Below are 56,386 nucleotides of genomic sequence, written 5' to 3'. Positions count from 1 at the left end.
CCAAGGGGAGTGATGTATGGGACGGGGGTCCGCCTAAAGCGCTTTAAGAGAACCTCTAATGCTGTCTGACCGGAGGACTTGACCATGTTGCCGCCTCAATACGAGACAAGATTTGGCCAAAATATGGGACGTTCTGTTAATGCGGGACAGTTGGTCACACAGACATGTCGGCCCCTGGGGTGATTTACAGTACACAGTTACGCTAATAATAAAACTTTCACCTTCATCCAAATAAAGTGCGCTAATCAATCTAAAAGTTCCTACATTGGAACGTCGACAGACAGACAGACAGACAGACAGGTGTGTGAAATATGGTAAATTACTCTCTCTTTTAACCAGTTACTCAAAAATTACTTCTCTAAAAATAGTAATCAGATTACTCTTCTGATTACTTATTGGAAAAAGTAATCACATTACAAATTATTTTAAGTTACATTCTAAAACATCTCTCACGGAACTTTTTGTTTTCCCGTTCAAATTCAAAACAATGTCTTTATTTTCAGCAGTTCAAGACTAACATTTGAGGTTAACGTTCTACGTTGGTGGGACCAGCACCTCATTTGGTAGCACCGGTGGGAGGTGGGGGTCTATAACATTTTTAATGTAAAGACAGACACTAATAATAAAAGTGATGATGTTATTATCAAGTGAAATGACTGATAATTGAGCATATTGTGCCCAACAGAAATGCTCATTTGACCATAAGACATTAATTTAGAGTTGATGTAAATTTACTTACTTTAACAACAGTGAGGTTATCTATAACATCAATACAAATTTTAAAAGTTAACACCGAATTTTTAACCTCGTGTGACCCCGTGTACACATGAGTGGACATTGTATTTTGGCTTCGCTATATGCTGTGCATAATTTAAATTCATTTAATCTGACTGATCTCAGTTCAGGAGACTCTGTGCTGTCAGTAAAGGGTTAAACTTTTGACGTAGAGTCATGTGACCAAACAACATGGCGCTGACCACAGCGGAAACAAAACGACCACAACATGTACATAAGAACATTCTGCTGTAAGAAACAGCAATCTGCTTACAATAATCCCAATTGTGATTTTACACTACTTTGACTCAAAGTAATCTGATTACAGTAACTAATTACCCAACACTGCGTTTGATATTCATACACCTCTAGAACAAATGCTTGATTGCATAGATTCACTACGCCATTTATTTGCTAGGAAACATCTCTAACAACAATCGAAAACCTGCTAACTGAAGCATTGTGGTTTTGTTTCTTTGTACATCATCTTCCACGCATCAGGCAATTAAATAGTCGGAGATCAAAGATAGTTTCCTATTTGATTTGTTACTCTGCATTAGCCACTGCGCGAAGGCCCAAACACACTCTATGCAAGTACGTAAATGCAGATCGTGTTTCTCAATCGCACGGCCACCACTCCGGTTGAACATGCTTAACGTGCGTTCTTGTGTTACTGTAGCGGTAACAAACCTTAGCCCTCAAGGGGGCGATAGAGTTTTCTTCAAACGTCTGTGTTGTTAAACTGGATGTGTTATTATACAGGTAACTTGTATTTTGTAACTTCAAAATAAGAGTCCCCAGTGTGTTTGGGCTTATTTATACCTCAAAGTCCCGTGTTATGCACCAAATCTTTTTCTTTTTCCCCCTTTTTTTTCTCCCCAATTTGGAACGGTCAATTCCCAATGCGCTCCAAGTCCTCGTGTGGCGTAGCGACTCGCCTCAATCCGGGTGGTGGAGGACGAATCTCAGTTGCCTCCATCTCTGAGACCGTCAATCTGTGCATCTTATGACTTGTTGAGCACGTTACCATGGAGACGTAGCGCGTGTGGAGGCTTCACGCTATTCTCCGCGGCATCCACACACAACTCACCACACGCCCCTCCGAGAGCGAGAACCACATTATAGTGACCACGAGGAGGTTACCCCATGTGACTCTACCCTCCCTAGCAACCGGGTCAATTTGGTTGCTAAGGAGACCTGACTAGAGTCACATTAAACAAGTCGTTGAAATAATGTGGACTGACATCTTCAACAGAAGTATAAACCATCGATGAACAACCTCAGAGCTCACGGTAGGTCTGTCTTTAATGGTTTGTATATGAATGGGATTTTTACTTCTAGAACCAGTTTGTTGAGCTGTCAGACACCGAGTCAGGTGTGACTTATCACGACATCTATTTCACTGATATCTGTCAGGTAATAGAGACATTTTATGCATGTTATCGCATCTGTGATAATAAACCTTGCCTTTAAAAATCCACAATGAAAACAATCGTCCTCTTCAAGTGTACTTGCTGCGAGCAGTGTTCCCATGGAAACCATCTTACCTTCCAGCCAGTCAGTGTGTAGACATTTAATCTAGTCAGTCTAGAGGTTTTAATTATATTTATAAGGATACTTCTCCCAAACATGTAAATTCAGTCATTGTTTACTCACCCGTGTGTTGTTCTAACACTATATGACTTTCTGTCTTGTTCTGAACACAAAGGGAGAAACTGTGAGTAGATGTTGTGCTCAGTGATGTCATCACAGTGGCAGTTTATGGTGACACCTCTTCAAGCTTCAAAAGAACACAAAAGTATCATTCAGAAGTCTAATTAATTATTCATGAGACTCATGATTGTTATGAAAGTATACGATAAGATTTGATGAGAAACTGAAATATAATGTGATATTTAGTGTAAATGTTCACTGACCGTTGATCTCCTGTGTGTGTTCATGATGGGACACGAGAGCAACAGTTCATGCACCCCTCACGACATTGGGGCGTTCAAGAGAAAACTCGTTTTATTTATCTAAAAACAGTGATAGTGACAACAGAACACAACTGCACACAAAACAGAGAACAGAACTTACATTTACAGTCAAAGAATTGATGCATTTCTATGCCCAGCCTTATTTTATTGAACGGTGCCAGTTCACAGCGGACGGAGTTACCTACCGATGCCGAAATGAGAAAGCAAGTGATCGACAGAATTTACCGTCGCTCCTCATGGCTAGTTAGGACAAAAACTTAGATTAACATAGAAAATATCAATTTTATCACGTGTCATTTGCCGTCAGGTTTCGACACGGTGTGACTGTGGCATCCTGTAGCTCCTCTATGTTTCTGTTTGATTTACGAATACTCCATTAAATATAATAATTAAATATTTTGTGTGCAGTTGTTGTCACTATCGTTGTGGAGGATCTGTTTTTAGTTTAGGGCTGAAATGATTTGTTGACGTTATCGACAACGTCAGCAATAAATTGTGGACAAAATGTTCCATTGTCGAATAGATATTTGATCTCATTTAAGGTAACGTGAGATCATATGAAACTCTAAAGCTCGCGCCTGATTGAGGAGATGACTGAGCTCCTCACCCTATCTCTAAGGGAGAAGCCCGCCACCCTTCTGAGGAAAACCATTTCGGCCGCTTGTACTCATGACTACACAGATCAGCGCTGTGTGTTTCGTGCTGTCGATTCAAAAGAACCGACTCGTAAGAGTCATTTGTCGGGAATCAGACTACACGGATCAACTCATGTTATTAACAGTAAAGGAACGAGGAGGACCAAGTCAAATCTCATTACTGTATTGTTATAAGACGACCACAAATACCTGCAGCTGAAGCGCAGTACGGCTGTAATAAGCAATAACGGCGCTTCAGGGGCAAATAGAGAGACTGTAACCATGGAAACCAGTTCGCCATGTGCCATGGAGGAAAATTAGGTTGTTTCTAGAAATACAGCTGGTCTGTTGTTCATCTACATAATACTCCACCTGACCTGAAGGAAGACCTGTTGCTAAGCATGACCAAAGTGAGAGCAAATGTCATTTACAACATTACAAGTGTGTCATACATGTTATTTGTTGTTGTCAGAATGGCACCAAACACCAAACCCTGACCGATGTTTAAAAAAATATATAATAATAATAATAATTATATATATATATATATAACCATATTGTACTTCCTATATTTGGATAATCCAGTGAGTGAATTAAATACTTCCACTTATATAATTTTCTCTTTTTGTAAGAATAAAGACACTTGGTTTTAAATCAGCCTTACTATAATGCTTAATGTCACATTATGCCATATGTCTGATATGTTGTTGACCAATTTTATTATTTTTATTATAACTTTCCTCAAGAAAGTCAAGATCTTCCCAAAGCAATGCGACACAGAAAATAATGCATACATTAAAAAAAAATTTTAAAATCCTACAATTTCTATTTCTTATGTATTTCTATATGCGTGTATGATTTTATTTTGTATTTGTGCACTAGGGGGGTTATAAAGGGTTATAAGTTGATTCTAAATGTATAATTTATGGTTAAATTTATTCTTGTCTGTGTTGGAATCAATCAAAACATTTTATTAAAAAAAAAAAAAATATATATATATATATAACACTTTATATGTAATTAAATACTTGCAGAAAATAGAAAATTTGTCAAAAAAAAGATGACGAATTAATGCATTTAGAGTGGCTTTCTTCAGATTATTTTGTGTGCTTCATTTGAGGCGGTAGTACGACACAGTTTCCAGATTACATGTTCCTGCTCCGTGTCGGCTTTTGTGAAGCAACACCTCAGATGTTGCACCTGTTTTAATAACAAGCTCCTCTTCACTTCTCCACTTGTTTTAGAGATGTCCGGTTCTGTTGAGATGCATTTTCAGGGTTTTTCTGAGTCAAAATGTATTAAGTCGCTCTGCGCTCTCTCGTAAATATCAGGAAGCCTCGTGCACACTTGCTGCTCCAGAGAGCGCGCGCGACACGCACGTGAAACACAGTTGAGCGTGTCATATGAAAAGCATGTGAAGCGCTAATGAAGCACCAAACACAACATGAATGTCATTGAATTTGCTTGGGCGGAGACCGAATGCCATAAAACCCCTTTCCATGTTTAATGATCTACGCTGTAAAGCACAACCACGGTCCACGCCACAACATCACAGGCTGCCAACTTGATTGTTTTGGGTTGAATGGATCACATGACTACGTCACATGACAACAAATACGTCATCGCTTTCCTGTCCACACTACAACGTGAAGATGGCATTATTTAAATTGATCCACTTTGGAGAACGTTTTTCTAAAAGATGATATTTTGCTGGACAAACAACTATCTCAATATAATCTGACATCATGATGTGGAGAAAAAAAAACTATTCTCATTATTGTATTAAAAAATTTGCTTCAATTAAAAAATAATAAGAATAATAATAACAATAATTGCATTAAAGTAGTAAACTTTTAAAGTAGTTCAGTAAAAACATATATATATATATATATATATATATATATATATATATATATATATATATATATTTAATTGCAAATTAAAAACGAAAATAATTTTGGGGAAATGTGATTGATAGTCACAAATATCTCACAATGCAAAAAAATAAAATAAAGATTATATAAATAGTACAGAGCCCCTGAGAGGACAGGGCGGGAATTTTTTTTTCTGAAATAGTTTGCGTGCCCTTACAATAATTTTACTACTGTAACCATATTTTAACCTTGATATTCATAAAACCATACTGATAATACAGGAAAACAAACTACGGCAATAAAAATAACATCATTTTGTGGGTATCATGGTTTTACTAATGCAAATACCATAGATTAACTGTGCTTTTACTATAGTAACATTGCAGAAACACTTTAAAATAAGGTTATATTTGTTTACATTAGTTAACATGAACTAACCATGAATAATACTCTTATGGTATTTACTAATCCATGTTATTTTCAACATAACACATTTTTTAAATCAAATATTGTATTTGCTCACATTAGTTAATGCACTATGAACCAACAAACTAACAATTGCATTTTATTAACTAACAATAACAAAGATTAATAAATGCTGTATAAATATATATTGTCCATTGTAGGTTAATGAAACATAATGCATTTATTAATGTTAACAAATATAACCTTATAATAAAGTGCTACCAATATTGTAAAATGTAGTAACTGTAGTTTCTGGAGGATATTTATTATTATATAGTGTGGAGCGGAGGGGGGCGGGGCCGGGCTAGAATGTCGCACGCCCGGTCCCCAATCAGCCTGATGAGGGGCGCGAGGGATAAAGGCGACCGGTGACGACGGTTCGAGAGAGAGAGAATTACGGGCATGCCTCCTCAGGTCCACAACACACCCTGCCGGAGCTCAGCTCCGTCTCCTTCAGCACCAAATATTGTTATTCCACTTAAAGTATTTTTCATCTCCTGACTCCTGGCAAATACATGGCATATGAGACTGAATAATTAGCAAGACTACACAGAGATACCCAAGCTACATGGAATTATCAGACGTCATAAATGCATTAATCGCTGGTTCAGCACCCCGCCACAACCATCAAGGGAAAACTGTCACAAGACAGCGACGTTACCATGGAAACCCGCTAACGGCTAGAGCGATCGAATATAAAAATAGCATGTAGCTAGAACATGTTATATAACTAAAGCATGTTAGTTTACATGTTAAATGAACTACTAAATGAAGAATAACATCAGCTGCGTGAGCATTTAAAGTAATATTGATTTTTAACAGTTTGCATATACTGTAGGTGCACGACAGTGACGCCAGACAGCTCCTGTCTGTACATGAGCCCATTATTATCCCATTTGTTACCTAATATTTATACACATATTACACAGAAGGAAAGGCTCCTCATTACCATGGTTAGGTCAGTGTGCTAGTCTTAAATAATAGTAATAATAATAATAAATGAATGTATTTATGAAAAATAAATACTAGCTGAAACACATCTTGAAACTTTAAAGTGCCACTGTTGATGTCTAATAAATGTTACCTTTAGATTATTTCATTTGAAACTGAAATATTTTGTCAAAATATAACAGTGAAAAAAAGTGAATTTACTGTAAAATCCTGAAACAAATTTGTAAAGGTGATGTGTGTAATTATTAATTATTATTGGTTTTTGTAACTTTTAAGCCCAGAAATAGTTGTGTACTCAATTTTCTGAAGTGTATCTGTGACTAATGGGACTATTCTGCAATTGCCTAAAGTATTATATTGCTCTCAAAGATAGATACTTTTCTATCAGGCATTACAAAACTCAATAAAGGCGGAGATTATAATTTTTTTTCCAACTCTACTTCCCTGTTAATTTGTTATTCAGTTTTACTAATAATAAAAAAAAAACTTTATAGAACGTTTAATGTTTCTCGCAAAGCGGGCGAGTTTACTTTTTTTTTTCTTTACCCGTTTACATGCTAAAAGTGTCATGATGCGTTTCTCCTCGATGGTTTTTCAACACTCAACAGAATAACACAGGCTGCATGAATATGATAAATAATTACTGCAAGAGTTACATTTACATACAGGTGCGAAGGGACTTCAACGTTTCTAAATTGTACAAATAAAAAATACATTTACATATTCGTCTCTGGCTTGCAATATTTCAAACATATTCCTTTCATACATTTTACGAGGGTGAAATCCGTTGCCTGCCTGTTAACATTCAAGATAAAAAATTATAATAAAATAAGTGAATTGTAAAGTATTTGTCTTTGTTTGAATAACTACTCAACCCTACCTTACACATTAATACTAGAAAAAGAGCCCCTTTGGTGTAAAAACCCTAAGTCATTTTACGGCGGGATTTTGAATGATGACCATTCACGGTAAATAAGGGCTCCGCCTCCCTACAAAAGCCAATTTAACCACTGCCGTCATGTATGTGTTCATGTTTGATCTTTTGGTTTAAGTTTTCATTAAATTATTATTTATATTGACAAGCCGGGTCTCGCCTCCTCCTTGCCCATCTTAACCCCCTTACACTGGTGCCGAAACGGAAGGAGGAGGGATGCCCGTCGCAGAGCCCTCGACACTGCCGTCCACCCAGGGGAGCCCTGATGCCATCTGCCGGGTGACGAAGTAGCCTGACCGCCCGGACGTGGGGAACAGCCACCGTCCGTGGGGCGAGTGGGGACTGGATTCCCCGACTACCTGGAGCGAGGGAGCCGCTGCCGGGGGCAGAGACGTGGAGGGGTCGAGAAAAGACCGCCGTCCACGAGGGGAGGAGGGAAGCAACTCCCCGACCACCTGGAGCGGTAGGGCCACTGCCAGGGGCGGAGGCGTGTCCCCACGTGCCGCCAGAAAAGTGGAGGGGCGTTCTGTCCGCTGGGGGTCGGAGGTTTGACTCCGGTTCGCCCGGAGAGGAGCGGCTGGCGTCCGTCGGAGAGTGGGGAGGAGTGTTCGAGGAACACGCAACGGTACATCAGAGAACCGGTGAGTGAGCTTTTTCTCTCTCTCCTCTCTCTCTCTCTCAATCACACCGTGTTGGCCTTTTCCCTTGCCTATTTAGTTTTTTTTGTTGTTGATTTCCCTGTCTCCTCCCAGGTCGAGGAAGGCGCCCCTCCCCAGGGAACGAGAGAGAGAGGGGGGGGGGGGGTGTATGTCATGCCGGTGGCACCCCGGCCTGAGGTAAAGCTGGGAGGGGTGTGGAGCGGAGGGGGGGCGGAGCCGGGCTAGAATGTTGCACGCCCGGTCCCCAATCAGCCTAATGGGGCCCGTCGTGTGTGTGTTTATGTTTGATCTTTTGGTTTGAGTTTTCATTAAATTATTATTTATATTGACAAGCCGGTTCTCACCTCCACCTTGCCAGTCTTAACCCCCTTACATATAGTTATTTTATTATTATTATTATTATATTTAAAGAAACCATGGTTTCTATAGTAACATTGTAGTAACTATGAAAAGTAGTTAAGTAACCAGTTTTTTTCAGAAATGTACTGTATCAATATTGTAACCACGGTTTTACTATATATTAACCATGTTAATTTTATGTTACTACAGTTTTACTACACATACCATTGTATTTGCAGTACAATCAAAATAACCACAAAATTATTATTTTTATTTCCATAGTTTTTGTATTCCTGTATTATTACTATAGTTTCACTACAAGCATCAATGTAAAATTATGGTTATTTTAGTAAAGCCATGGTCAATTTATTGCGAGGGGAAACAAAACTCATTTCTTCCTAAAGACTCATCTATTGAGCCAGATATACATCTAATGCATCTATCAACCCACAATTAGGCTGCTGCCGGAACTAGAAACATTGCTCATGATGTTTAACTCTGCATAAAACTGAATGATATCTACACTGATATTATTCTATTTGTATCCCTGTCTCAACTTCGAGACTCCTATCCCGAGGTCACCAGAACCGGCTGGATCCAGCTCCGTTCCGGCTTTGTGTTGGACTCCACTGCTACGTGTCTCTGAGTGATGATGACTAAATGCAGCTGGTGCCAGTCAAACATCACTTCAGTCTATTATGATGGACTTTAGAGGATGAACTGATGCCAACTACAACCACAAGACATGGGATACTTCATATACCACTGCCTGAACCTTATATTTAGGATAGACCCCAACAAACCTCACCGAAATGACTTGCAGGTTGAACTGCGATGCACCTCACTGATCTCGGCCTGCATCACCTCGGTCTAATGATGGACTACACTCTTAAAATGGAATATATAGACTATCAATTGCATCTATGAGAACTTCTGCAGTTAATCCAGGATGAACTTCACAGACATTAGTCATTAATCTTACAGTTCTTACAAAATATTTGTTTAAACACTGACCCTTAACACTTGCATTGCACACAAATAACTACATTTACATGTACATGTATGCATTTGGCAGACACTTTTATCCAAAGCGGCTTACTGTGCACTTATTACAGGGACAATCCCCCCGGAGCAACCTGGAGTTAAGTGTCTTACTCAAGGACACAATGGTGGTGACTGTGGGGATCAAACCAGCAACCTTCTGATTACCAGTTATGTGCTTTAGCCCACTACGCCACCACCACTCACTTTAAATAACTAATAATGGCATTATATTCATGATGTTAATCAGAGGGGAACTGGCCCCCACAGTGAGTCCACATGTGGTCAAGCATAAACATGACCCCCTACATGTCTGTGACAGTCCATTATATTTCGGAGGATTGGAAACTGGAGGCAAAACGTCTCGAAATGACATTCATCCTGGAGAACCACACTGCAGAGGTATGGATGCTTATATCAGTTTTTAATCATATAATAACAGATATTTGTTATTGCATTGTTATTAGTATTATTATTAGTAGTATCATTACCATTTTATGTTAATGTGCTATGCAAAGAAAACGAAATGCTGACGAATGACGATGCCGTTTTCATAATGGCTCAACAACTGTAAAAGAATGATCTCTTTTATAACAAGCACTCTTTAATAATTTGTGAATTTAGGTTTATCACCTTGCAATTTAATTGTGATGTGGGATGTAGTTTTGTTCTCTGTTTTTAAAACAGTTTCAATATTTAATTTTTTTAATCCTCAGACGCGTGTGTCGGTGTCGCAAGTGAAAATATGGCAGGGCAAATTCATTGTAATATTAATTTGATAATAATAATAATAATAGTCTAATAATAATACATTAATGGGAAAACCAGCCAAATATCGTCTTGATATCATGAAAGGCATCAGCTATTGGCGATATCTCTGACTATCGTCGATCCCTGATATCATTGTCTATCGGCACAACCCTAGTGCGGATCCCCCGTTGGTATCTGGCCCTTCGGCCGTTTAAGTACGAGGTGGTCTACAGATGGTTGGGCGCAGCTGGTTGTTGCGGAAATTCCTCTCCAGAAATGGGGGGGTGGGAGTACTGGGCAGGCCGGATGGGTCCCCAGCCCGAGTCGAGTGATGGGGGTATGTGGTGGTGGGGGCGTGGTCGAGCACCAGTTTGTGAATGGAGAGCGAGATCGGGAGATGACAACGTGAGAATTATAACCTGTCAATGATTATCTTTAACACCAGTTTCTCATTGCAGTGATGTCGTGAGAGGGATTTAAGTGCGAGCCAGATGCCACAGAGGGACGAGAGCGCCTGACGCATGTTTCGAACCCTGTACATATTGGTTTAAGGCTGAAAAGAAGTGTTTTGATCAGTGTATTTAAAATAAAGCTCACATTGATTGTTGATCCGGCGCCCCGCTATCTCCTTCTCACACACAACGAATGCGTTACAAAGGTAAACTATTAATACAAATTCCCGGCCTGTCCTCTAAGGGGCGCCGTAAAATTGACACATTTATTTTTCTATGCAAAAACTAACTTTTTAATCTTCTTGTTTTTGGGGTGAAATATTATCTGTACCTATTTTTGTGAAGATACACATTAAAACCAATCATATTCATACATCTGTGTTCAATTAAATCTGTACTGTAATTTCTGTGCCACTAGCACCATCAAACAGAATTGCAAAAATAAACATGGTTTTCAAAACAGCTTCCTGAATACGCCCCCTTCCTGCAGTTGGGTCATGTTGTGATCTTTAACAGATAACTTCTGGGAGTTCCTGTCAAAGGACAGACTGCAGAATGAGACCTCTGAGGCTTGTCAATGGTTTTGAGTTTTTGAGCTTAAACCAGCACATCTCCTCAAACTTTAAGCATTTTGATGCACCGTTCTGATGGTTTCTTCGCAAATTATCTGATATGTTAGAGATAAACCTGGAACCTAAAAAGACTGAAAAAATTAGAAAGGACATTGGACATGCCGAGGCTTGTTATCACAAGGGCTAGATCTCAATAAGTGTAAGGTTTTTTGAGTCAAAAGTCCACATACAGTGGTTTTGTATGCTAGTTCTCAGGATAAGGGCTGGGGCAAGTTGGCTGGAGTAGGTTTTACACATGATTTAAATGTTTGTTTAATTATTTGAGAAATAAAAAATATATATTTTACAATGCATGTAGACATTATGACCAAAACTGAACAAGTGCTTTGAAATCTGCAGACAAATCCAAAGTGCTCCTTTTTAATAATTTATATAAAAATAATTGCACTGTACATATCATTGCGATTAGTACAAACATCAAACTCATCCAATAGTCATGTGTCATGTGTTCTTGGAAAGTTCATGAAGAGTAAAATACAACCAGACTATTTTTTTTACTCACAGACAAAAATATAGTGAGTAACAGCGAAGTATACGTCTTTGACAACTATGTTGGTGTTGCTTATATGACACGTTTTCACTTATAACTTCACGACAAATAAATGGAACATAAAATATCACATATGATTATTTAGAGTCTGTGATTATCTTTCAATCGAGTCCACACACAAGATAATCAGATGTATAGATCATTAGATAATCCACATGAAGCACAATGTTACATATGACCACCAGGAGATGGCGCCAAATACACGACACAGACTCAATGATGACTCAAATGACACAGAATGAAACTCATTCTGTGAAATCTCATGACTAAAATCATGTCTGCATGCTATGCAAACCTTTAGTCATTGTCGTGTTTGCATGTGTAATTAGTTCTTATGTACAATTATTATGTTTTAATTGTTTGCAGAGGCTTCGAACTCACGAGTCCAGGTGTGATAGTCTGCGTCAATACTCACTGAGATACGCAGGCCCTTGTTTTGTTTTTTTTGTTTGTTTTTTTTTTACAGATTTGAAGTCAAAGTAAAATCTCTAATATTCTGGGTGGTCCTAGGTCCTAATTTGGATGGCCCAAGCCCGCCCCGGCCCACCCTTAGCTTTGCCACTGGTGACAACCCAAATCTTCCCTATATGCTTTCCTATAGGAATTGGAACACAATCATTCCAGATGGGTTGCATGCCATATTTGGTAAAGTGTGCATGATACACTGGATGAACAAGGACATCAAATCATATCTGTTGTCAATGACAAAAGCACAAAGAATGCCTTCATACTGTATCTCTCTCAGACTTGTGCGCGGTTTACTATATGTTTTGCATCTTTCCGAGACACGTGCATTTTCTTCCTTGTCAAAGCGCGGGCATTCAATCTTTTCCGGGTATTTTATTTTTAGTTCAATCATTGTTTCGCAAATAAGTGATGTCGTCAGTGGCTTTTACTGCGTTCAAATTCCGTTCATGATACCGTTATTTGCTTTTATTTTACCAGAGTGTATCACAGGAACTTTATCTCTCCGCAAGAGTCCGCTCAAAGGTTTATTTGACATATCAGAGCCAGGATGGCGTCGTCATGTGTTCAGTTTCACACAGTCTGCAGTGGATTCCACTGAAGCTCCGGCCACTGCCGACACACAGAGTGAACCACCATGGCGGAGGCAGGGCTGCCTCAATCAGAGCAGGTAAAAATAAGGCTCAACAAAACAAACTTTGCGAGTTATATTCACATCTGAAATGGATTTTAAATAATTATTGTCCTCTCTTCAAAAGCACATCGGGAGCAAGATTGAAGAAACGCGACAGAGGTTTAAAAGCGAGTATGTTGAAGGTGAGTTAGCTGTACGCTAAGTTTACATGAAGTGTAACACGGTCACTAGAAACGTGTTGATCTTACAAGCGCTTAATGATTTTAAAATTAAATATTTAAAGTTTAAAGTATTCAATGCAGGTTATTTAGTTTAATGTTTTGTGAAACTTTTTAATATTTGAAATCACATATTTGATTCGATTTACAGTAAAGTCAATATAATCAATCTATTTAATCTTTGGCTGTCAGTTTAAAAAAGTTACTCAAGAGTTTCTCAGAGGACAAAAATGTCCGCGTCAAAACCCGGCCATAATAATATTATATATTAATATTATTTTTCAGTTTCAATCCGTTATTTTTTTTTAACCAAAATAAGTCCTGGTTATAACTACCAAATATTCATTCATTTTTTGTTTTTTATGAAGAAAAAAAAATACAAATAAATATATATATATAAGAGGGATTATCACAGGCTGGGATATGTCAATGATTAGCAAAAACATAAATTTTGATGCATTATTATTTTTTGTGCAGCGTCAGATTAAAAGAAAAACAATCTTAGCTGAGCAAAAATGTCCACATCAAAAAACAGCCATAAAAATATTATAGATCAATATTATTTTCTACTTTCAATAACTTTGATTTATTTAATCAACATCAGTCCTGATCATAACTAGCAAATATTCATTCATTTTCAGGATTTAACCCTTTAAATGCCATTTTGTTTATGTAATGCCACTGTTGTTTTTACACACACACACACACACACACACACACACACACACACACACACACACACAGTTTTAGCTGCATCATTTATTTAATTAATATACTATAATACAGAGAATAGGGGAAAAGCTTGTATTTGCTCCATAGGCTAAACATGAGAAAAATGGTGCTTTCTGGTGGAAAATATAAAAAATTAAAATTTTGCTCCAGAATGAAATCGTAATAGCATTGAATTCATTATTGTATGCTTTAATGGCACTGTTATAATGGGTTTCAATGGGGACATTATTGTCCTGAAGGTCCTATTTTGTGTACACAGTGTGTTATAGATGTATTATAGGAACTGAGGTTGAAATATCCAAAGTCCCCCAAAAATACACACCTTTGGCAAAATTGATGCCGTTAGCATTAACAGCCAAAACAATCGAAAGAAAAAAAAAAAAAAGAAATGTCCCAAAGGTCACTTAAAGGTTAATTACATTGTTGTATTATAATGTTGAACATATGCATGGTAAACTGTGAACAGAGTAGGAATTAGTTCAAATGTCTTGCAGAACCCTGGAAATAATGTTTTATGACTTTTCTATGGCTAGTTTAATGTGTTAAAACTGCAGTTTCATAAAAATATGTTTTTATAGTATCCTGACTTGAACTTATTCCTACTATGTGCAGATGTAAAAAAATATGTGGGTCAAATTTAATTTCGTTTTTAATTTTACATCACTATTATTTACATGACATAATTATTACATTTAGACAATGTTGAACATCATGTTCAGATGTATAAAGAATAGATTTTATATAGAATATGCATTTAGTTTTATGTATTTTTGACTCCCGTATAGGGCTAAAACATTGACACTTGACAAGGTTCCTTTGGTTAACAGAAATGTGTCATTCACACTAACACAATGTCACAGAGTCCACAGATAAATACGACCCAAGAGATGTGGAGAAACTCTTGCGAGATGATGCCCTGGCTGAAGCTTACCTCACATGGAGGCAGTTCGTTGTGGAGGACACCTTAAAAATGATCGATGAGAGCTTACAGTGGAGGAAAGAGTTTAACGTGAATGGTATGAATGAACATGTGGCGGGTTTCACATATCAGATCAAAGTGAGGAAGTTACTCACATGCATATTGGATTATAGTTGGTAGAATCTCACGAAAACACCAGGTCACGTTTGTAAAGGAACAAGATATGAAATTATATTTTAGCTTTTTGTTTTTGCATTTTGACATTTTCATGACAGACAAGCAAATTTTCCCCCAAATTCCCACTGCTCTAATGCATCTGGAAGCTTTACTTGAGTTTATTTGTAATTATCATTATACTTAAAAGTAATATTCCAGGTTCAATACAAGTGAAGCTCAATCGACAGCATTTGAGACCTAATGTATTTCATTCTCTTCTTTAAAAAGCACAAAAGTGTGTTCCAGTGAGACACTTCCAATGGAAGTCAATGGGGTTTAATCTGTAAACATTAAAATACTCACTGTTATAAAAGTATAGACACAAGATGTAAACAATATGTGTGTTAACATGATTTTACTGTCATTAAATCACTTATAATCCGCATCTGTGGAAAGTTATAGAAAAACTAAAATTTAAAATCTTTACTGCGCAAGTAATACATGAGTTTTAACAGACAGAAATGTGAAGATTATAATGTTATAAAAGCACTTCCATTAATAATTAATACAATTAAAGCTTTGAAGGTGTTTTTGAAGATTTCCCAGTGTATTCCCAAAATTATAGGTTTATAACTCGGGAGAAGGGTCAAATATTTGGTATTGTAATTCAACTTTTCACATTTTGTCATGATATAGATTGATACATTCTGAGACTCTCAGCCTAAGAAAAATAACGCCATTATATATCTCTGAGTGTAAATAAGGCGGCTCCGAAAAACTGCTTTTGTTTTGTTCTCAAGCATGTCGACTATATCTGAGATAAATGTTGTGTTGATACGACAAAGCAATCAAAAGTTCCAACATTACAAACATAATTGATCATAGTGTCCAAAAACATCTCCAAACAAATAAAAGATAATAATTGTACATAAGAACTAATTACACATGCAAACACAACAATGACTAAAGGTTTGCATAGCATGCAGACATGATTTTAGTCATGAGATTTCACAGAATGAGTTTCATTCTGTGTCATTTGAGTCATCATTGAGTCTGTGTCGTGTATTTGGCGCCATCTCCTGGTGGTCATATGTAACATTGTGCTTCATGTGGATTATCTAATGATCTATACATCTGATTATCTTGTGTGTGGACTCGATTGAAAGATAATCACAGACTCTAAATAATGATATGTGGTGTTTAATGTTCCATTTATGTTTCGTGAAGTTATAAGTGAAAACATGGCAAATAAGCAACACCAACATAATTGTCAAAGACATATATTTAGCTATTACTTGCTATATTTTTATCTGTGAGTAACACAAATATTCTGGTTGTATTTTACTCTTTATGAGCTTTCAAACAACATATGACACATGAATATTTGATCAGTTTGATGTTTTTATTGATTGCAATAATATGTGCAGTGCAATATTTTATCGTAACAGTTCTGATTTATCTGCAGATTTTAAAGCACTTGTTCAGTTTTGGTCATAATGTATACATGCATTGTAAAGTAGAGCTGCTAAACTTTCAAACGAAACTTATTTTGTGTTGGTTGAGACTGTCGTTATTAATATTTTGATGTTTGTTTTTTTGACCGGCCCATCCGAGCTTTAAGAGTTAAACACTCCAAAGATTGGCCCCATTCACTTCCATTGTAAGTGTCTCACTGTAACCTCAAACCTTTTTGTTTATTTAAGGAAGGACGAGTCAAAATTACATTTAGTTGAAATCAATATTATGCCACAGATGCTGTCGATTGTATTGATCCTGGGATATTTGTAATTTTTTTTATCAGTATATAGACAGTTACACAGAGACTACCTTGCATTACCTTTGCATTACTTTTATGATAACTATATATGTATCTTTTGATTTTGGGTTGAAATAGACCAAATTTACTTCCTTAAAAACGGCTGTTAAAAGGACTGACCGCTGTAGATATTCTGTCAGTCTTGTTATACTGGATGACATTAATTTATGGTTGCTATTTTTCTATCCTCTTGATCCGAATGAAAACATGATCATGAGTTCTTTGTGAATAATTCATTACTTCTGTAAGCTGCATCTGCGTCTTTTGAGAGTTTTGTAGAATGACACCAGTCAAGTGACTTCTCCGCTTGTTTTAAGCTAATGAAGACTGTTATTGTTTGTATTCTGCAAGCTCTGCTGCAACATAAAATACTCGCCTTGTCTGAACCATAAGCTTAAATGTAGCGGTGTATTCATTTATTTATTTTAGCTAGTTTGTGCCACAGAATGAAGAAGTAACCTACATTATCATAAACATGGTATTGATCACGTATTGTGAGTTTCTATTAAACTGATGGTATTTAATCGCTGTTGTGTTCTTCCTGTAGACGTCACAGAGAGCAGTATTCCTCGCTGGATGTTTGAGAGCGGCGCGGTTTATCTGCACGGATACGACAAAGAGGGAAACAAACTCTGTAGGTGAAGTTACAAATGCTCCCTTGTAGGGTTGGGTAATAAAAAAAATAGATTTTCCAATTAATCGCAATCTTCATTTGAACGACCCAAATCTCAATGATAAAAATCCTTTTACTCCATGTGCAACCCACTACAATGTGAGTAAATCACTTGCATATGAGACCAAATTTTGCTTAATGTGCCTAAAAGTGTCTTTGATTCTCCACTGGCTGGTAATATTCATATTTCTCCCAAATGAGGGGTGCTGGGTATCTCAGCGAGTATTAAGGTTCACTATCACACCTGGAGTCGTGATAGTAGTTCAGATCCAGGACATGCTGAGTGACTCCAGTCAGGTCTCCTTAGCAACCAAATTGGGCCGGTTGCTAGGGAGGGTAGAGTCACATGGGGTAACCTCCTCGTGGTGGTGATTAGTGGTTCTCTCAATGGGGCGTGTGGTGAGTTGTGTGTGGATCGTGGAGAGTAGCATGAGCCTCCACATGCTGTGAGTCTCCGCGGTGTCATGCACAACGAGTCACGTGATAAGATGCGCCGGTTGACGTCTCAGTAACCGCGCCACCTACTAGGAAGCGGGAATTGGGCATTCCAAATTGGGAGAAAAGTAAATGCACTCAACTGTAACACATCTGTGCGATGCTCACTGAACTGACGCTATTCTTAAAGAGACAGTACCGATTTAGCAGCTGTTCTACATATCAGTGTAAATACTTGTAAATGGTACAAATTATGCATGTAAACAATAAAAATGTAACAAATAAATGTAATTTCTGTTCTTGGTACAATGCATGGAATTTGTAGATTTTTATGTGAGCAAAAACTTGATTAAAATGAATATTTTCATAATGTACCAAGTTAGAAGGTCCCCTAAATAATTAACAGCATTAGCTGAGAGTAAATTACTTTATTATGTAAGCCAAATAAACATACCCAGATTAATCTAAATTAAATCGAGAGCTTGTGAATCGGAATCAAATTGGGAAATCTGTTTTAATACCCATCCCTATTCGCTTGTGTGTTTGGTAGATGACATATAACATGCTCATGAACTTCATAACTATCATAACATCAATATTTTATGTTAAATTGTATATGAAAGTGTATGGTAAGGATTTTTAAACCTATTTGCCTTCATTAGTTCATTTTAAATGGTCCTGTGAACAAATACCTTTTAAAAGTACAACTATTTCATACCGTTTCTGAATATAAATGAGTTTATAAAACTATATGTATTATAAGAAATGTTATTGGGGTATTTACTTGGTTGTTCGATTGATTTATCTGTCTATCTGTTTTGTGTGCAGTCTGGTTCAAAGTGAAGCTTCACGTTAAGGATACAAAGACGGTTTTGGACAAGAAGAGGTATGTGGCGTTCTGGTTGGAGCGCTATGCCAAACGTGAACCCGGAATGCCGCTGACGGTTGTGTTCGACATGTCTGAGTCCGGCCTCGGTAACATCGTACGTTAATTTACTTTCCTCTCCATTCTGTGTTGCTGTTGTGATTATACAGTTCAGAGTAAACGATTGTTAACAATGCAGAGTGATCCGTCTCGTGTTTCCTTTAAAGAAGAAAGATTAGCTTTATAATTTGGGTCTAAACATGCTGTTGTGAAGTGCTGCTGTACAACTGCCATTTAGAATTTTTGACCCGCTCAAAAGTGAACTCAAGTGTCCAATTGGATAGGCAATATATATATATATATATATATTATCCTCACATTTTGCATTTCGTATAAAATACGATTTTGGTCATAGCGCCCGTTCATACTTCATCCTTATTCTTCTAAAGAATGGCAAATACTATTTATTCCAATATAATAGTTATCTAGTCGTGTTTTAATTGCATTTGGCCAAGGTCACACGGGTGCACAAATGTATTTCATATTTAAGTAGCCATTCTGCAGAGCACAAATATGCCTCGTTTCCAATTTATTCAGTTTCGTCTAGGCCCATTATTGAACTCTGGCAGGCATCATGAGGTCATTAGCTGTATGTCCAGCGAGACACATGCCGTTCACTGCTTTAATACTTTACAGATTGACGTGGCCTTTTAATCCCAAACGGTCAATCCAACTCAATTGTCTAATCCCAGAGAATTCCCTTCAAATGCTTATCTCGCCGTCTCATATTTCTTCAGTAGAAATGTGGTTGTTTAACGCTACTGGAAGGTCAAAGCTTCTGCATAATCAAACCTAATGCACATTTTAAATGAAGGGATTAGTGTCTCTTTAATTTGCTCTCTGTAAGGATTATCAAAAATGACTAATTTAGCTTTTGCGTGTATAGAATATGAGGTGGTGTATGTTGAGGTATCTTGGCTACGGAGACACACATTATTTGTTGTAGATCAGATATATTTTTACTTTAGTGGATCATTTTTATTTTAATTAAAAGTTTTCATTTAATTTCTTTTATCAGTTGAGGGAGGACTGAAAAGGTCATCTGAAGTGTGAAGATTTTCTTTGATGTGTGATTTTGGTGAAAAGCTTTCTTGTGTGATAAGTGGTCTATGAGGAACCGAGAACCGTAGCGAAGTGTTCGAACCGTTATAACACAGAACCGTTTGGTGGAAAGTCTTCAAATTTGGCACACCCATTGCTAAGTGTCTGAACAACAATTTGACAAACTTTGGGGTCTCTCCATCAAACCCTCTAGCGCCACCATGAGCGTAAACTTTGACTTTGTCGTCTTATAACTTTTGGCCTAGAAACACAATTGGCATGTCTCCTTTGGCCTGGATATCGATGCAGATTTCCCAATTTGACTGGATTCCAATTCACATACAGTTTGAACTACTTTAGGTTTATTTCATTTATAATGCTTACATATAAGAGAAATTATCTTGGCTAATGTTTTCAATTATACAGTGAGCATTCTAGCTTGGTATAATAAGAAAATAATACAAATATTAATTTCCAAATCAGAATCAGAATCAGAATCAGAATCAGCTTTATTGCCAAGTATGCTTACACATACAAGGAATTTGTCTAGGTGACAGGAGCTTCCAGTCAACAACAATACAAACAATACCAAAAAAACAGCAGCAAGGCATAGGTAATTAAAAACAAAAAGAACACAAAATAAATAATTATACATATACGTACATAAACTCACCTTCATACATACCCACATACACACACGTGAGTTCAAATCTAATACAATCTGTATATAAAGAACAAAAAACAGTATATTATGTACAGAGCAATGTAAGTAATGGCAGAAGTGGATAAGTTGGATAATATAATTTAAATTAAAATTAAACTGTGTATTGCACATAATTATTGCTCAATGGGGGTAATTTAACTGTTCATTAGATGGATGGCCTGAGGGAAAAAACTGTTCCTGTGTCTGGCGGTTCTGGTGCTCAGTGCTCTGAAGCGCCGGCCAGAAGGCAACAGTTCAAAAAGGTAGTGGGCAGGGTGAGTGGGGTCCAGAGTGATTTTACCAGCCTTTTTCCTCACTCTGGAAGTGTATAGTTCTTGAAGGGAGGGCAGGGGCAACCAATAATCCTCTCAGCAGACCGAACTGTCCTTTGTAGTCTTCTGATGTCTAATTTCGTGGCTGCACCAAACCAGACAGTTACTGAAGTGCAGAGGACAGACTCAATGACCGCTGAGTAGAACTGTTTCAGCAGCACTGGTGGCAGGTTGAATTTCCTCAGTTGGCGAAGGAAGTACAACCTCTGCTGGGCCTTTTTCACAATGGAGTCGATGTGTATCTCCCACTTCAGGTCCTGTGAGATGGTAGTGCCCAGGAACCTGAATGACTCCACTGCTGACACAGTGCTGTTTAGAATGGTGAGGGGGACAATGTTGGGGTGTTCCTCCTAAAGTCCACAATCATCTCCACTGTTTTGGCGTGTTCAGCTCCAGGTTGTTTTGACTGCACCAGACAGCCAGCCGTTCAACCTCCTTTCTATCACGCAGACTCATCATCATCTCGGATGAGGCCGATGACAGTGGTGTCGTCTGCAAACTTCAGGAGCTTGACAGAGTGGTCCTTGGTGGTGCAGTCATTGGTGTACAGGGAGAAGAGTAGTGGGAGAGCACACATCCCTGGGGGCACCAGTGCTGATGGTACAGGTGGTGGAAGTGAATTTTCCTGCCTCACAAGCTGCTGCCTGTCCGTCAGAAAGCTGGTAATCCACTGACAGGTAGAGGTGGGAACAGGGAGTTGGTTTAACTTAGTCCGGAGTATATCTGGTATGATTGTGTTGAAAGCCGAGCTGAAGTCCACAAAAGGATCCTTGCGTATGTCCCGGTCTGTCCAGATGTTGCAGGATATGATGCAAACCCATGTTGACTGCATCATCCACAGACCTGTTTGCTCGATAAGCAAATTGAAGGGGGTCCAGAAAGGGTCCAGTGATGTCCTTCAGGTGGGCCAACACCAGTCTCTCAAATGACTTCATGACCACAGATGTCAGGGCGACAGGTCTGTAGTCATTAAGTCCTGTGATTTTTGGTTTCTTAGGGACGGGGATAATGACTGGCGTTTGAAGCAGCATGGGACTTCACATTGCTCCAGTGATCTATTGAAGATCTGAGTGAAGATGGGGGCCAGTTGGTTAGCACAGGAGCGAAGGCAAGCTGGTGAGATGCCATCTGGTCCTGGAGCCTTCCTTGTCCTTTGCTTCCGAAAGACACGGCACACATCGTCCTCACAGATCTTTAGTGCAGGTAGTGTAGCAGGAGGGGAGGAGGGGGTTGCAGGAGGTGTTAATGGTTGTGTGAAATGAAGGTCCGAGTGCATGTGGGGTGTGAAATCGGGCCTTTCAAATCTGCAGTAAAACACATTCAGGTCAGTCAGCCAGTCGTTGGTCCGCCACAGGGTTGGGGTAGGAGTCCTGTAATTAGTAAGTTGTTTCAGGCCACTCCACACTGATGCTGGGTCGTTAGCTGAAAACTTGTTTTCAGCTTCTCAGAGTAACTTCTTTTAGCCACTCTGATTTCCCTATTCAGTGTGTTCCTGGCCTGATTATACAAGACTCTATCCCCACCCTGTAAGCCTCCTCTTTGGCATGACGAAGCTGTCTGAGTTTTCCTGTGAACCATGGTTTATCATTGTTGAATGACAAAAATGTCCTAGTAGGGATGCACATATCCTCACAGAAACTGATGTATGATGTAACAGTATCTGTGAGCTCGTCCAGGTCTGTAGCTGCAGCTTCAAAAACACTCCAATCAGTGCAGTCAAAGCAGGCTTGTAGTTCCAGCTCTGCTTCAATAGTCCATCTCCTTATAGTCCTTACAACTGGCTTGGTTGATTTTAATTTCTGCCTGTAGGTCGGGAGAAGATGAACCAGACAGTGATCAGAGAGACCCAAAGCTGCACGTGGGACAGAGCGATATGCATCCTTTAATGTAGTATAGCAGTGGTCCAGTATATTCCTGTCTCTGGTGGGGCATGTAATGTGCTGTCTGTATTTGGGCAGTTCGCGTGTGAGATTTGTTTTGTTAAAGTCCCCAAGAATAATAATGACTGAGTCCGGGTATTGTTGTTCTGTGTCTGAGATTTGATCAGCCAGCTGTTGCAGCGCTAAGTTCCCAGACGCGTTTGGAGGAATGTAAACACTCACCAGAATAAACGAAGAAAACTCCCGTGGCGAGTAGAGCGGCTTACAGTTAATAAAGAGCTTCCAGATTAGGACAGCACATCCTCTTTAGTGTTGTTACATCTGTACACCAACTTTCGTTGATGTAAAAGCATGTTCCACCACCTCTCGTTTTCCCGTTAACTCAGCGATGCGATCCGCTCTGAACAGCTGGAAGCCCGGCAGATGTAATGCGCTGTCCGGAATGGCTTCACTCAACCAGGTTTCAGTGAAGCACAGTGCAAATATTATCAATAGAGCCCAAACTATGCAGTTCACTTGCTATTTGTTTAACAGATGTAATAATCTACACAACCAAAGTAAAACATCAATCTTGGGATTTTAAGAATCGATATTGGGATAGTTCAAATGAAGTAGAGGTTGAGCGATAGTGGATTTTGCCACCTTTTGAAGGTGATGGGAAGGCAAAAAAACGATGAATCAGCTGACAGTCCTTAAAATAGATTTATAGAACGTCAAAATGTTTTTATTCTTTCTTTACTATGGCGGGCAAAGACAGAGAGTCCAAAATGAATAATTTTGCATCCCAGATGCAGGACCAAAATCCCATTAATAACCAGAAAAAATAAAGATTTGGTGCACAATGCGGGACTTAAGTATATACACGCCCGAAACACACCAGGTACTCTTATTTTGAAATGAATGAATAATGAGAAAACTATTGGCAACTATCAACATCGATATTTGCCGATAACCGATAGTTCCAAAAATCAGCTATCGGCACGGTCTACCTGCGCTGTTGAATTAGCCATGCCCCCTCTTTTCAAAACCCTGCTCCAAAGATAACAGACTGGCTTTGAAACCAACATTGTTCAGAAATGGTTGTTTAAAACCACAGCAGCAAAACAGCGCCCTCAACTGACAACTTTAATGAACAACGTGGCATAAAAATGGCATTAAGCCTCAATAATTCGCTGCAACTACAATACTATGAGAATGTGTAAAATGATTGACAGGTGAAAAGCGTCATTGTCTCTGGACACATTTTTGTTTGTTGTTTACTAGAGCTGTCACAGGGAGCGGTGAGATATCTCACAACACTTATTTCATGAATATCTTTCAGGGAGTAGGAAAATGTTTTGCCTACAGTATGTTTTATATCTTCTTTTTTCATCTGATCTAAAATGTTTTTGTTCTTCACCAATTACTTCAGTGTCCATTCTACGAAAACTAGCCTTATGACATCTGACCTATTTGTGTCTAACAGAAATTTTGATGAAATATCAATGTCAAATTTATGCGTCAACATCAAATAAGGCTAAAGGTTACTTGACCATTGGTAAACATTACAGTTGCACAACAGCCTTCAGATCAGAATAAACTTCTACGCAGTTTGGGTTTACTGTGTTTACATTTCATTATTAGATTAACTCCTGCAGTGGCGGGAAAGTTGCATGGATTACCAGCAGTAGAATTACATATCTTGGCTTGAGCAAGCGGAAATGTCTTTATACTGCTCTCAGGCCATGACTGTGAATCATAAAAGCTTTCCTTTCCCATATTTTGTCTCCTCTAGGATATGGACTTTGTGAAGTATATCATTAGTTGCTTCAGAGTGTACTATCCAAAGTTTCTCTGTGAGTACATTCAATTTATAAAACGTATATATGATTGATTGCTTTTGAAATCAACCATTTGTGTACAGCTGGTATAGTAGAAGTAGATGAGTAAATAATAATAGCGCATTATACAAAGCATCTGTCACTTTGTTGCAACAGTTTTAAACTGATTAAACATATTTATGTTAATTTATTTCTCATCACAGCTAAAATGATCATGTACGACATGCCTTGGATCATGAATGGTGAGTTGTTATTGGCTCATCCAAAGTGTAAATGGTCATGTTTGAAATGATATCTGCTCCACTGGATGCCATTTATGGATTTGAGTCTTGATTGTGTGTTGAATGGCAGCTGCTTGGAAGATTGTGAAGACGTGGTTGGGCCCTGAAGCCATCAGTAAACTCAAGTTTGTCTCCAAGAGTGACATCCAGATGTATATTGACCCCGAACACCTGCCACCGCACATGAGCGGGACGGTACGTTAATAATAAAAGGATCATTTCAGTGACTGGAAAATGTCTTCACTAGTGATGAGCGATATATTGGATTTTCACAAATATTCAAAATGATTTCGCTGGCGATATATAATCAAGTAACGTCTTGAATATTCGCATGATTTTAATTATATAATCGGTAAGTTTCAGTAAGTCTCAAGAACGCGGTAAGAATTGGTAAAAAAATTTAATATAGTAAAATGTACGTAAAATGTATGGATGTAAATATTGTAGGTTTATGTATTGTTATTTATGCGTATAAATTTAAATAATTCAATACCATGCCCCATTGTGTTAATTTAGTGGAAAACATGCCATTTTTATTCTTGCATTAAACATTTTGAAAATGTACTAATCGTATATTTAATAATAATGGTTTGGTTATATATATATAAAATTAATTAATTTATATAAATGTATTTATATATTATATATAAATATAAATGTATAAATATATATTTATTTAGTTATATATATATTTAAATGTATTTATTAATTAATATATTTATATACATTTATTTATGTATTATATATAAATGTATAAATATATATTTATTTAGTTTTATATTTTTATATATATATATATATATATATATATGTGTGTGTGTGTGTGTATATATATGTAAATAGTACAACATATTTAGATATAACAAAATAAATAAATATATAAATAAATGTAATATATATATGTAAATATTTATAAATATGTATGTATGTATGGTGTGTGTGTGTATATATATAATATACTGTATGTTGTTAGAAGGCTTAAACTTTAATATGTTTTTTCAATATAACAATTATAGAATGTTTAATTGTATATTTGTGTGGCATAGACTTGAGTCGCCTCCACATGCACTAATACGAGGAGATCTAAGAGTTGTTATTATTATATTTATTTCTTTTGAAACAGGACCAATTCAAATACAGTTATCCGCCTCTTCCGGACGATGACTTCCAGTCTCCGATCTGTGAGAATGGTCCAGTCGTCAGTGAAGACGAGAGCGACATCAAAGATCTCGAATCCGAATCAAAAGAGGCCCTAGAGTCGAGTTTCAACTCCGAGCAAACAATCAAACCCAAAAAGGTAAATATACCACATTTGCTCTGATTCACAGTCTAAATCCTGCCCCCTCAAACACTAGCCTAAAAATACCTCGGGGTGAATCTCACGAAAACATGTGCAATATTTCATGTCAAAATGTGGAGAGGAGGCAAAGACTAGGACTATGTCCCCTCATGCGCTCTCTAAAGTGTCATCTGATGGTCCCAAAGTCCCTTTAAGATCAATCGCCATCTCAACCTCTTCTACGAGCACTTAACCAGTCTACATTCATAATAACACTAAATATTATATTTAAAATGAATAATAACTTTTGCTCTAGCTTCTGTGCGACTCTAGCTACTGTTGGATCTTGGCAGATATTGTATGTGAGAGTCGCTTCTTGTGAGCATCTGCTAAATGACTAAATGTACATTTTAAGAATAGAAATGGTAAATTAAGCCTATTTTAAAACCATTTCGAATTTTTTGTAATATTACGTTATTTTCATGTCAATTATGCAATTTATCTGCCTCAAATTCTCAATTCATCACCCTAATGGATCCGGATTTGTTTTGTAATTCCCATTATTCCCAATGGTAAACAATGACTAATCAAGTGGCTTTATGCATAATATAATTTCTTCTTTCTGTCTTTTGATTTTGGGGTACAACATGGCCCAGACATGTTCTTGACAAGTTTCATGAGGTTCACCCATTATCGAAATCGAAATCATGCATTCAAGCTTCTAAATCAATATTCTTGATTCATGACATCGTCTTTAACGAGCAAAGCATTCTGCACACTTAAAGGAATATTCCGGATTCAATACAAGTTAAGCTCAATCAACAGCATTTGTGTAACTAGCATTACACCGCTAGTTACCACAAAAGTAGTTTCTACTCGTCACTTGATTATTAAAAAACTTTGGTTCCAGTGAGACACTTACAATGGAAGTCAATGGGGTCAATTCGTAAACTCATTGTTTTACTCATTGTTTTAGAGTCACAAGACATAAACAATATGAGTGTTAACATGATTGTAGTGTTATAAAATCCCTTACTAACCACATCTGTGTGAAGTCATTTTGAATACTGAGATTACCAGTTTGTAATATTGGCTATGACTTTACACAGATGTGGTTAGTGAGTGATTTAATGACACTAAAATCATGTTAACACTCATATTGTTTATGTCTTGTGGCTATACTTTTGAAACTGTGAGTATTTTAATGTTTACGGATTAAACCCCATTCACCGAGGTATCGGCTGCCGATAGTTATTGGCCAATGATGTTTTTTAAATCTTTTATTTTCTCCCCAATTCCCAATGCAATCCGGGTGGCTGAGGATGAATCTCAGTTGCCTCCGCGTCTGAGACCGTCAATCCACGCATCTTATCACATGACTTGTTGAGCACGTTACCATGGAAACATAATGCATGTGGAGGCTTCACGCTATTCTCCGCGGCATTCACGCACAACTCGCCACACGCCCCACCGAGAGCGAGAACCACATTATAGTGACCACGAGGAGGTTACCCCATGTGACTCTACCCTCCCTAGCAACCGGGCCAATTTGGTTGCTAAGGAGACCTGACTGGAGTCACTCAGCACGCTCTGGATTCAAACTCACGACTCCAGGTGTGATAGTCAGCGTCAATACTCGCTGAGATACACAGACACCTACCGGCCAATTATTGACCAAAATGAAGATCATCGGCATATCGGTAATAAGCATGAAAACGCAGATATGAAAAACCGATGGTTTATTTATAAGTGATGGATGGATGGATGAATAGTAACACACTTTATAAAAACTCTGAATTTAAATACACAATCCAGAAATAATAATAGCCACAATATGGAGAAGGCTTGGCACTCATAAGAACATGTAATATTTCATTTTTATTATGTCTCGTTCTCATGTTAATGCGGAAAAATGCCGTAAGCGAACGTGACAGTTTTGAAAATGGCACTTGCCTATAATTGATGTGATAAAGCCTTACACAGCACTTTAAAACCAGCAAACTTCGACTTCTGAGATATCGGTAATTATTTATATTGGAAATGATTTTGTATGCTTTTGTAGCTCTCTTTATACAAGTAAAACAGTGATCTGGTGGCCAAATGAGATAAGAGGCAGAATATCGATATCATTATCGGTTTTTTGTTAAAATCGGTATCGGACAAAATTTGTAATATCGGTGCATCCCTAATTTTTTGTGGTAATCAACATGCTTGACTTTTATTGAAATCTGAATATTCCTTTAAACATAACAGCAGAAATATATCTTGTTCTGGAGTAATGTGGTTGAGACGTTATATCACAGATCGTCGTTATGTTCCGCTTTTATTACGCAAGAAAATAACCGCTGTTGATCAGGAGAACAGTTTCAGTAAACACTCTTAAAGCACAACTTTAGCATACTGTGAGAAGACGGAAGGATTTTGTCACATGTTTAATGGTCATGTTGCTTCACTGCTGATTGATTGTGTTTATCTGTGTGCTCTGATCTGATCATTGTTGAGGCATGTTTTATCATAGTCATGTGATCATCTGCTCTTCCTCTGCTGACATTTGACTTCTATTTACTTTCAGTTTTGTTACTTTGTTAGTACATTCGCTCATTTGTGCACTTTTTCATTTTTTCATGCTTTTATCTCATGCACTCCTTTCATTTGGCAACACCTTTGGTGCTATTACAGTTATTATCTGCGGTAAACAGAAGTGTCTGTTTAACTTGTATCAAAGCTAGAACATTCCTTTAACATACAGAACCAAACACTTGCTGGTGAAGCTCCGGTACGGTTATAAATACTGTCTGTGCACTGGAAGTTGATGACAGACCAAACAGGAAGTGGTTTTGCTGGCGGTTTAAAACACACACATGACTAATGGTTTCAAAACACAAACGCACCAGTCTCAAATAAACAGCTTAAATGAATGTTCTGGGTTGAGCTGTATCAACAGAGTTTATGGGATAAAGCTGATTACTATAGACAATAGTCAAGTATAAAAGCAAATACAGTGGTTATAGTAACACGCATGCTATGGCGGTCTGAGGGTTTCAATGCACTAATATGAAGTTTGTATTTTTGTGAATGTTGCATGACATTTTAAGTTAAATTGTTTGAGCTGTAAAGCAATATTACCAATATTTTAGTTGTTGCTGAACAGATCTGATTTCTACTGGACAGACTCTTCAGCCACTTGTGCAAAAAGTGTGTGTGTAGTGTGTGTGTGTCTGTGTGTATGTATATGTGGGTGTAGTGTATGTGTGTGTAGTGTATGTGTGTGTGTGTGTGTGTGTGTGTCAGTGTGTCGTGTGTGTAGTGTGTGTGTGTGTGTGTGAGTGTCAGTGTGTGTGTGTGTGTGTGTGTGTGTAGTGTGTGTGTGTGTGTGTGTGTGTCAGTGTGTGTAGTGTGTGTGTGTAGTGTGTGTGTAGTGTGTGTAGTGTGTGTGTGTAGTGTGTGTGTGTCAGTGTGTGTGTGTGTGTGTGTAGTGTGTGCGTGTGTGTAGTGTGTGTGTGTCAGTGTGTGCGTGTGTGTGTGTGTGTGTCAGTGTGTGCGTGTGTGTGTGTGTGAGTGTCAGTGTGTGCGTGTGTGTAGTGTGTGTGTGTAGGTTATATATGCTAATAATAGTGTTGTCACGGTTCCAGTAGTCGGTACAGATACCAGTGAAATTTCACGGTTCTCAATACTACAGAAAAAATGTGCTATTGAACACTCCTTTAGCCTAAAGATACATTTCACTGTAAATAATACATTAAAAGATAAGCATGTTGCCTTCAAGTGTTTCTAACATTTTGCACTTTTAGAGGTGCAACTAATTTTCTAGTGTGATAAACATTTGGTTGTGTGTTATAGACCTAAACTGTCTTTTTCTGGTGTCCTTGCGTGTATCGTGTGAATGTAAGAATATCTGTCGAGCGAGAGCATTCGCAGTATTTCGGCTGGGACACATCAAGTCACATTTAAACTGCCGCTAAGCATGAGTTCACACCATTGATTGGGGGTGAAATGAAGCTTTTGCACACTTAAGATCTCCAGTCAGGGTTGATTGGGTCATTATTATCTTGACAAATGTTAAAGTTGATTTCCATTCTCTGTGTGTCTTAAAACAAGGACTGGTAAGACATTATTTGAGCCTCAAGCTGCTGTGGTTTCCTGAGCGTTTCTACACACCTCAAACCGTCCCAACGATTCATCTGTGTCCAACACATTTCAACCAACACCGTTCAAGATGATTCAGCTGTTTGTGTCCACAATTGCAAATATGATGTTGTTTTCAGTATTTTCAATAGCATTTATGAAGTATGTTATTGTTTCTTAGCACAAACATTTCATTGAAATTTTACTGACAAATTGAATCATATGTTAATGAGTTCCTGCACTAATTTGTTTTCTTACGATTTAGTATTTTATTCTGAAACGAAGCTAAAAAATGAAGAACAATTACCAGAAAGTTTTTCTGTTTTACATCATTATCTTTGTGTTCTTGTAAGGGCTGAGTATCCATACAGTTTTTCCAATTTGAATCGATTCTGATTCATAAGTTTGCGATTTGATTCATTTCAGTACTAATATCCTTTTTTCTACATTTACATTTATGCATATGGCAGACGCTTTTATCCAAAGTGCACTTATTACAGGGACAATCCCCCCGGAGCAACCTGGAGTTAAGTGCCTTACTCAAGGACACAATGGTGGTGACTGTGGGGATCAAACCAGCAACCTTCTGATTACCAGTTATGTGCTTTAGCCCACTACGCCACCACTCCATGCTAATGCTGTAAATTATACAAGAAACCTTCTAACTTGGTACATTACCATAAAGTACCAAAATATTAATAAAAAAAAATTAACAAGGCTCAAATTTTGCGGTTCAATTGCATCGATTTGTTGATCGGATTAATCGTAAAACCTATATTTTATCCATCCATGGCTCTCCTGTTTTACATAGTTGTCTTTGCGTTCTTATTAGGGCTGATTATCGATATGTCCTGATTCGATTTGATTCTGAATCACAAGTTTGCGATTCAATTCTGATTCATTTGGATATATTTGAGGAATAATATCCATTTTGTGTATGAAAGAAATTCTCGGCGAATGTTTATAATTATACAGAGAACCTTCTGACTTATTAAGATTGCAACTAATTGGAAAATCGATTAAATTCAACGTTTACTGTATTCTGAGTCTGGGTTGCTCAGCGAGTATTGACGTGTGTTTGAATTCAGGGCGTGCTGAGCGACTCCAGTCAGGTCTCCTAAGCAACCAAATTGGACCGGTTGCTAGGGAGGGTAGAGTCACATGGGGTAACCTCCTCGTGGTGGTGATTAGTGGTTCTCTCAATGGGGCGTGTGGTGAGTTGTGTGTGGATCGTGGAGAGTAGCATGAGTCTCCACATGCTGTGAGTCTCCGCGGTGTCATGCACAACGAGTCACGTGATCAGATGCGCCGATTGAGGTCTCAGAAGTGGCGGTGACTGACACTCGTCCTGAGCCACCCGGATTGAGATGAGTAACCGCACCACCACGAGAAACTACTAAGTAGCGGGAATTGGGCGTTCCAAATTGGGAGAAAAGGGGATTAAAAAAAACCTTTATTGTATCCTGCTCGATTTCAAACAGATTAAAACACATTCCTGTCTGTCAAACACTCCGTCAGAGCTTTCTCTAAAGTCTTACAGAGGAACTATTTTAAACCACTATGTCATGTGATCGCTTTCTTCATATTTAAAGAGGAAGGACGGATAACTTTAGTCATCATGGAAGTTTCAAACCATTTTTAACACTCTCACTATTTTTACATGCATTGAATCATTTCATTTTTTTGCACTAACACTCCATCACATTGAAGCTGAATGTGCTTTTCCACATTTACTGTTTATTTTAAACCTGAACAGCTTTTTTATAGTTGATTAAGTTCTAAAATAATGACTTTATTTTATCATTTGACGTCTCAGAGTCACAGCTGCTGTAAAGGAGGAAAATTGTTTGTTAATGAAAGTGATTTCTAACTGATGGTGATTCATTTCTGTATGTTTGCCAAAGTCGATGTGCATATTAACAGAACGTGTCCATTTTATATCAACATGAAGGTTTAATGTGTATCGTAGGTGCTGTGAAGACCCCATTTCTTTTGAAGTTGTTCATTTAAAATCACCTTTTTGCCTTCACTAATTGTTTATTCATTGTTTTAATTTAATTTCTTTTTGAAGAAAAAAATCCATGTGGTTTCTCCATTAATGTATAATGAAATCAAAAGATGCATGCCTAATAATGATCAAATAATTTGCAAAATTTTGTTTGTTGTACTTCATGTTAACTACCCATATATATATATATAAATACTTGATTCATCACTAATGATCCATAAACGAATGAATAAGCACTAATGATGATTCTGACTGTTAAAACACACATAAAAAAAACGCAATATAATTTTGTAGATTGTTCATAAATCATAGTTTGATGTATAGAAATTGAATTGAAATTGCTGCTATTTTCTATGTTGCGATTTTCATGTAATGATGTTTAATGTTGACATTTCACTTCAATCAAACACTGAATAAAGTCCACGACATTTCAAAGCTAAACTGCCTCCTAATTGTTTTGAAACGTGTCACAAAAGGCCCCTCGATTGTACCTACTGTTGCGTCACACCCATTATGTGGTGACCTTTGACCTTTCACCTATGACATACATCCCCTCCCGCCTTTTCTCCCCCCCGCATCTGTTCACAGCAACTCTGAAGTTTTGCTTCAGTTTCGTCTGGTCCACTTCTGCAGCAGCAGCACAAAGACAGTGTGTGTTCAGCAGTTTTTTGTGGCTTTCTGACCTTGTGCCATCGTCAGAGGTTTTGAAGTGGAACTGAGACATTGTAAAAAGTTTCTGGGATAGTTTCAATAGTGTTAAATCACAGTTTGGTGGTTTGTATGTCAATGGTTTTCATGTTTAGTCGTGCATCTGTGGGAATTAATTGCCTCTCTATTTAGACGGTCACGCAACCAATCGATTTGCTTAGCCAGACTTTCAGCCAAGACGAGACCACAGTTGGTTTTGTTTTGACATTTCGTTCAGGGACGGGCTTATCTGAGAATTGATAATAGTGTGGCAAAAAATGTGACACTGATCAGCATTTTTGTCCTCCGTAGGTAAGAAGTACTGATTATTTCACAGACGAATGCAGTTCTGCTTATGGATATCTAGTTCACGTGTTACAAGGCACCAAAAACGAAATCTTACTCTTACTGATGATAAGTTACACAAGTGGTGTAGTAGTTGCCAATCAGATAAGAAATGGCATTTTTGGGGGGCCTGTGTATCTCGGTGAGTACTGACGCTGTCCACCGAGTTCAAATCCAGGGCATGCTGAGTGACTCCAGTCAGGTCTCCTTAGCAACCACAATGGCCCAGTTGCTAGGGAGGGTAGAGTCACATGGGGTAACCTCCTCGTGGTTGCTATAATGTGGTTCTCGCTCTCAATGGGTTGGTTGCCGCAGAGAATAGCTACATCTCCGCGGTAACGGGCTAAACAAGCGACTTGATGAGATGCGCAGATTGACGGTTTCAGACGCGGAGGCAACTGGGATTCGTCCTCTGCCACCCGGATTGAGGCCAGCCTCTATGCCACCACGAGGACTTGGAGCGCATTGGGAATTGTGCGTTCCAAAATGAGAGAAAATCAATGAAAAAAAATGGCTGTTTTTTTAGGGCTATTGATTTAACACGTTCAATTATATAAAAAACTAAATAATCATGCAATGTATCATGTCACCAGACCTTAATAAGGAATATTCCCACTGTACCATTGGAACAATTCAAGCTTGAAGTGCCACCTGTTTTCAGCAGGGGGCAGTAAGCGAAACTCCAGCTGTCCAGACAACAAACCACACTCAGGCTTGATTGACACTAACGACAACACAAGATGAAACCGCGTTCTTGCGTTCAAACACAGATGAACGATATGAAAAAGCGATTTATAATGAACGAGTAACACACTTTTTGCGGCACTTGCCTGTAAACCATCCAAAACACTTTGAAACCAGCCGACTTTGACTTCTAAATTATCAGAAATGATGTGTTATAAGAAGAGTAAAAAAGCTTTTTTAGCACTTTATAGTTTTTTTAAGCATTCCCGAGTAAAACGATGATCTCTTGACAAAATAAGGTAAGTGGCAAAATATCTGTATCGGCCTATAGTTTTGGTTAAAATCGGTATCGGCGCCTCCCTAATCTGAATTATTATATTTATAATGATTTCAATAGAACTATTTAGAATTATTTCATCATTATATATTGAATTAGTGTTATTTGAGGGGCTTTCTCAGCACATATTTATAAATACGATTAATTCAATTAATTGGCATATGCAATAAATCGGTTGACAGCCGTAATATACAGTGGCAAGAAAAAGTATGTGAACCCTTTGTATTTAGCTGGTTTGGTCATACATTGTGATCTCATCAAGTATAGACAAACACAATGTGCTTAAGCTAACAACACACAAACAATTATAATCTTTCATGTGTTTATTGAACACATCCCATTAAACATTCATAGTGCTGTGGAAAAAGTAAGTGAACCCTTGGATTTAATAACTGGTTGATCCTCCTTTGGCATCAATAACCTCAATCAAGTGTTTCGGGTAGCTGTTGATTAGACCTGCACAACATTCAGAAGGAATTCTGGATCATTCTTCCTTACAGAACTGCTTCAGCTCATATTCTTAGGATGTCTGGTGTCTCTCTTGAGGTCACTCACAGCATCTCTATTAGGTTCAGGTCTGGACTCTGAATGGGACACTCCAAAAGGTGGATTTTCTTTTTTTTAAGTCAGTCTGTAGTGGATTTACTTCGATGTTTAGGGTCATTGTCCTGCTGCATCACCCAACGTCTACTGATCTTCAGCTGTCGCTCAGACACCCTGATATTATCCTGTAGGATATCTCGATAAACTTGATGATGGCAAGCGGTCCAGGCCCCGAATCATGATGTTCCCTCCACTATACTTCACTTAAAAGGGTATGTGAATTCCCTTTTACGCGATGCGTAGTGCTGCATGTTCTTCCCAAACAATTCAACCTTTAGTTTCATCAGTCCACAAAACATTTTCCCAGTAGTGTTGTGGAGTGTCAAGGTGGTCTTTGGAAAACTTCATGTGCAACAATGTTTTTGTTGGAAAGCAGTGGCTTCCTTCATGATGTCCTGCCATGAACACACACCTGTTTAATGTTTTCTGTATAGTAGACTCATGAAAAGAGATGTTAACCAGTTCCAATGATTCCTTCAAGTCTTTATCTGTCACTCTAGTGATCTTTATTACCTCATTGATCATTCTGTGGTGTCTCCTTTGAGTCATCTTTACTGGATGGCCACTTCTAGTGAGAGTACCTATAGTACTAAATCATCTCCATTTATAGACAGTTTGTCTAACTGTGGACAGATGAATATCTAACGGCCACTTCTAGTGAGAGTACCTATAGTACTAAATCATCTCCATTTATAGACAGTTTGTCTAACTGTGGACAGATGAATATCTAACGGCCACTTCTAGTGAGAGTACCTATAGTACTAAATCACCTCCATTTATAGACAGTTTGTCTAACCTTACAAGCAACAGTTCTTGATCGAGGGTCTACTGAGATATCTTTTTTTGCGATGAATGGTCCACGTCAGCAGATGCTTCTTGTGAATAGCAAACTCAAAATGTTTGAGTGCTTTTTATAAGTCAAAGTAGCTCTAACCCACACCTACAATCTCGTTTCATTGATTAGATTTGGTCATTAGCCTAGGGTTCACATAACTTTTTCCAACCTACACTTTGAATGATTGAATGATGTATTCAATATGTGTACAAAACAATGATGTGTGTGTTATTAGTTAAAACAGATTGTGTTTGTTCATTATTGTAACTTAGATGAAGATTAAACCAGATTTTAAGAGACATGCATAAATGCAGGTAATTCCAAAGGGTTCGCATACTTTTTCTTGCCACTGTATATGTATATGTTCTCTTCCTTATGTTATGCTTTTGTTGGTTAAGATCATTATCATGTTCATTATATCGTTGTGTTGTGCGTTTATTATTTTGTAGGTCAATTTTCAGGAGGACAGTCTGAAGTCAGAAGATCTGGACAGAAGCGACGGGTCTGTTCGACTGAGGGCGGCGAGAAAACCCACGTCCACATTCAAGGGCACTTTAATACACATCAGGTAAATTACTGTGCTCATGTTTGATTTTCTCCAGCTGTCAAAAGATTCAAAATTGTATTTCTGTCATCATTTACTCACCATCATGTTGTTCCAAACCTGTAGGACTCACTTTCACTTTCATGCCAATATGTAACATCTAGTGGCCAAGCACATGAAACTTCAAACAATTCCTTGGAATTCTCAGATAACGATTTCTCAATGTAAACAACAGAGCGGAATTCTAATCCTGTCACAAGCTTTTGAACTTTCTCAGGTGATTGTTCACACCACGACACACTTGTTAATCCATACTGGAATGAATACGAGATAAAATGAAAGTGAGCCGACATTAGAAACACTCAAACTCGTCTGATATTCCTCAGCTTTGATGTTTCTAATGTCGTTCGGATCCATTGTGAGAATTAACTGGATTCTGATGGATTTTACTGGAGCCCTGCAGCCATCAGTCATGTGATCTGCAATGTTTCGCCAAGCTTGTGCGATTCATGTCAAATATATTCAATATAAAACATGCGCATACTAGAACTGGGGGACATATGACATATTCACAATACTGAATATTTGCAATGATTTTGCTTGCGATATAAAATGAAGCAACATTATAAATGATTGTGATGATTTTTATTTTGGCCATTAGAGAAGTTATGAAGTTTTTTGTCTAGTGAATCACGAGTATAAAAGCATGTTTTAACAGCGTCTCTGATTAAAACTTCAGCATTAGACTTGGTATTTTCTGAGAATCAGTTCTAACGGGCCGTTTAGTGAATTGGGGTAAATCAATTTCATGTTTATAAATCCTTCATAACCCAATGCATTTAATCTAAAACTATATTATAAGTCATTAATAAGTTCAGTTCATACGTGTAAAACATTGATATTTTGGACATGTAAATTGACAAATATAAAAGCTATTAATTAATATGCCATTTTTTGGGAAATAATAAAATGTAGAAATTCTTTGATATTTCATAATAATCATTAACTACAGCAAAACCAGATCGATAGATGTCAAGACATATTTTATATCAACATTTCTGTGCAATAGAAATCATATACTATATAATATATATATACAATTTATATTAACATCTGAAGTGAGAATTATTAGTGAAAATTAGTGATTTTTTTGTCTACAGAACAGGATGCTGATAATTTAAGTTTGTGTAAAGAAAAGACATATATAGGTATATATATATATATATATAAATAAATATATAATAAAATATATATATATAAATAAATAAAACTAAAAAAAAATATATATAATAATAATATATATATTTTTTTTTTATTTATTCGCTTGGTGATTAATCATTTTATTTAGTGCTTTATTCATTTGGTAATTTATTTCATTTAATAAAGGGAATTTTGCTGACATTTTTTCCAAAGTTTAAACAATTTTATAGAATTGTTCTATATGATATTGTTCCTAATGAAACACTGAAGCTTTTCTCCAGTATTGAGTATTTATGCTTAATTTAAAACATCTTTGTGCATAGAAATGATATATTTTATGTTTTGTGGGCTAATTCCATGACTGCCGTCTATTATTTTGAATGGTGTGGAAAAGCAACTTTAATAAATAAACGGATGTCTACCGTGATTAATCACAAACAGTGGCCATTCATTTGTTCTCCTTGCACCTGTTGATGACCGGTGCATGATACGAGATATTTGTGTTGCACTCTGGAAGTGTCACGTTTGCAGGTCGGATCTATACGCCGTTAAGATCAATCCATAATCACGTACAATATATTGGCTTTCAAGGATGTATATCTTGTCGTCATGGTAACACAGGCTAACGATTGGGGGGGTTTTAAAACCAGTTTTTTGCAACATTGGAAGCATCGACAGAGTTTATGTGCTAGAGTTAAACGGAAAAATATTATGTTAACACTTGTGAAATTTTAGCGATAATTTGCGTTTCGATCAGATTTATTTTGATGCACTAAAACTTTTCCGCAAAAAATCCTTGGATGGAAACATAGTTTGAGACCTTTTATATAACACAGAAAAAGTTGACTTTGTCTTTTAAATCATCCTTTGGATCAAGAAAATAGTTTCTAGTTGGCATAAAAATATGAAGGTACACTACATTGAGTGTTAATGGTTGACAGTCATTCGTGCAGCTCAGCAAGTTTACTTCTTCATGTTTTGTCATGCATGAACATGTTGCTGTTATGTGTCGCTCAATAAGAGTTTGCTGCTTTCCTTATAGTTATATTTCGAAACACTGCAAGTTTGCACCCTTTTTTCTGGGTTTAGGGACGCGTGTTTGACTGTCCGTTTTCTCTGTCTCAGTCCAGCAGAAGAGCTCAGTTTTGGTGCTAAAGAAACAGAGAAGAAATGTTTGATCATCCTCAACAATGTCAGCAAGAACCATGTGGCTTTTAAGGTGAGACTCCATGTTTGTCCTCCTGAGGAGTTTAGTTCTTGAAATTGACTCTATTCTAGAGTTTCCTCTCTTTGGTTGTTTTGATGGGGTCTGTATTATTTGATGGTAAATGATGACGTGTTTTGTTGTGTGCAGGTTCGGACAACAGCTCCAGAGAAGTACCGTGTTAAACCCAGTAACAGCAACTGTGAGCCTGGAGCCAGTGTGGACATCGTAGTTTCACTACATGGAGGTGAAGATCATCTCACGCTCTCTCTCACCAGATATTTATTTTCCTCTGTTCATTAACACAGTAAGTGCAAACACTCATTTACGCTTTCGCTGGCATGAAAAATTGCGCTTCGAATTAGCGCTCCTGAAAATAGAGCCATCAATCACTTTTTCTATACTATAGATACACACAGTATGTATATATAATATTTGTTCTTCATTCATTTTGTTTTTCATTTGTTCATTCGTTTGTTTGTTTGTTTGTTCATAAGTGTGGACTTTCATTTTATAAACAGTATTTATTTTATTTATTTTTCATTTTTTCATTCTATTATTTGGTCATAAGTGCAGACTTAAATTTTTTATATATTTATTTTTTTCGTTTGTTCATTCGTATGTTTGTTCATAAGTGCGGACTTTAATTTTTGTATATATATTTTTTTCATTGTTCATTCGTTTGTTTGTTCTTAAGTGCGGACTTTAATTTTTGTATATTGATTTTTTTCGTTTGTTCATTCGTTTGTTTGTTCTTAATTGCGGTCTTTCATTTTATATACATTTCTTTTTTCATTTGTTCATTCGTTTGTTTGTTCTTAAGTGCAGACTTTAATTTTTTATATATTGATTTTTTCGTTTGTTCATTCGTTTGTTTGTTCTTAAGTGCGGACTTAAATTTTTGTATATTGATTTTTTTCGTTTGTTCATTCGTTTGTTTGTTCTTAAGTGTGGACTTTAATTTTTGTATATATAAATTTTTTCGTTTGTTCATTCGTTTGTTTTTTCTTAAGTGCAGACTTTAATTTTTTATATATTGATTTTTTCGTTTGTTCATTCGTTTGTTTGTTCTTAAGTGCAGACTTTAATTTTTTATATATTGATTTTTTCGTTTGTTCATTCGTTTGTTTGTTCTTAAGTGCGGACTTTAATTTTGTATATATATTTTTTTCATTTGTTCATTCGTTTGTTTGTTCTTAAGTGCAGACTTTAATTTTTTATATATATTTTTTTTTTCATTGTTCATTCGTTTGTTTGTTCTTAAGTGCGGACTATAATTTTTTATATATTTATTTTTTCGTTTGTTCATTCGTTTGTTTTTTCTTAAGTGCAGACTTTAATTTTTTTATATATATTTTTTTTTCATTGTTCATTCGTTTGTTTGTTCTTAAGTGCGGACTTTAATTTTTGTATATATATTTTTTTCATTTGTTCATTCGTTTGTTTGTTCTCAAGTGCGGACTTTAATTTTTTATATATATTTTTTTTCATTGTTCATTCGTTTGTTTGTTCTTAAGTGCGGACTTTAATTTTTTATATATATTTTTTTTCATTGTTCATTCGTTTGTTTGTTCTTAAGTGCGGACTTTAATTTTGTATATATATTTTTTTCATTTGTTCATTCGTTTGTTTGTTCTTAAGTGCAGACTTTAATTTTTTATATATATTTTTTTTCATTGTTCATTCGTTTGTTTGTTCTTAAGTGCGGACTTTAATTTTTTATATATATTTTTTTCATTGTTCATTCGTTTGTTTGTTCTTAAGTCGCGGACTTTAATTTTGTATATATATTTTTTTCATTTGTTCATTCGTTTGTTTGTTCTTAAGTGCAGACTTTAATTTTTTATATATATTTTTTTTTCATTGTTCATTCGTTTGTTTGTTCTTAAGTGCGGACTTTAATTTTTTATATATATTTTTTTTCATTGTTCATTCGTTTGTTTGTTCTTAAGTGCGGACTTTAATTTTTTATATATATTTTTTTTCATTGTTCATTCGTTTGTTTGTTCTTAAGTGCGGACTTTAATTTTGTATATATATTTTTTTCATTTGTTCATTCGTTTGTTTGTTCTTAAGTGCAGACTTTAATTTTTTATATATATTTTTTTTTCATTGTTCATTCGTTTGTTTGTTCTTAAGTGCGGACTATAATTTTTTATATATTTATTTTTTCGTTTGTTCATTCGTTTGTTTTTTCTTAAGTGCAGACTTTAATTTTTTATATATATTTTTTTTTTCATTGTTCATTCGTTTGTTTGTTCTTAAGTGCGGACTTTAATTTTTGTATATATATTTTTTTCATTGTTCATTCGTTTGTTTGTTCTCAAGTGCGGAGTTTCTCTTTCATTTGTTTGTTTTTTCTTGTAGAATATATTGAATTGCAGAATATCAACTAGTGCTTTAACTGATTTAAGTGTGTATTTGTTGTAGGGTTCCAGGCGTCACCGCAGGACCGGTTTCTCGTCATGGCAGCAGAGATGGAGGCGAGTGCTGGAGCTGCAATTCCTGATTTGGCTCAATTCTGGAAAGAAGTTTCCAAATCCAAAATCATGGAGCAAAGGTGACTCTAAAAATGGAGTTATATCTGCGAATCTGATGCATCTGTGAAGCGCTCTCAGGACTGACGCACATTTCCACATCTCTTGAGTGGAGACACAACTGTGTGTTTTTCTTTATATTTTGTATTTAAAATAAAAATAGCTCAGTTTTTCAGTCTTTCCCATTAATTTCCTATGGTCGGTCAATTTTGTCCAGGTAAAAGGTGTCGCTTATTTTTTATGACCACTTATCGAATATATATATATAAATAGCTCCTCAAGTAAATATACCTTGTTTTAAAGAAGTTTTAGACATTTTAATTGAAAAAACAAGCCAAAAAATAATAATTAAAATCGTATTTCGTTGCACTGTATAATGGGCAAAGATAGGAAAAATAAAATCATGACAAAAGAAACGAGTGTTTTACTTTCGTTAATTTGAGTGAACTTGTTGTCAAGAACTCATCGGTGCTGCAAGACATTTAAGATGATCAAGAGTAGATGAGATGTTTTAAATAACTTGTTCTTTCATGTTTTCTTGCAGGTTACGATGTCACATTCTAGAGAGTCCCAAGCTCATTCATAGTAATTCATTTGAAAGTCCATCAGTCACACCAACCAATGAGCATCAAGACCTGCAGACGATGGTGAGAAATTGTTCTGGAAAAGTTGTTTAATAAACTATGGAGCCGCCAGCAGGCTCCAAAAGTGGGCGCTATAATCACGAAAAATTATTTCGCTTAAAGCGTTAAAGTCTCCGTATACATAAGTCAGGCATATGAGGTGTCATTTGAAAGCTTCGAATCTGAACTTTTCAGAGGTAACATCACTTCTGCATTAATTTTACTTAAAATAACAAAATAAGCCTTAAAAAACATTCACATTGAAAATTAGCGCCCCCTAGAGGTAATGGGTTAGAAATATTTATATAAAATAAAAGTCCTTCCCATAGCACATAAATGGACAAGTCATATATCAAATGAAAGCTCTCACTCTCAGGAAAGTGACTGTATAGTTTATTATGTTGCCCTAATACCGCAGTTCAAAAGATTGTCAAAAGAGTCACAAAGTGAAATATGATTTCTGTAAGTCATCAAATATAAACTTCTTTTATGCTCTGAGCTTTTAAGCCCCAAATAGCAAAAAATTATGTTAGATTTTACCTCCGGAAGTTCTCTAAACAATGAGCCTTTGTTTTTACTTGTCTGTGAACTTGCTTGACTGAATAATCCAATGTTATATCTTAGATGTCCAGAACAAAATACAGTATGCCATCCAGCAGGAAAAGCATACTAAACAAATCATCAGAAAAATATTTTAAGGCTATTGATGATAAAATGTTATACATCATCACAAAGGGGAGGATCTCAGCTTTCTAATGACCCCTAGATTGAGCTTGTAGTCCACTCAGATGCCGAGATATTCAATGAAATAATGAGGGTGTGAGGGGTATAATGTGTTAGAGCGCCCCCTACAGTTCACATCTGTGAAGGGTATAATGTGTTAGAGCGCCCCCTACAGTTCACATCTGTGAGGGGTAAAATGTGTTAGAGCGCCCCCTACAATTCACATCTGTGTATTGTGATGGAATGAGAGTGTTTTCTGCCATCTAGTGGAATAAAATGAGACTTTTCAAAGTGAGGTAGAGTGAACAGAACCAGAATTGCATGTTTACAAAGTTACGACAAAAATAACAAATCTTTATCATAAGATAAAAACATAATATTATTTATGAATTACTGGAGTCTTTTATTTTTTTATTTGGGGGGGTTCTCTGGAAAAATATGTAAACGTGACTCTGGTCTGGAAAAGTTGGCGTGCTTTAAGAACTTGAGTTTTAACGTTTGATGTTTCTTGCAGTTGATGCGAGTGATGATGGCTAATTCCCGTTTGGAGCAGAAACTGGAGTCGTGTCTCTGGGTGCAGAAAGTTCTCGTGGTTCTGGTGTCGTTTCTACTGGCATTTAACTTAATCACGGTATACTCACTGTGGACATCATAAACCACGGTAAAGACTGAAGGACCGAGATGCTCGACTGGTTGGATGTTAACGTGAGGACACTGTAGGGACGCTGTGGAACATAGTGAACTTCACATTCTGCTCTGGTCCAAATCTGCATATGCATACATTATATATATATATATATAAAGCAAAAGCTCAAAGCTAAATAATGTATTTTTATCACTTATCGCCAGAATAAGCAAAGGTTTAATTTATAAAACATGTTGTGTAGAAAGTCTTAAGATTATGCAATTGTAATTAACTTAATTTGATTTTAATATATAGTATTTTTTTTTTTAAGTATGAATGTATGAACATTAAAATGACCATTTGTATTGCACGCCACTATCATTTGCCCTTTTTTGGTCTAAATACGATACTTGACAGATTTAAGCAGAATTGTCCTCTAGTATGAAAGTATCACTTTATATTTTAACACCGTTTTTAAATTCAGATTATGGGAAGTTTAATTAAATATGCTTTCTTGAGAGATTTTGTGCATTACTTCCTACAAATATGTACATTAACTACTTTATATTACCTTCAGTTTAATTACCCAGAGCACGTGTGTATAAAAGTCAAAGGATATTTCAGCTCTGTAGGTCCATACAATGCAAGTGAATGGTGACCAAAAAGCACATAAAGGCAGCTTAAAAGTAATCCATACGAATCCAGTGGTTTAATCCATGACTTCAGAAGTGTTCAGATAAAACAATACATTGTACATATCACTGCAATCAGTAAAAACATCAAACTGATCAAATATTCATGTGTCATATGTTGTTGGAAATCTCATAAAAAGTAAAATACAACCAGACTATTTGTGTTACTCTCAGACACAAATATAGTGAATAACAGCTAAATATATGTCTTTGACAATTAGTGTTGGTGCTGCTTATATGCAGCGTTTTTTTCTTATAACTTCATAAAAATAAACAGAATATCACATACGATTATTTAGAGTCTGTGATTATCCTTCAATCGAGTCCACACACAAGATAATCAGATGTATAGATCATTAGATAATCCACATGAAGCACAATGTTACATATGACCACCAGGAGATGGCGCCAAATACACGACACAGACTCAATGATGACTCAAATGACACAGAATGAAACTCATTCTGTGAAATCTCATGACTAAAATCATGTGTGCATGCTATGCAAACCTTTAGTCATTGTTGTGTTTGCATGTGTAATTAGTTCTTATGTACAATTATTATCTTTTATTTCTTTGGAGATGTTTTTGGACACTATGATCAATTATATTTGTAATGTTGGAACGTTTGATTGCTTTGTCGTATCAACACAAACTTTCTCTCAGATACAGTCGACATGATTGAGAACAAAACAAAAACAGTTTTTCTGAGCTATAATGGAGGTGATATGGAGTTTCGAGTCTGATGACATCACGTGGGGTGTGGCTTATTCACGAGGTCAAGGAGCATGTGCAGTTTGCATGCACCACGATGCCCGCTAACTTCAAAACAAGTGGCCGCGATCAGCAGAAAAATGTCACTGTGTTTTAAGGCGTCTCATTTTCTCTCATTCCAAGAATTTGTTTTACCAAGAACATTCGAGGCTACATAGCGGTTGCTAAGGCGTTCAGGGTGGTTGCTGTAATTTCGTGGTTGTCCGCTAGAATTCCCAGGCAGTTGCAGAATGTTGCTAACCGGTTGCTAGGGTATCACACTAAAATGATATGGGCACACACACACTGGGAACAACATGACAGCTGGAGCTCTGGCTTTTTGTGTGTCCTCTTGTCAGCCCAAGAGCATTCTGGTCAAATAAAAACAATTACATTATATGCAAGTCCACTCCTATATTGAAAGGAAAATATTACACAAAGAAACTAGATTGAAAGCCCCACAGCTGTTTCATCATAGGAGCAGGGAGCACCGTTTCTCCAATTTACACCAAATTCTTGGGTCTTCTTGTACCTCACAGCCAAACACTTCCTCAGTAAATATACACAAGTATTCCTCATGAGTAACATTGGATTGGTCTGCTACAAAAACATACAAAAGTGCTGAAGTATAAAAGTAATGCTGTAAAATGATACGGCTGTTCTTCTGCATTAATGCCTTGTTTTACTATCAATAACACGGAAAAGCAAGACATAAAGATTGTTGTGTTGCATTTAAAGTTACAGTTTCTTACACTGAATCACATTTATAGCAGACAGGTAACAGTAAGAACTGTAATCAAGGATTTGATGCCACAAACACAAACTTCCCAAAATGAAAGTAGTTGATTTTAAAAACCTAGTTAATAGTGGACTTCAAACGACATGAAGCACAAAAGCACTTTAAGCAGGACTCTCACCCTAAAAATGAGCGTCGCAAAGAAACTATAGTGAAGTGAAACTCAAAGAAAAGTGTTGCTAAACAATGTATGCCAAAAGTCTTTTTAAAAAAATATCTTTATTCTTTGGTCAAATAAAAAGAGAGGAAATAAAAGTACATTATTGGCTAATTTTGCTTTTTCAGCAGTTTCTGAGGCTGATAGTCTCAGAACTTACAGAATCTATATCAATAAAAACTGTGAAACGTTTCTTTACGATGATACCAAACACTCGACACTTTGAGTCTCAGGCCTTTCATTTTGGGTATTCCACTGAAACAGGACATCCTTCAGGGCTTAAAGGGTTAAACAAAGACATTTTATTAGTCCAGCATGTTTTGTGAGAAAAACACTGAAATCTTTCATTTGGTCTATTTGTCTCCTGAAAATGTAAATAGTTCAAAACATTTTAATTTTGAAATACAGCACCAACAAATATTCACATTATCTTAATTAATATGTTAATTATTAATGTCATCGAATGTTTCTGGAAATATCCCATATGCTGTGTGGATGAAAACAGGTTTATGGGTAACTCATACAAAAATTTAATTAAATGTATTATTAGTTTGACAATTACTGTATATGCATTATTTTAATTATTATTCCATTCCAATTTAATTACATTGTTCCATCCTGTTCAACTCAATTACTCTAACTCAATTTAATTTCAGAAATGTGATTGTTATTAAAGGGATTTAATTCAGTTCTTAACTGTGCACAAACTTACAGCGAGCAGATTATAGCAGTGTGGCGATTTAATTAAAATTACTTTGATGCTTTGTCCGGTTCTCGCCTCTTCCTTTCCCTTTACCCGTTGCACTGGTGCCGAATCCGGGGAAGCGTCGTAGTAGAGTCCTCGCCACTACCAGCCTGGCAGCCTGAAAGAAGAGGAACGATCGCCGACCGCAAAGGGAGGGGCTTCTTACCGACCGCCTGCAGCGGTCAGGCCGCTGCCAGGGGAGGAGGAGAGCGCTATCGGCCGCTAAAACGCAGTGGGGTCAAAGAGAAGACCGCTGTCCACGAGCGAGGAGGGGCTCACTACAGACTGCCAGTAGCGGGAGAACCGCTGCCAGGGGAGGAGGAGACCTCTACCATCCACCAAAACGCAGCGGGTCATTCCGTCCTCCAAGGGCCGGAGGACCGCCTCAGATGCACCCAGGGAGGCGTGGCTGTCGTCCACTAGAGGGTGGATGGGTGACCGAGGACCAGGCTACGGCATATAGAAAGTTTTCTCCTGCTGTTGCTCCGTGTTGGCCTTTCCCTGTCTTTTTTGTTGTTGTTGTTGTTGTTGTTGTTGTTTATCCCTCCCCTTGTCTCCCTCCCTGGTCCGAGAAGAAACAAACAACTCTCTGCAGTGGGTCAAAGGTCAAAGTTGCTGTTGACACTATTCCTGTCAGTTTGACAGGTCTGCAGGTGGAGCGCACACGCAGCATCTCTGTTGCACTCGATTTCCTCTCTCTAGTTCCTCTCAGTTCCGTGGTTCTCTATCAGCGCTGGTTAATTTAATTTAACACTCATTAGATTCGAGCTGTCGGCTTGTTGTTCAGATTGAGTCTGAATTGAAAACAAGTGCAAATGAAGCACAGCAATCAATAAATGAGACTTGTAGACAGGCTGATGCTGATTTTACTAGTCTAGAGCTGATTACTCGACCCTTATACTGCTCTCATGAGAGAAAATGAGCATGTTTTTCTCACCTCTGTCATAAAGCTGAATCCATGTCTGCATTCTGATCGCACCGTTTTCTGCTCTGTATGCAGTAAAGTGAACTAAATGCTCATTTTGACCTTCGGTGACCCTCAGTGGACACCAGAAACTGTTCTGTCAATATCAGCATCACAAACGTCAGTTCTGTTTATCTGTAAAAGACGTCCATGACCATAGTGACAAAACACATTCACTTTAATTATCAAGTATATTTGTATTGCTTATTTTATAAAGAGCTACTTCCATATAACTTGACTTATTTTGTCTGTATAGGGTTTAGATGTTTCTTTAATGTATTCAGCAGACGCTTTTATGCAAAGTGACTTGTGTATTCAAGAAATAAAACATCTAATTACAACTCTTAATTCCTGAGATGTTACTCTGTGTTTACATTCATTATATTGAGGTTATTATTTTAGCTCCATTTTAGCTGTTAACATGCACAACACCATAGCAACACTCTACTAACCACCCTGAAAACCTTAGAAACTGCTTACCGCCATCCAAGCTGACGCCCAAAAAACTTGTAACATTTGCCCATGTTAGCCAACCAACCAGTAAGAATACCCTAGCAACTGCCTAGCAACTTACCATTTAACACTCAGAGCACCCTAGCAACAGCCTAGGAACTCTGGTGGACACCCACAAAATCAATCAACTGCCTAGCAACCACCCTGAACACCCTAGCAACCACCCTGAAATACCCTAGCAACTACCTGAAAACCACCCTGAACACCCAATCTACAAGCTAGGAACTTCAGCGGACAACCACAAAATTCTAGCAACCACTAATTACAACTTAGTAATGTCCTGATAACCACATAGCCACTGCTACATTAGCACACCCAAGCAACACTCCGTTAATCACCCAAATGATCCCCAGCAACAGCTCAAGGTAACCTAACAACCGCTAACTACACATTGCACCCACCCAAGAACTATAATCGACAACCACAAAATTCTAGCAAACACCCTAGCAACCATTTAGGAACCCATCCATCTGGTTAGCAGCATACTGCAAAAACCTGGGAACTCTTCTAGCAACCACTAATAACAACCTAGTAATGTCCTGGTAACCAACCATAACACCCTAGCAACAAACTGTCAATCACCCAAACGATCCCTAGCAACCGGCTAACAACATATTCAACCACCTAGTAACACTAGAGGACACTCAGGAAATTTTAGCAACCGCCTTAACAACATAGCAACACCCTGAACACCCTAGTAACCTGCTTGCAACAACCAAGTAAACCCGAGCACCACCCTGTCAACCACCCAGAATACCCTAGCAAAAACGTATTATACCCTAGCCACCAGCTTACCACATATTTTCACTACCTGGGAACTTAAACAGACAACCACAAAATTCTAACAACTGCCTAGCAACCACCCTGAACACCCTAGCAACAATATAAATTTGCTAGGAACTCTAGCGGACCAGTACAACATTATTGACATTATTGATGTAGGTTGTTACCTAGCAACAACCTAGCCACCACTAAGAAGACCCAAGCAACAGCCTGCCAACCACCCAAAACACCCTAGCAACCTCCTTGCAACAACTAAGCACACTCTAGCAACACACTCACCCACTCAGAACACCCTAGCAACCACTTAGAAACCCATACAAGAAGCTAGCAACATTTTGTAACAACCTGGGAACTCTTGCGGACAACCACATAATTCTTGAAACAGGTAGCAACCACCTAGCCACCCAAGCAACACCCTGGCAACCACTCAGGATGCCCTAGCAACCGCCTAGCAATTTAGGAGACTATAGCAACCGTATAAAACTTTTTAAGAAATCTGCAAAATGTCCTTGCTGAAAAAACAAGAAAACAAATGTATGGTTTCCACTACAAACACCGTTATGAACCATCAGCTGATAACTATTAAATATTTTCTGTACTTCTGTATATTCCATTTAGGATTTAGTGGTTTGTATTGGTTTCTATTATAGATATGTATTGGTCTTTAATGGTATCCACTAGACATAACATGCCACCAACAAAAGCCAACACATTACTTGTAGTGACACCAACATTTATTAGTTTCAACTAATCTACATACTGTATATTTCACTGACAAATACAGTTATACACATTATTTTAGGATATACTTGTGCATAATTGACAACAGAGTCAGTGCTACTACTGCTATTCACATTTAAACGTGTATATATATATATATATATATATATATATATATATATATATATATATATATATATATATATATATATATATATATATATATATATATGAACCACACAAGAAGGTCTCTGCGTGCATATTATTGTATTATTGCGCCATCTAGCGGCCAGAGAACGCAGTGCAGCACTACTGCAATTAAGCGCCTCATGAGAGAAAATAAATCTGTCGTTGAGTACTATTGTAGTTGACTTTTTAAATCCAGATTTAAGGCTAAAATGAATAAGAATGTATCAGGGTATGAGTATACTTTATAAGTGCTGTAACTGGTCATCATTTATCATTGCAAGTCTTTTTAAAACACATATTTGTACAAATAGAAATAGAAACCACATAACTGTCTGATTACATATTTCTGGTGTGTGACTGTACGGTAGGGAGATAAAAAAAAAATGGCCACTTTTAAATGTGGATGTGGGGACAGGAAGTGGATGAGCCCGTGAGGAAACTGTCATAATGGAGCAGAGGGCACCCAGGGGTCGTGACCCCAGCAGCAGATGACCCCTGATAGCAGGGAAACCAACACAACATGGAGGTTTGTACACACAATATGAAAGCAAGAGAGAGAAACCACAAATAAAATCACTTTATTCATCTAACGGAAATTATTGTGCATGATATTGGGAACTTCGGGGCTAGTTGTCACACAGGGAAGTTGTCACTAGGAAATGTTATTTCTCCAGCAGTGATTTTGTATGTTGGTTCAAAATATGTTTTGGAAATTTGATCCTCGAAACTAAACTTCCAAGTTGCCACCTGTTTTGTTAATCTTATGAATTTAATAAATGTATTAATTACAATATTTGCTGGCCAAAATAATGTTTTAATGTTTTTGTATGTTACCGTTTATATTGTTGCTGTCTCGAGTGTTTTACGGTTCGCTGATAGGCCTCTAATAGACTTCCCTCATTTAGTGTGACAACATGCCCCGCACACATAATCAATACGTCTTTTTCCCTGGACAATAACGGTTTAAATGTTCAAGAACCACTTTGTAGTCAAAACTTTTACATTTCTCTTAAAATAAATAGATAAATATATAAATAAATGTATCATATCCATCAAAAGATTTCATTTTTTCCACCAAATGTTTTTTCAGAAAACTTCATGAATATACCCTAAAAAATTAAATGCAAATTTCTATAGGTGACATTTTAAACAAACATTTATCATATTTAGTATTCATTATTAATACTGTAAAACATTTATAGAACTTTTTAATAAAAGATTTCAAATGTTTTATTAAGTTGAATTCATTGATTTTTTTTGTAATAAATGAACTGAACTTAAAATGTCAACTTGCCAAGACTTTTACATTTAGTAGCTGTACTTATTAATTTCCCATATTTAATAAATACATCTTTAAGTCATTTTAAGAAGATTTCGGTCAATTAAAAATTGTTTCCTTTATTTACGTGGTTTTAAACGGTTCAATATTCTGAGCATCTCATGAACATTTCTATAAACATATTTCATGTTGCTGCTGTTTTAAAACAATTATATTACAGTTGTACACAAGTAGGCATTGCTGCAGGCCGGAGACCTCCAAATGGGGGCGGAATCGCCAAAAGAGGGCGTGGTTACTTCAAAAGGGGGCGTCACGTCCACTCACGGGTAAGGTTAGGGGCTCCCTATATCTTAAATTGTGCTTTGAAGTTCCTGACGTTTTTTTGGAGCAATACCTGCAGCTATACGCTTCTCATTTTACTCATCAAATTAACACTATATGAAAAACAAACAAAAAAACATATAAAGTATTTTTAAATGGCACGTACTGACCTCTTGGTACATTAAACACAACAAGGTTAACAATCAACAAATTGACAATTTTACCAGAGAAATAAACACCCTGACAACGCAAACAACAAACAACAACAACAATGTAAATAAAACCATGCAAAATGCAACCAGTTTATTCATGACCCCGTTCATGCTGGGATGAAGGTAATTGGGACCACAAAGTTCAAATTGTGTGTATGCCAATTTAAACTCTAATAAATGTATCCAACTCCTGCTATGTGTTCCTGAAGGTTGCCAAGCAAAAAAAATAAAAAATAATAATATATATATATATATAGCGCTCAAGCAGCAGTTAATGGGGTTCAAGCGTTTAAGGTCTTTTAAGTACATATGTAACAGATATGAAGTATTAATTAGACAGTCTGTTAGCACCTAAAACAACGATAAAGTGCCTTAATTTCAGAACCATCATGTTAGGTAGCACAGACGTATGGTATTTTTTACATGACTATTATAGCACCACCATGAGGCAGAGGTGCACAATTTCTCATGTGTCCTCAGATTGACGACCTACATAAATGTCCAAAATTTGGTGATAATATCTCATTCTGTTCAAGAGTTTTAACCATTTAAGAAAAAGTGGACACACCCACTTTAAACATCTGGCGTACCGTTGCGACGGTGAATCGAATGTTCCAACTTGTTTTGATAATTGTTGATATTGGGACTCCAGAGAACCTTTCTGCGCTGGTTTGGCTCAGATCGGGCGAACGGTTTAGGACAAGTTTGAAAAAGTCGTTTTTATAAATAATCTCAAATATTTAACTATTTGATTCACACCGATAGTTCTCGAGGCAAAGTTGTTCAGAATGAGAAGATCTATCATATTATATGAATAACGTGTCTTTGTGAAACACAGAGGTATATACAACGATTTACACGCACGTAAAATGAGATAGCACCTCCCGGTGGCCAAATCCTTTCAGATTTTGCACAGACCTCTTGGGCCAAGAGACAAATAGTCCTACCAAGTTTCATTCCAATCAGCCTTTTATTAACCCTGTCTAAAAGCTTCTGAAATTTGATTGGTCGATGGCGGCCATGTTTACAAAATATGTGACTGTCCTCATAGATCTTGACGGCATCTTGGACAAAGACATTGCATGCAAAGTTTCAAGACGACAGGACCAACGGTTCCATAGTAAGAGCCATTTCTACATTTTTGTATTATTATAGCGCCACCAAGAGGTTGAGATGGACAATTATTATTTTGTGTCTTTGAATGATCCCGATACATAATTGCACCAAATTTGGTGACAATATCTCATTCCGTTCAAGAGTTATAACCATTTAAGCAAAAGTCGCCGCTCCCACTACATACGTTTTATTGTACAGTTTAACGATGATTCAAAAGTTCAAAATTATTTTGATAACTTCTCATATGGGGATTCTTCTGAATCTTTCTGCACCGGTTTGGTTTCGATCGGGCGAACGGCCTAGGACGATTTAATTTAAAAACAAATTTCAAACAATACAAAATAGCGAGAAAATTTAATTTTGTTTCAAGCTCTTTCGGTTCAAGAGTTAGGCCCCAAAAAGTAAATTTTCTTTACTTTGGATAGGGCCGATTCTATGCATATGGCTAGCCAGCCGGAGTACTACCATTCCCCAAAGTTTCAAGTCTCTAGGCCTTACGATTTGGCACCCTGCTACGCTCATAGTTGTGAAAGGTCAGTTACTGTACTCACTCTGTTATGTGTTTGATCAATTGGCAGCTGTATGCTGATGAGAAACTCAAAGGTTTGTGTGTGGAGGGGAATGCCAGAGAATTTGGTGGATTCTTTGAGAATGATCTGCCAACCAGCACAGCTGAACGGAGGCAATCAGCATCATGAACTGCTTCAGGTGTGTTTGATTAGAGTTTAAACTGAATTCTGCATGAAGGTTGAAATCCAGGAGTGGAATACAGCATTCTTCTCTCTGATGGCCTGGATTATATAAAGTCGAAGTCAGAAGTTTACATACACTTAGGTTGAAGTCAATAAAACTATTTTTTAACCAATCCACATAATTAATGTTTGCATACTATAGTTTTGGCAAGTCGTTTAGGACATCTACTGTGTGCATGACACGAGTAATTTTTCCAACAATTGTTTACAGACCGATTGTGTCACTTTTAATTGACTATAATCACAATTCCAGTGGATCAGAAGTTTACATACACTAAGTTAGCTGTGCCTTTAAGCAGCCTGGAAAATTCCAGAACATTATGTCAAGCCTTTAGACAATTAGCTCTGATTGGAGGTGTACCTGTGGATGTATTTTAAGGCCTAACTCAGTGCCTGTTTGCTTGGCATCATGGGAACATCAAAAGAAATCAGGCAAGATCTCAGAAAAACATTGTGGATCTCCACAAGTCTGGTTCATCCTTGGGAGCAATTTCCAAACACCTGAAGGTGCCACGTTCATCTGTACAAACAATAGTATGCAAGTATAAACACCATGTGACCACACAGTCATCACACCGCTCAGGAATGAGACGCATTCTGTCTCCTAGAGATGAACGTAGTTTGTGCTAAAGTGCAAATCAATCCCAGAACAACAGCAAAGGACCTTGTGAAGATGCTGGAGGAAACAGGTGGACAAGTATCTAGATCCACAGCAAAATAAGTCCTATATGGACATCACCTGAAAGTCTGCTCAGGAAGGAAGAAGCCGCTGCTCCAAAACCACCATATAAAATCCAGACTACAGTTTGCAAATGCACATCAAGTATACCTCCAAAGTTGTGCAACTGGGACCCACATTACCCACTGGGAATGTGATGAAAGTAATAAGAGCTGAAATGAATAATTCTCTCGACTATTATTCTGACATTTCACATACTTAAAATAAAGTATTGATCCAAACTGACCTGAGACAGGGAATGTTTTCTACCATTAAATGTCAGGAATTGTGCAAAATGTATTTGGCTAAGGAGGATGTAAACGTTTGGTTACGTATGTAACCTCCATTCCCTGAGGGAGGGAACGACACGTTGTGTCGGAGAAGCGACACTAGGGGTCTCTCTTGAGTGCCGATATTCACCTCTGACCTATTGAAAAGGGCCAATGAGAGTTGGCAGTCAGTATTTGCATACCCCGCCCCCGCATACGGGTATTTAAGCGGGGCAAATACGGAAGTTTAGTCAGGATTTTTCTGAGGAGCCGGAAATGGTCCGGCCACAACAGTGGCTCGGTTCAGCGACATGGCGGAGGAAAGACACAACGTGTCGTTCCCTCCCTCGGGGAACGGAGGTTACATACGTAACCAAACGTTCCCCTTCTGTCGCTCTCTCCACGTTGTGTCGGAGAAGCGACACTAGGGGACCCATTCCAATCTTGCCATGTGCTGAACCGAGTACGTGAACTGCCGATACAGAGGCGGGCAGGGATTCATCCAGTGCCGCGCATCGTCTGTACCTGGCTGCACGTACCCTTCCCCAATGCCCCATACGAACATCGGGATCCTTCTAGTTACCCTGAGAGGGGAACAAGGCAATGTTTGCCAACATGGGAACAGGCCAGCCTGGCTGGGCCTCTTTTCTCTCTATGTTTCTCGCATAGAGCAATCACAGCCGGGGCCCTTACACGCATATAGGGAAGGGGGTCTTGCCCAGACCCTGCGGAGCCCACACCTGCCCTTTTTCTTGGGGAGGAAAAGTGGTAGACATGTCACACGGCCGTCTTAGGGCTCGTGTGGAAAGTATGGTGCGGTGGTAGATCCAGCCTCGAAAAGGGGGAGTTGCTACAGCACGGCGACCGGGGCAGCTGTAACTGCCTAAGGGAGACATGGGGGTCCGCTCGTGAGGGGACAGAACCGTGGAAATACACACAGGGGGAGTCCGAGCAGGAGGCCTTACCTGTGGAGCACCTATACCAGTACAGGGTAGCCATCAGGATACCTGCAGTGGCTTGGATCGGCGAGTTCCTCCGCAGAACCGCGGACCCGGAGGGCTGGGGAGGAATCGACCAGGGTCCCGACTCGGAGTGGGGCGCCCTGGGAAAAAAGGCGCACTACTTAACCTTGACGTCAGGAAAAGGGCGCTTGGCGCAAGCGATCCACCCGGCCGGTCGGTCTACGCAAACTGAATTGCGTAACCGAGTCGAATGGTCCGGTGCAGCCAGCGTGATGCGTTGGAAAGCGCAAGCCACGCTTCCCAGCTCTGCGCTAGGGGCACCAAAGGGACGAGTATTTTGGACGTACCCGGCGGGGCGGAACAGCGGGGCGGAACAGGTAATGCAGCGTCGGGCGGCTTCGTCGCGGCCTGAGGCTGAGGTGCTGAGAATAGACTCAAAGCACTTACCTTGCTCCGCGCACCTGGCAGGGGCGGGTTCGTGACTGAGGAGGAGGTCTGATGCTGGCGTCCTCTGGACTCGTCTGAACCGGCCGGCCGGGGGACAGTCGTGGGCAGGCGGAAGGCGGTATCGCCGCGTCCGGTGTACCGGGGCTGTCGTAATCTGAAAGCAGATTGCCGTGAGAACGGCATTTGCGGGCCAGGTGACCCAGAGGCAAAGGAAATAGCTCTTATTGAGAATGTGGGTACTGTAGGCAAATGAAAAAACAAAGGATTCTCCTCCCGGCCCTCCACCGGGGGACGGAGCGGTCTTACCACCTCCGGAGCTAACGTCTTTGGCTGTGGGTCGGCTCTCTCAGGAAAGCTTGGGAGCCTTCCGGGTCCTAGAGGGGGTTCGTGAGACAGGGGGCATGCGCCGCCTGCGGGGTGCTCGACGCTGGGGCTGAGAGCTGGGCCCGGGTTGAGGTGGAGCAGGAGCTGGTTTTTTCGCAGGGGGACACCCTCGGCAGGCAGACGGGGCAGGGCCCGTAGCGGCAGGTCTGCGGCGGGGCATGATGCTTGAGAGATGGCCTCCGTCTGCTTCTTCAC

At 37.9% G+C, this 56,386-nt stretch overlaps 1 protein-coding gene across 2 annotated transcripts; it reads left to right on the top strand.

The window, feature by feature from the left end:
- Positions 1 to 12,919: 12,919 nt before the first annotated feature.
- On the top strand, positions 12,920 to 44,415 carry LOC127655369 (motile sperm domain-containing protein 2-like). Of its 2 annotated transcripts, XM_052143148.1 has the most exons (15): positions 12,920 to 13,167; positions 13,256 to 13,313; positions 14,942 to 15,097; positions 17,520 to 17,606; positions 18,909 to 19,063; positions 24,736 to 24,796; positions 24,985 to 25,023; positions 25,133 to 25,257; positions 26,186 to 26,359; positions 36,415 to 36,533; positions 38,835 to 38,928; positions 39,064 to 39,160; positions 41,344 to 41,473; positions 41,995 to 42,097; positions 43,311 to 44,413. In XM_052143148.1, the coding sequence occupies exons 1-15, from the start codon at positions 13,135 to 13,137 to the stop codon at positions 43,449 to 43,451; spliced, it is 1,572 nt and encodes a 523-aa protein (XP_051999108.1). In that variant the 5' UTR covers positions 12,920 to 13,134; the 3' UTR covers positions 43,452 to 44,413. The 2 variants fall into 2 exon arrangements, with proteins under 2 accessions (XP_051999108.1, XP_051999109.1); XM_052143149.1 differs by lacking the exons at positions 12,920 to 13,167; positions 13,256 to 13,313 and having other exon boundaries at positions 14,950 to 15,097; positions 17,520 to 17,610; positions 43,311 to 44,415.
- Positions 44,416 to 56,386: the final 11,971 nt, after the last annotated feature.

The sequence above is a fragment of the Xyrauchen texanus genome, chromosome 14, assembly GCF_025860055.1.
Source record: "Xyrauchen texanus isolate HMW12.3.18 chromosome 14, RBS_HiC_50CHRs, whole genome shotgun sequence".
NCBI classification, from domain to species: Eukaryota; Metazoa; Chordata; class Actinopteri; order Cypriniformes; family Catostomidae; genus Xyrauchen; species Xyrauchen texanus.
The sequence above is the reverse complement of the archived record's forward strand: the minus strand, read 5'-3'. Positions and strand labels throughout refer to the sequence as shown.

Bases quoted from the DNA above. Each gene is read 5' to 3' on its own strand.
- LOC127655369 (XM_052143148.1), top strand. From the start codon at position 13,135: ATGGCGGAGGCAGGGCTGCCTCAATCAGAGCAG. The intron at 25,258-26,185 runs GTACGTTAATAA...CTTTTGAAACAG, and splicing joins CACCGCACATGAGCGGGACG to GACCAATTCAAATACAGTTA. The intron at 41,474-41,994 runs GTGACTCTAAAA...GTTTTCTTGCAG, and splicing joins TCCAAAATCATGGAGCAAAG to GTTACGATGTCACATTCTAG.